Source organism: Eulemur rufifrons, unplaced genomic scaffold, assembly GCF_041146395.1.
Source record: "Eulemur rufifrons isolate Redbay unplaced genomic scaffold, OSU_ERuf_1 scaffold_58, whole genome shotgun sequence".
In the NCBI taxonomy this organism is placed as follows: domain Eukaryota; kingdom Metazoa; phylum Chordata; class Mammalia; order Primates; family Lemuridae; genus Eulemur; species Eulemur rufifrons.
The window spans coordinates 421,804-493,892 of NW_027182840.1; positions in this window are offsets into that span (position 1 = coordinate 421,804).

Below are 72,089 nucleotides of genomic sequence, written 5' to 3' on the forward strand. Positions count from 1 at the left end.
AAAACCCCAAGGTTTCAACCAAGAGACTCCTGGAATTGATCAATGAATTCAGTAAAGTCTCAGGATACAAAATCAATACACACAAATCAGAGGCATTCATATATGCCAATAACAGTCAAATGGAAAACCAAATTAAGGACTCAATACCCTTCAAAATAGCAACAAAGAAAATAAAATACCTAGGAATTTATTTAACTAAGGAGGTAAAGGACCTCTATAGGGAGAACTATGAAACACTGAGGAAGGAAATTGCAGAACATGTAAATAGGTGGAAAACCATACCATGCTCATGGATCGGTAGAATCAACATTGTTAAAATGTCTATACTGCCCAAAGTTATCTACAGATTCAATGCAATCCTTATTAAATTACCAACATCTTTTTTCACAGACATAGAAAAAATAATTTTACGCTTTGTATGGAACCAGGGAAGACCCCGTTTAGCAAAAGCAATCTTAAACAACAAAAACAAAATGGGAAGTATTAATTTGCCAGACTTCAAACTATACTACAAGGCTGTGGTTCTTAAAACAGCCTGGTACTGGCACAAGTGCAGGGACACAGACCAGTGGAACAGAACAGAAAATCCCAATATAAAACCATCCTCATATAGCCATCTAATCTTTGACAAAGCAGACAAAAACATACTCTGGGGAAAAGATTCCTTATTTAATAAATGGTGCTGGGAAAACTGGATATCCACATGTAGAAGACTAAAACAGGACACATAACTCTCACCCCTCACAAAAATCAAATCACAGTGGTTAACAGACTTAAACCTAAGGTCAGAAACTATTAGAATTCTAGAAGAAAATGTAGGAAAGACTCTTACAGACATTGGCCTAGGCAAAGAATTTATGAAGAAGACCCCTAAAGCAATCACAGCAACAACAAAAATAAATAAATGGGACCTGATCAAATTAAAAAGCTTCTGCACAGCCAAAGAAACAGTCACGAGAGTAAATGGACAACCTACAGAATGGGAAAAAATTTTCGCATACTACACATCAGATAAAGGACTGATAACAAGAATCTATTTAGAACTCAGGAAAATCAGTAAGAAAAAATCAAACAGCCCTATCAAAAAGTGGGCAAAGGACATAAATAGAAATTTTTCAAAAGAAGATATAAAAATGGCTAACAAACATATGAAAAAGTGTTCAACATCTCTAATCATCAGGGAAATGCAAATCAAAACCACAATGAGATATCACTTAACTCCAGTGGGAATGGCCTTTATCAAAAAGTCCCAAAACTATACATGTTGGTGTGGGTGTGGGGAGATAGGTACATTCATACACTGCTGGTGGGACTGTAAACTAGTGCAGCCCCTGTGGAAAGCAATGTGGAGATACCTTAAACAGATTCAAGTAGACCTACCATTCGATCCAGCAATTCCATTATTGGACATCTACCCAGAAGAACAAAAGTCATTCTATAAAAAAGACACCTGCACCTGAATGATTATAGCAGCACAATTCACAATCACAAAGATGTGGAAACAACCCAAATGCCCATCAATTCATGAATGGATTAGCAAAATGTGGTATATGTATACCATGGAATATTACTCAGCTATTAGAAATAATGGCGATATGGCATCTCTTTGGTTCTCCTGGAGAGAGCTGGATCCCATTCTATTAAGTGAAGTATCCCAAGAATGGAAAAATAAGCACCACATGTACTCACCAGCAAATTGGTTTCCCTGAGTGCACATTTGGGAACAACACCAATTGGGTATCGGACAGAGGTTGGGGCCGGGTGGAAGGGATGGGTGTATACCTACTTGATGAATGTGATGTGCACTGCCTGGGGAATGGACACCCTTCAAGTTCTAACTGGGGGGGATGGGGTGGGGGAGAGGAGGGGTGCACACCTACATGATGAATGTGATGTGCACTGACTAGGGAATGGACAAAATTGAAGCTCAGAATCGGGGGAAAGGGGAGGCATGGGGAATGTATATAGCCTGATCTTTTGTACCCCCATAATGAGCTAACAAACAAACAAACAAACAAAAAAGAATCGTTTGATTCATCAGCTGGGAATACACCATGGTTCTTTAAAGACCTCTATGCGTGGGCCCAGGTAACTGGCTAGTTCCAAGAAGTATGCCACAGAGCTTTTGAAATAACCACTACGTTGAGAATTATTTGCTAGTTTTTGCACCACCTTTCACCATAATTGTGATAAGGTTCGTCCGTGCCTCCTTCAACCCAAGATGGCTGGGGCGGACAAAACTATGCTGAGGCCTAGTTCACTTGGTGTTGCCGATAGTTGGTACTGGAGCCTGGCAAGAAGCCATGCTATTAAGAGTCATTCCACCATCCTTTCTCCATGATTTTAAAAGGCAGAACACCTTTTTCCAGTTATCATAAGAATGAGTTGCTGGAGGGGACGTTTTTGAGTGGGGTCGGGTGGTGCGTTGAGGGGAAGGCTCTCTGTCTGTCTGGTGGTTTGTCTTTATTATGCCCAAAGAGGAGAGGTGGGCATGTGTGTGGCAGGTGAAAAGTACGGATCCTGTTTCAGTCTTAGACTGAAACAGGATCCGCACTTTTCAGCCAGTTCCTTTACGAATCCTTTGATTCATCAGCTGGGAATCCACCATGGCTGTCGAGACCCCTCTATGTGTGGGCCCAGGTAACTGGCTAGTTCCAAGATGTATGCCGTAGAGCTTTTGAAATAACCACTACGTTGAGAATTGTTTGCCAGTTTTTGCAGCACCTTTGACCATAATTGTGATAAGGTTCATCTGTGCCTCCTTAAACCCAAGCAGGCTGCCACGGACAAAACTATGCTGAGGCCTAGCTCCCTTGGTGTACCGATACATTTTACTGGAGCCTGGCAAGAAGCCATTTTTTTTAAGTACAATTCCACCGTCTTTTCTCCATTATTTTAAAAGGCAGTGCACCTTTAGCCAGTTAGCATAAAGATGAGTCACTGGAGCAGCTTTTTGTGTGGGGTTGGGTGTGTGTGGGAGGGCAGGCCCTCTGTCAGTCCGGTGGTTTGTTTTTATTATTCCCAGAGAGGAGAAGCGGGCATGTATGTGGCAGGTGAAAACTTTGGATCCTGTTTCAGTCTGAAACAGTATCTCCGCTTTTGAGCCTGTTCCTTTTGGAATCCTTTAATTCATCAGTTGGGAATCCACCATGGTTCTCTAGACCTCCCTGAGCATGGGCCCAGGTAACTGGCTAGTTCCAAGAAGTATGCCGCAGAGCTTTGGAAATAACCACTACATTGAGTATTATTTGCCAGTTTTTGCAGCAACTTTCACAATGATTGTGAAAAGGTTAGGCAGTGCATCCTGAAACCCAAGCTGGCTTCCACAGAAAAAACTACGGTTAGGCCAATCTCCCTTGGAGTTGCCGATAATTGGTACTGGTCCGTGGCAAGAAGCCATTCCTTTAAGTATCATTCCACCTTCCTTTCACAACTATTTTAAAAGGCAGAGCACCTATTGCCATTTAGCTTAAGGATGAGTCGCTGGAGGAAACGTTTTTGTGTGGGGTGGGAGAGGCAGAGCCAGGCCCTCTGTCAGTCCAGTGGTTTGTTTTTATTATCCCCGGAGAGGAGAAGTGGACATGTGTGTGGCAAGTGAAAAGTGTGGATCCTGTTTCAGTCTTAGACTGATACAGGATCGGCACTTTTCATCCTGTTCCTTTAAGAATCCTTTGCTTCATCAGCTGGGAATCCACCATAGTTCTCTACACCCCACTATGTGTGGGCCCACTTAACAGGCTAGTTCAAAGAAGTATGCCACAGAGCATTTGAAATAACCACTACCATGGAAATTATTTGCCAGCTTTTCCAGCACTTTTACCATAATTTTGATAAGGTTCATTTATGCTTCCTTAAACCCTAGATGGCTTCCATGGACAAACCTATACTGAGGGTTCTCTCGCTTGGTGTTGCCAATACTTGGTACGGGAGTCTGACAAGAATCCAGTCTTTTAATTATCATTGCACCATCCTTTCTCCCTTATATTAAAAGGTGAGCAACTTTCGGCAGTTAGCATAAGGATGAGTCAACGGAGGGGATGTTTTTGGGTGGGATCGGGGTGGTTTGGGGGACAGTCCCTCTGTCAGTCTGGTTGTTTGTGTTTATTATGCCCAGACAGGGAAGTGGATATATTTGTGGCAGGTGAAATGTGCCACACATTTCAGTTAGACTGAAACAGTATCCGCACTTTTCAGCTGGTTCCATTAAAAATCCTTTGATTCATCAGCTGGGAATCCACCATGGTTCCTTAGAACCCTCCATGCATGGGCCCATGAACTGGCCTGTACCAAGATGTATGCTGCACAGCTTTTGAGATAAACACTACGTGTAGAATTATTTGCCAGTTTCTGCAGCACATATCACCATAATTGTGATAAGGATCCTCTGTGCCTCCTTAAACACAAGATGGCTGCCACGGAGAAAACTATGCTGAGGCCTAGGTCACTTGGATTTCACGACACTTGTTACTGGAGGCTGGAAGGAGGCCATTCTTTTAAGTATCATTCCACCATACTTTCCCCATTATTTTAAAATGCACGGAAACCTTTGCAAGTTAGCATAATAATTAGTAGCTGGAGGGGACATTTTTATTTGTGGGGTCGGTGTGGGTGGGGGGCGCAGGCCCTCTGTCAGTTCGCTGGATTGTTTTTATTTTCCCCAGACCGGAGAAGTGGGCATGTGTGTGGCAGGTGAAAAGTTCGGATCCCGTTTCTGTCTTAGACTGAAACAGAAACCGCACTTTTCACCCCGTTCCATTAAGAATCCCTTGCTTCATCAGCTGGGAATCCACCATGGGCCTCTAGACTGCTCTATGCGTGGGCCCAGTTAACTGGCTAGTTCAAAGAATTATGCCGCAGAGCTTTTCAAGTAACCACTACCATGAGAATTACTTGACCGCTTTTGCAGCACCTTTCACCATAATTGTGATAAGGTTCATCTGTGCCTCCTTAAACCCAAGATGGCTGCCAGGGACAAACGTGTGCTGAGGCCTAGGTGACTTGCTGTTGCGAATACTTGGTATGGGAGTCTGGCAATAAGCCAGTCTTTTAGGTATAATTCCACCATTCTATCTCCATTATTTTAAAAGGCAGAGGACGTATTGCCAGATAGCATAAGGATCAGTCGCTGGAGGGCACGATTTTGTGTGGGGTGGTGGGGGGCGGGGGCAGGCCATCTGTCAATCCGATGGGTTGTTTTTGTTATCCCTAGAGAGGAGAAGTGGGCATATGTGTTGCAGGCAAAAAGTCAGAATCCTGTTTCAGTCAGGATCTGCACTTTTCAGCCTGTTCCTTTAAGAATCCTTAGATTCATCACCTTGGAATCCACCATGGTTCTCTAGACCCCTCTATACGTGGGCCCAGGTAACTGGCTTCTTCCAAGAAGTATGCCACAGAGCTTTTGAATTAAACAGTACGTTGAGAATTATTTGCCGGGTTTTCAGCACGTTTCACCATAATTATGATAAAGTCTGTATGTGCCTCCTTAAACCCAACATGGCTGCCACGGGCATAACTATGCTGAGGCGTAGCTGACTTGGTGTTGCCTATTTTTGTTAGTGGAGACTGACAAGAAGCCATTCTTCTAAGTATCACTTCACCGTCCTTTCTCCATTGTTTAAAAATGCAGGGAAATTTTGCAAGTTATCATAATAATTAGTAGCTGGAGGGGAATTTTTTGGGGGGGGATCTGCGTGGGTGGAAGGGGGGCAGGCCCTTTGTCAGTTCGCTGGTTTGTTTTTATTATCCCCAGAGAGGAAAAGTGGGCATGTGTGTGGCAGGTGAAAAGTGTGCGTCCTGTTTCAGTCTTAGACAGACACAGGATCTGCACTTTTCACCCCGTTCCATTAAGAATCCTTTGCTTCATCAGCTGGGAATCCACCATGGTTCTCTAGACCCCTCTTTTAGTGCACACAGAAAACTGCCTGGTTCCAAGAAGTTTTCCTCAGAGCTTTTGAAATAACCACTACTATGGAAATTATTTGCCAGCTTTTCCAGCACTTTTACCATTAATTTGATAAGGTTCATCTGTGCTTCCTAAAACCCTAGATGGCAGCCACGGACAAACCTATGCTGACACCTAGGTCACTTCCTGTTGCCAATAATTGGTATGGGAGTCTGGCAAAAGGCCAGTATTTTAAGTATAATTCCACCATCCTATCTTCATTATTTTAAAACGCAGAGGACCTTTCGCCAGATAGCATAAGGATGAGTCGCTGGAGGGGACCTTTTTGTGTACAGTGTTGGGGGGCGGGGGAGGACATCTGTCAATCCGATTGATTGTTTTTATTATCCCTAGAGAGGAGAAGTGGGCATGTGTGTTGCAGGCAAAAAGTGCATATAGTGTTTCAGTCTCAGACTGAAACAGGATCCGCACTTTTCAGCCTGTTCCTTTAAGAATCCTTTGATTCATCACCTGGGAATCCATCATGGTTCTCTAGACCCCTCTATGCGTGGGCCCAGAAAACTGCCGGGTTCCAAGAAGTATTCCACAGAGCTTTTGAAAAAACCACTACGTTGAGAATTATTTGCCAGGTTTTGCAGCACCTTTCATCATAATTGTCATAAGGTTCGTCTCGAGATGGCTGCCATGGACAAAACTATGCTGAGGCCGAGCTCACTTTGTGTGGCTGATCCTTGGTACTGGAGACTGGAAAGAATACATTCTTTTAAGTATCATTTCACCATCCTTCTCCACTATTTTAAAAGTCAGAGCACCTTTTGGCAGTTAGAATAACAAGGAGTCGCTGGACGGGAAGTTTTTATGTGGGGTCTGGGGCTGGTGCGGCAAGCCCTCCGCCAGTTCTGTGGTTTCTTTTTATTATCCCCAGAGAGGAGAAGTGGGCATGTGTTTGGCAGGTGAAAAGTGCAGATCCTGTTTCAGAGTATGAAACAGGATCCGCATGTTCATCCTGTTCCTTTAAGAATCCTTTGCTTCATCAGCTGGGAATCCACCATAGTTCTCTACACCGCACTATGCGTGGGCCCAGTTAACTGGCTAGTTCAAAGAAGTATGCCGCAGAGCTTTTGAAATAACCACTACCATGAGAATTATTTAACAGCTTTCGCAGCACCTTTTATTATAATTGTTATAAGGTTCATCTGTGTCTCCTTAAACCCAAGATGGCTGCCATGGACAAACCTATGCTGAGGCCTACGTCACTTGCTGTTGCCAATACTTGGTATGGGAATCTGGCAATAAGCCAGTCTTTTAGGTATAATTCTACCATCCTATCTCCAGTTTTTTAAAAGGCTTATGACCTTTCACCAGATAGCATAAGGACGAGTCGCTGGAGCAGACTATTTTGTGTGGGGTGGTGGGGGCCGGGGGCAGGGCATCTGTAAATCCGATGGGCTGTTTTTGTTATCCCTAGAGATGAGAAGGGCGAATGTGTGTTGCAGGCAAAATGTGCGGATCCTGTTTCACACTTAGACTGAAACAGGATCTGCACTTTTGAGCCTGTTCCTTTAAGAATCCTTTGATTCATCACCTGGGAATCCACCATGGTTCTCTAGACCTCTCTTTGCATGGGCACAGGTAACTGGCTTGTTCCAAGAAGTATGCGACAGAGCTTTTGAATTAACCAGTACTTTTAGAATTGTCAGGTTTTTAGCATGTTTAACCGTAATTGTGATAACGTTTGAATGTGCCTCCTTAAACCCAAGATGGCTGCCACGGATATAAATATGCTGAGGCATAGCTGACTTGTTGATGCCTATTTTTGTTAGTGGAGACTGACAAGAAGACATTCTTCTAAGTATCATCCCACCATCATTTTTCCATTGCGTAAAAAGGGAGGGAAATTTTGCAAGTTAGTATTATAATTAGATGTAGGGTACGTATTTTTTTTTCTTTTTTTGTGGGGTAGGAGTGGATGGGCGTTTCAGGCCCTCTGTGAGTTCGCTGGTTTTCTTTTATTATCCCCAGAGAGGACAAGTGGGCATGTGTTTGGCAGGTGAAAAGTGTGGATTCTATTTCAGAGAATTAAACAGGATCCACATGGTCATCCCATTCCTTTAAGAATCCTTTGCTTCATCAGCTGGGAATCCACCATGGTTCTATATACTCCTCTATGCGTTGGCACAGGTAACTGGCTTGTTCCAAGAAGTATGCCGCAGAGCTTTTCAATTAACCAGTACGTTGAAAATTATTTGCAGGTTTTCAGCATTTCACCCTAATTGTAATAACGTTTGTATGTGCCTCCTGAAACCCAAGATGGCTGCCACAGACATAACTATGCTGAGGTGTAGCCGACTTGGTGTTGCCTCTTTTTGTAAGCGGAGACTAACAAGTAGCCATTCTAAGTATAAGCCCACCGTCATTTTTCCATTGTTAAAAAATGCAGGGAAATTTTGCAAGTTAGCTTTATAATTAGTAGCTGGAGGGTACGTTTTTTTTTTTTTTTTTCGTCGGGTCGGTGTCGATGGGGGGGTCAGGCCCTCTATAAATTTGCTGGTTTGTTTTTATTATCCCCAGAGAGGGGAAGTCGGCATTTGATGGCAGCTGAAAAGTGCGGATACTCTTTCAGAGAATTAAACAGCATTCGCATGGTCATCCCGTTCCTTTAAGAATCCTGGAAGGGCGCGGTGGCTCACGCCTGTAATCCTAGCACTCTGGGAGGCCGAGGCGGGTGGATCGCTCGAGGTCAGGAGTTCGAGACCAGCCTGAGCAAGAGCGAGACCCCGTCTGTACTAAAAATAGAAAGACATTATATGGACAACTAAAAATCTATATAGAAAAAATTAGCCGGGCATAGTGGCGCATGCCTGTAGTCCCAGCTACTCGGGAGGCTGAGGCAGTAGGATCGTTTAAGCCGAGGAGTCTGAGGTTGCTGTGAACTAAGCTGACGCCACGGCACTCACTCTAGCCTGGGCAACAAATTGAGACTCTGTCTCAACAAAAAAAAAAAAAAAAAAGAATCCTTTGCTTCATCAGCTGGGAATCCACCATGGTTCTATATACTCCTCTATGCGTGGGCACAGGTACCTGGCTTGTTCCAAGAAGTATGCCGCAGAGCTTTTCAATTAACCACTACGTTGAAAATTATTTGCAGGTTTTCAGCGTTTCACCATAATTGTGATAAGGTTTGTATGTGCCTGCTGAAACCCAAGATGGCTGCCACGGACATAACTATGCTGAGGCGTAGCTCACTTGGTGTTTCCTATTTTTGTCAGTGGAGACTGACAAGAAGCCATTCTTTTAAGTATAATCCCACCATGATTTTTCCATTGTTTAAAAATGCAGGGAAATTGTGCAAGTTAGCATTTTAATTAGTAGCTGGAGGGTTCTTTTTTTTTTTTTTGTGGTGTCGGTGTGGATGGAGGTGCAAGGCCCTCTAGATATTCGCTGGTTTGTTTTTATTATCCCCAGAGAGGAGAAGTGGGCATGTTGTTGGCAGGTGAAAAGTGCGGATTCTGTTTCAAAGAATTAAACAGGATCCGCATGGTCATCCGCTTCCTTTAAGAATCCTTTGCTTCATCAGCTGGGAAACCACCATGGTTCTATATACTCCCGTATGGGTGGGCACAGGTGACTGGCTTGTTTCAAGAAGTATGCCACAGAGGTTTTCAAATAAAAAGTACATTGAAAATTATTTGCAGGTGTTCAGCGTTTCATCATAATTGCGACAACGTTTGTATGTGCCTTGAAACCCAAGATGGCTGCCACAGACATAACTATGCCGAGGCGTAGCTGACTTGGTTTTGCCGATTTTTGTTAGCGGAGACTGACAAGAAGCCATTCTTCTAAGTATCATGCCGCCATCATTCTTCCGTTGGTTAAAAATGAAGGGAAATTTTGGAAGTTAGCATTATAATTAGTAGCTGGAGGGTACGGTTTTTTTTGTGTGTGTGGTCGATGTGGATGGGGGGGGTCAGGCCCTCTGTCAGTTCGCTGGTTAGTTTTTATTATCCCCAGAGAGGAGAAGTGGGCATGTGTTTGGCAGGTGAAAAGGGCGGATTCTGTTTCAGAGAATGAAACAGGATCCGCATGCACATCCCGTTCCTTTTGGAAACTTTTGCTTCATCAGCTGGGAATCCACCATGGTTCTATATACTCCTCTATGTGTGGGCACAGGTAACTGGCTTGTTCCAAGAAGTATGCCGCAGAGCTTTTCAATTAACCAGTACGTTGAAAATTATTTGCAGGTTTTCAGCGTTTCACCATAATTTTGATAACGTTTGTATGTGTCTCCTAAAACCCAATATGGCTGCCAAGGACATAAGTATGCTGAGGCGTAGCTCAATTCGTGTTGCCTATTTTTGTTAGTGGAGACTGACAAGAAGCCATTCTTCTAAGTATCATCCCACCACCATTTTTCCATTGTTTAAAAATGCAGGGAAATTTTGCAAGTTAGCATTATAATTAGTAGCTGGAGGGTACTTTTTTTTTTTTGTGGGGTCAGTGTGGATGGGTTGGTCAGGCCATCTGTCAATTCACTGGTTTGTTTTTATTATCCCCAGAGAGGAGAAGTGGGCATGTGTTTGGCAGGTGAAAAGTGCGGATTCTGTTTCAGAGAATTAAACAGGATCCGCATGGTCATCTCATTCCTTTAAGAATCCTTTGCTTCATCAGCTGGGATTCCACCATGATTCTATATACTCCTCTATGCGTGGGCACAGGTACCTGGCTTGTTCCAAGAAGTATGCTGGAGAGTTTTCAAATTAACCAGTACGTGGGAAATTATTTGCAGGTTTTCAGCGTTTCACCATAATTTTGATAACGTTTGTATGTGCCTCCTGAAACCCAAGAAGGCTGCGACGAACACAACTATGCTGAGGAGTAGCTGACTTGGTGTTGCCTATTTTTGTTAGTGGAGACTGACAAGAAGCTATTCTTCTAAGTATCATGCCACCACCATTTTTCCATTGTTTTAAAATGCAGGGAAATTTTGCAAGTTAGCATTATAATTAGTAGCTGGAGGGTACGGTTTTTTTTTGTGTGTGGTCGATGTGGATGGGGGGGGGTCAGGCCCTCTGTCAGTTCGCTGGTTAGTTTTTATTATCTCCAGAGAGGAGAAGTGGGCATGTGTTTGGCAGGTGAAAAGGGCGGATTCTGTTTCAGAGAATTAACGATGATCCCCATGGTCATCCCGTTCCTTTAATAATCCTTAACTTCATCAGCTGGAAATCCACCATGGTTCTATATACTCCTCTTTGCCTGGGAACAAGTAACTGGCTTGTTCCAAGAAGTATGCCGCAGAGATTTTCAATTAACCACTACGTTGAAAATTATTTGCAGGTGTTCAGCGTTTCACCCTAATTGTGATAACGTTTGTTTGTGCCTCCTGAAACCCAAGAAGGCTGCGACGGACATAACTATGCTGCGGAGTAGCTGACTTGGTGTCACCTATTTTTGTTAGTGGAGACTGACAAGAAGCCATTCTTCTAAGTATCATCCCACCACCATTTTTCCATTGTTTTAAAATGCAGGGAAATTTTGCAAGTTAGTATTATAATTAGTAGCTGGAGGGTACTTTTTTTTTTGTGGGGTCGGTGAGGATGGGGGTGCAAGGCCCTCTAGATGTTCACTGGTTTGTTTTTATTATCCCCAGAGAGGAGAAGTGGGCATGTTGTTGGCAGGTGAAAATGCGGATTCTGTTTCAAGGAATTAAAGAGGATCCGCACGGTCATCTGCTTCCTTTAAGAATCCTTTGCTTCATCATCTGGGAAACCACCATGGTTCTATATACTCCCGTATGGGTGACCACAGGTTACTGGCTTGTTCCAAGAAGTATGCCACAGAGCTTTTCAAATAAAAAGTACATTGAAAATTATTTGCAGGTGTTCAGCGTTTCATCATAATTGCGACAACGTTTGTATGTGCCTTGAAACCCAAGATGGCTGCCACAGACATAACTATGCTGAGGCGTAGCTGACTTGGTTTTGCCGATTTTTGTTAGTGGAGACTGACAAGAAGCCATTATTCTAAGTATCATGCCGCCATCATTTTTCCGTTGGTTAAAAATGAAGGGAAATTTTGGAAGTTAGCATTATAATTAGTAGCTGGAGGGTACAGTTTTTTTTTTTGTGTGTGGTCGATGTGGATGGGGGGGTAAGGCCCTCTGTCAGTCCGCTGGTTAGTTTTTATTATCCCCAGAGAGGAGAAGTGGGCATGTGTTTGGCAGGTGAAAAGGGCGGATTCTGTTTCAGAGAATTAACGATGATCCCCATGCCTATCCCGTTCCTTTAATAATCCTTTACTTCATCAGCTGGAAATCCACCATGGTTCTATATACTCCGCTTTGCGTGGGAACAGGTAACTGGCTTGTTCCAAGAAGTATGCCGCAGAGCTTTTCAATTAACGAGTACGTTGAAAATTATTTGCACGTGTTCAGCGTTTCACCCTAATTGTGATAACGTTTGTTTGTGCCTCCTGAGACCCAAGATGGCTGCCACAAACATAACGATGCTGAGGCGTAGCTGACTTGGTTTTGCCTATTTTTGTTAGTGGAGACTGACAAGAAGCCATTCTTCTAAGTATAATCTCACCATGATTTTTCCATTGTTTAAAAATGCAGGAAAATTTTGCAAGTTAGCATTATAATTAGTAGCTGGAGGGTACTTTTTTTTTTTTGTGGGGTCAGTGTGGATGGGTTGGTCAGGCCATCTGTCAATTCACTGGTTTGTTTTTATTATCCCCAGAGAGGAGAAGTGGGCATGTGTTTGGCAGGTGAAAAGTGCGGATTCTGTTTCAGAGAATTAAACAGGATCCGCATGGTCATCTCATTCCTTTAAGAATACTTTGCTTCATCAGCTGGGATTCCACCATGTTTCTATATACTCCTCTATGCGTGGGCACAGGTACCTGGCTTGTTCCAAGAAGTATGCCGCAGAGCTTTTCAATTAACCACTACGTTGGAAATTATTTGCAGGTTTTCAGCGTTTCACCATAATTTTGATAACGTTTGTATGTGCCTCCTGAAACCCAAGAAGGCTGCGACGGACATAACTATGCTGAGGAGTAGCTGACTTGGTGTTGCCTATTTTTGTTATTGGAGACAGACAAGAAGCCATTCTTCTAAGTATCATCCCACCACCATTTTTCCATTGTTTTAAAATGCAGGGAAATTTTGCAAGTTAGCATTATAATTAGTAGCTGGAGGGTACGGTTTATTTTTGTGTGTGGTCGATGTGGATGGGGGGGTCAAGCCCTCTGTCAGTTCGCTGGTTAGTTTTTATTATAACCAGAGAGGAGAAGTGGGCATGTGTTTAGCAGGAGAAAAGGGCGGATTCTGTTTCAGAGAATTAACGATGATCCCAATGGTCATCCCGTTCCTTTAATAATCCTTTACTTCATGAGCTGGAAATCCACCATGGTTCTATATACTCCTCTTTGCGTGGGATCAGGTAACTGGCTTGTTCCAAGAAGTATGCCGCAGAGCTTTTCAATTAACCACTGCGTTGAAAATTATTTGCAGGTGTTCAGCGTTTCACCATAATTGTGATAACGTTTGTTTGTGCCTCCTGAAACCCAAGAAGGCTGCTACGGACATAACTATGCTGAGGGGTAGCTGACTTGGTGTTGCCTATTTTTGTTAGTGGAGACAGACAAGAAGCCATTCTTCTAAGTATCATCCCACCACCATTTTTGCATTGTTTTAAAATGCAGGGAAATTTTGCAAGTTAGCATTATAGTTAGTAGCTGGAGGGTACGGTTTTTTTTTGTGTGTGTGGTCGATGTGGATGGGGGGTTCAGGCCCTCTGTCAGTTCGCTGGTTAGTTTTTATTATCCCCAGAGAGGAGAAGTGGGCATGTGTTTGGCAGGTGAAAAGGGCGGATTCTGTTTCAGAGAATTAACGATGATCCCCATGATCATCCCATTCCTTTAATAATCCTTAACTTCATCAACTGGAAATCCACCATGGTTCTATATACTCCTCTTTGCGTGGGAACAGGTAACTGGCTTGTTCCAAGAAGTATGCCGCAGAGCTTTTCAATTAACCACTACGTTGAAAATTATTTGCAGGTGTTCAGCGTTTCACCATAATTGTGATAACGTTTGTTTGTGCCTCCTGAAACCCAAGAAGGCTGCGACGGACATAAGTATGCTGAGGAGTAGCTGACTTGGTGTTGCCTATTTTTGTTAGTGGAGACAGACAAGAATCCATTCTTCTAAGTATCATCCCACCACCATTTTTCCATTGTTTAAAAATGCCGGGAAATTTTGCAAGTTAGCATTATAATTAGTAGCTGGAGGGTTCGGTTTTTTTTTTGTGTGTGGTCGATGTGGATGGGGGGGTCAGGCCCTCTGTCAGTTCGCTGGTTAGTTTTTATTATCCCCAGAGAGGAGAAGTGGGCATGTGTTTGGCAGGTGAAAAGGGCGGAATCTGTTTCAGAGAATTAACGGTGATCCCCATGGTCATCCCGTTCCTTTAATAATCCTTTACTTCATCAGCTGGAAATCCACCATGGTTCTATATACTTCTCTATGCGTGGGCACAGGAAACTGGCTTGTTCCAAGAAGTATGCCTCAGAGCTTTTCAATTTACCAGTATGTTGAAAATCCTTTGCAGGTTTTCAGCGTTTCACCATAATTGTGATAACGTGTGTATGTGCCTACTGAAACCAAATATGGCTGCTACGGACGTAACTATGCTGAGGCGTAGCTGTCTTGGTGTTGCCTATTTTTGTCAGTGGAGACTGACAAGAAGCCATTCTTCTAAGTATCATCCCACCACAATTTCTCCATTGTTTAAAAATGCAGGGAAACTTTGCAAATTGGCTTTATAATTAGTAGCTGGAGGGTACTTTTTTTTTGTGGGGTCCGTCAGTATGGGTGTTCAGGCCCTCTGTCAGATCGCCGGATTGTTTTTATTATCCCCAGAGAAGAGTAGTGGGCATGTGTTTGGCAGGTGAAAAGTGCGGATTCTGTTTCAGAGAATTAAACAGGATCCGCATGGTCATCTCATTCCTTTAAGAATCCTTTGCTTCATCAGCTGGGATTCCACCATGTTTCTATATACTCCTCTATGCGTGGGCACAGGTACCTGGCTTGTTCCAAGAAGTATGCTGGAGAGTTTTCAAATTAACCAGTACGTTGAAAATTATTTGCAGGTTTTCAGCGTTTCACCATAATTTTGATAACGTTTGTATGTGCCTCCTGAAACCCAAGAAGGCTTCGACGGACATAACTATGCTGAGGAGTAGCTGACGTGGTGTTGCCTATTTTTGTTAGTGGAGACAGACAAGAAGCCATTCTTCTAAGTATCATCCCACCACCATTTTTGCATTGTTTTCAAATGCAGGGAAATTTTGCAAGTTAGCATTATAATTAGTAGCTGGAGGGTACGGTTTCTTTTTGTGTGTGGTCGATGTCGATGGGGGGGTCAGGCCCTCTGTCAGTTCGCTGGTTAGTTTTTATTATCCCCAGAGAGGAGAAGTGGGCATGTGTTTGGCAGGTGAAAAGGGCGGAGTCCGTTTCAGAGAATTAACGATGATCCCCATGCTCATCCCGTTCCTTTAATAATCCTTTACTTCATCAGCTGGAAATCCACCATGGTTCTATATACTCCTCTTTGTGTGGGAACAGGTAAGTGGCTTGTTCCAAGAAGTATGCCGCAGAGCTTTTCAATTAACCACTACGTTGAAAATTATTTGCAGGTGTTCAGCGTTTCACCATAATTGTGATAACGTTTGTTTGTGCCTCCTGAAACCCAAGAAGGCTGCGACGGACATAACTATGCTGAGGCGTAGCTGACTTGGTTTTGCCTATTTTTGTTAGTGGAGACTGACAAGAATCCATTCTTCTAAGTATCATCTCACCATCATTTTTCCATTGTTTAAAAATGCAGGAAAATTTTGCAAGTTAGCATTATAATTAGTAGCTGGAGGCTACGGTGTTTTTTTTTTTTTTTTTTCCGGTGGGGTCGGTGTGGTTGTGTTGGTAAGGCCCTCTGTCAGTTCGCTGGTTTGTTTTTATTATCCCCAGAGAGGAGAAGTGGGTATTAGTATGGCAGGTGAAAACTGCGGATCTGTTTCAGAGATTTAAACAGGATCCGCATGGTAATCCCGTTCCTTTAAGAATCCTTTGCTTCATGAGCTGGGAATCCACCATGGTTCTATATACTTCTCTATGCATGGGCACAGGAAAGTGGCTTGTTCCAAGAAGTATGCCTCAGAGCTTTTCAATTAACCAGTATGTTGAAAATCCTTTGCAGGTTTTCAGCGTTTCACCATAATTGTGATAACGTGTGTATGTGTCTCCTGAAACCCAATATGGCTGCCAAGGACATAAGTAAGCTGAGGCGTAGCTGACTTCGTGTTGCCTATTTTTGTTAGTGGAGACTGACAAGAAGCCATTCTTCTAAGTATCATCCCACCATCATTTTTCCATTGTTTAAAAATGCAGGGAAATTTTGCAAGTTAGCATTAAAATTAGTAGCTGGAGGATACTTTTTTTTTTTGTGGGGTCAGTGTGGATGGGTTGGTCAGGCCATCTGTCAATTCACTGGTTTGTTTTTATTATCCCCAGAGAGGAGAAGAGGGCATGTGTTTGGCAGGTGAAAAGTGCGGATTCTGTTTCAGAGAATTAAACAGGATCCGCATGGTCATCTCATTCCTTTAAGAATCCTTTGCTTCATCAGCTGGGATTCCACCATGTTTCTATATACTCCTCTATGCGTGGGCTGAGGTACCTGGCTTGTTCCAAGAAGTATGCCGCAGAGCTTTTCAATTAACCACTACGTTGAAAATTATTTGCAGGTTTTCAGCGTTTCACCATAATTTTGATAACGTTTGTATGTGCCTCCTGAAACCCAAGAAGGCTGCGACGGACATAACTATGCTGAGGAGTAGCTGATTTGGTGTTGCCTATTTTTGTTAGTGGAGACAGACAAGAAGCCATTCTTCTAAGTATCATCCCACCACCATTTTTGCATTGTTTTAAAATGCAGGGAAATTTTGCAAGTTAGCATTATAATTAGTAGCTGGAGGGTACGGTTTTTTTTTGTGTGTGGTCGATGTGGATGGGGGGGGGTCAGGCCCTCTGTCAGTTCGCTGGTTAGTTTTTATTATCTCCAGAGAGGAGAAGTGGGCATGTGTTTGGCAGGTGAAAAGGGCGGATTCTGTTTCAGAGAATTAACGATGATCCCCATGGTCATCCCGTTCCTTTAATAATCCTTAACTTCATCAGCTGGAAATCCACCATGGTTCTATATACTCCTCTTTGCCTGGGAACAAGTAACTGGCTTGTTCCAAGAAGTATGCCGCAGAGATTTTCAATTAACCACTACGTTGAAAATTATTTGCAGGTGTTCAGCGTTTCACCCTAATTGTGATAACGTTTGTTTGTGCCTCCTGAAACCCAAGAAGGCTGCGACGGACATAACTATGCTGCGGAGTAGCTGACTTGGTGTCACCTATTTTTGTTAGTGGAGACTGACAAGAAGCCATTCTTCTAAGTATCATCCCACCACCATTTTTCCATTGTTTTAAAATGCAGGGAAATTTTGCAAGTTAGTATTATAATTAGTAGCTGGAGGGTACTTTTTTTTTTGTGGGGTCGGTGAGGATGGGGGTGCAAGGCCCTCTAGATGTTCACTGGTTTGTTTTTATTATCCCCAGAGAGGAGAAGTGGGCATGTTGTTGGCAGGTGAAAATGCGGATTCTGTTTCAAGGAATTAAAGAGGATCCGCACGGTCATCTGCTTCCTTTAAGAATCCTTTGCTTCATCATCTGGGAAACCACCATGGTTCTATATACTCCCGTATGGGTGACCACAGGTTACTGGCTTGTTCCAAGAAGTATGCCACAGAGCTTTTCAAATAAAAAGTACATTGAAAATTATTTGCAGGTGTTCAGCGTTTCATCATAATTGCGACAACGTTTGTATGTGCCTTGAAACCCAAGATGGCTGCCACAGACATAACTATGCTGAGGCGTAGCTGACTTGGTTTTGCCGATTTTTGTTAGTGGAGACTGACAAGAAGCCATTATTCTAAGTATCATGCCGCCATCATTTTTCCGTTGGTTAAAAATGAAGGGAAATTTTGGAAGTTAGCATTATAATTAGTAGCTGGAGGGTACAGTTTTTTTTTTTGTGTGTGGTCGATGTGGATGGGGGGGTAAGGCCCTCTGTCAGTCCGCTGGTTAGTTTTTATTATCCCCAGAGAGGAGAAGTGGGCATGTGTTTGGCAGGTGAAAAGGGCGGATTCTGTTTCAGAGAATTAACGATGATCCCCATGCCTATCCCGTTCCTTTAATAATCCTTTACTTCATCAGCTGGAAATCCACCATGGTTCTATATACTCCGCTTTGCGTGGGAACAGGTAACTGGCTTGTTCCAAGAAGTATGCCGCAGAGCTTTTCAATTAACGAGTACGTTGAAAATTATTTGCACGTGTTCAGCGTTTCACCCTAATTGTGATAACGTTTGTTTGTGCCTCCTGAGACCCAAGATGGCTGCCACAAACATAACGATGCTGAGGCGTAGCTGACTTGGTTTTGCCTATTTTTGTTAGTGGAGACTGACAAGAAGCCATTCTTCTAAGTATAATCTCACCATGATTTTTCCATTGTTTAAAAATGCAGGAAAATTTTGCAAGTTAGCATTATAATTAGTAGCTGGAGGGTACTTTTTTTTTTTTGTGGGGTCAGTGTGGATGGGTTGGTCAGGCCATCTGTCAATTCACTGGTTTGTTTTTATTATCCCCAGAGAGGAGAAGTGGGCATGTGTTTGGCAGGTGAAAAGTGCGGATTCTGTTTCAGAGAATTAAACAGGATCCGCATGGTCATCTCATTCCTTTAAGAATACTTTGCTTCATCAGCTGGGATTCCACCATGTTTCTATATACTCCTCTATGCGTGGGCACAGGTACCTGGCTTGTTCCAAGAAGTATGCCGCAGAGCTTTTCAATTAACCACTACGTTGGAAATTATTTGCAGGTTTTCAGCGTTTCACCATAATTTTGATAACGTTTGTATGTGCCTCCTGAAACCCAAGAAGGCTGCGACGGACATAACTATGCTGAGGAGTAGCTGACTTGGTGTTGCCTATTTTTGTTATTGGAGACAGACAAGAAGCCATTCTTCTAAGTATCATCCCACCACCATTTTTCCATTGTTTTAAAATGCAGGGAAATTTTGCAAGTTAGCATTATAATTAGTAGCTGGAGGGTACGGTTTATTTTTGTGTGTGGTCGATGTGGATGGGGGGGTCAAGCCCTCTGTCAGTTCGCTGGTTAGTTTTTATTATAACCAGAGAGGAGAAGTGGGCATGTGTTTAGCAGGAGAAAAGGGCGGATTCTGTTTCAGAGAATTAACGATGATCCCAATGGTCATCCCGTTCCTTTAATAATCCTTTACTTCATGAGCTGGAAATCCACCATGGTTCTATATACTCCTCTTTGCGTGGGATCAGGTAACTGGCTTGTTCCAAGAAGTATGCCGCAGAGCTTTTCAATTAACCAGTACATTGAAAATTATTTGCAGGTGTTCAGGGTTTCACCATAATTGTGATAACGTTTGTTTGTGCCTCCTGAAACCCAAGAAGGCTGCTACGGACATAACTATGCTGAGGGGTAGCTGACTTGGTGTTGCCTATTTTTGTTAGTGGAGACAGACAAGAAGCCATTCTTCTAAGTATCATCCCACCACCATTTTTGCATTGTTTTAAAATGCAGGGAAATTTTGCAAGTTAGCATTATAGTTAGTAGCTGGAGGGTACGGTTTTTTTTTGTGTGTGTGGTCGATGTGGATGGGGGGTTCAGGCCCTCTGTCAGTTCGCTGGTTAGTTTTTATTATCCCCAGAGAGGAGAAGTGGGCATGTGTTTGGCAGGTGAAAAGGGCGGATTCTGTTTCAGAGAATTAACGATGATCCCCATGATCATCCCATTCCTTTAATAATCCTTAACTTCATCAACTGGAAATCCACCATGGTTCTATATACTCCTCTTTGCGTGGGAACAGGTAACTGGCTTGTTCCAAGAAGTATGCCGCAGAGCTTTTCAATTAACCACTACGTTGAAAATTATTTGCAGGTGTTCAGCGTTTCACCATAATTGTGATAACGTTTGTTTGTGCCTCCTGAAACCCAAGAAGGCTGCGACGGACATAAGTATGCTGAGGAGTAGCTGACTTGGTGTTGCCTATTTTTGTTAGTGGAGACAGACAAGAATCCATTCTTCTAAGTATCATCCCACCACCATTTTTCCATTGTTTAAAAATGCCGGGAAATTTTGCAAGTTAGCATTATAATTAGTAGCTGGAGGGTTCGGTTTTTTTTTTGTGTGTGGTCGATGTGGATGGGGGGGTCAGGCCCTCTGTCAGTTCGCTGGTTAGTTTTTATTATCCCCAGAGAGGAGAAGTGGGCATGTGTTTGGCAGGTGAAAAGGGCGGAATCTGTTTCAGAGAATTAACGGTGATCCCCATGGTCATCCCGTTCCTTTAATAATCCTTTACTTCATCAGCTGGAAATCCACCATGGTTCTATATACTTCTCTATGCGTGGGCACAGGAAACTGGCTTGTTCCAAGAAGTATGCCTCAGAGCTTTTCAATTTACCAGTATGTTGAAAATCCTTTGCAGGTTTTCAGCGTTTCACCATAATTGTGATAACGTGTGTATGTGCCTACTGAAACCAAATATGGCTGCTACGGACGTAACTATGCTGAGGCGTAGCTGTCTTGGTGTTGCCTATTTTTGTCAGTGGAGACTGACAAGAAGCCATTCTTCTAAGTATCATCCCACCACAATTTCTCCATTGTTTAAAAATGCAGGGAAACTTTGCAAATTGGCTTTATAATTAGTAGCTGGAGGGTACTTTTTTTTTGTGGGGTCCGTCAGTATGGGTGTTCAGGCCCTCTGTCAGATCGCCGGATTGTTTTTATTATCCCCAGAGAAGAGTAGTGGGCATGTATTTGGCAGGTGAAAAGTGCGGATTCTGTTTCAGAGAATTAAACAGGATCCGCATGGTCATCTCATTCCTTTAAGAATCCTTTGCTTCATCAGCTGGGATTCCACCATGTTTCTATATACTCCTCTATGCGTGGGCACAGGTACCTGGCTTGTTCCAAGAAGTATGCTGGAGAGTTTTCAAATTAACCAGTACGTTGAAAATTATTTGCAGGTTTTCAGCGTTTCACCATAATTTTGATAACGTTTGTATGTGCCTCCTGAAACCCAAGAAGGCTTCGACGGACATAACTATGCTGAGGAGTAGCTGACGTGGTGTTGCCTATTTTTGTTAGTGGAGACAGACAAGAAGCCATTCTTCTAAGTATCATCCCACCACCATTTTTGCATTGTTTTCAAATGCAGGGAAATTTTGCAAGTTAGCATTATAATTAGTAGCTGGAGGGTACGGTTTCTTTTTGTGTGTGGTCGATGTCGATGGGGGGGTCAGGCCCTCTGTCAGTTCGCTGGTTAGTTTTTATTATCCCCAGAGAGGAGAAGTGGGCATGTGTTTGGCAGGTGAAAAGGGCGGAGTCCGTTTCAGAGAATTAACGATGATCCCCATGCTCATCCCGTTCCTTTAATAATCCTTTACTTCATCAGCTGGAAATCCACCATGGTTCTATATACTCCTCTTTGTGTGGGAACAGGTAAGTGGCTTGTTCCAAGAAGTATGCCGCAGAGCTTTTCAATTAACCACTACGTTGAAAATTATTTGCAGGTGTTCAGCGTTTCACCATAATTGTGATAACGTTTGTTTGTGCCTCCTGAAACCCAAGAAGGCTGCGACGGACATAACTATGCTGAGGCGTAGCTGACTTGGTTTTGCCTATTTTTGTTAGTGGAGACTGACAAGAATCCATTCTTCTAAGTATCATCTCACCATCATTTTTCCATTGTTTAAAAATGCAGGAAAATTTTGCAAGTTAGCATTATAATTAGTAGCTGGAGGCTACGGTGTTTTTTTTTTTTTTTTTTCCGGTGGGGTCGGTGTGGTTGTGTTGGTAAGGCCCTCTGTCAGTTCGCTGGTTTGTTTTTATTATCCCCAGAGAGGAGAAGTGGGTATTAGTATGGCAGGTGAAAACTGCGGATCTGTTTCAGAGATTTAAACAGGATCCGCATGGTAATCCCGTTCCTTTAAGAATCCTTTGCTTCATGAGCTGGGAATCCACCATGGTTCTATATACTTCTCTATGCATGGGCACAGGAAAGTGGCTTGTTCCAAGAAGTATGCCTCAGAGCTTTTCAATTAACCAGTATGTTGAAAATCCTTTGCAGGTTTTCAGCGTTTCACCATAATTGTGATAACGTGTGTATGTGTCTCCTGAAACCCAATATGGCTGCCAAGGACATAAGTAAGCTGAGGCGTAGCTGACTTCGTGTTGCCTATTTTTGTTAGTGGAGACTGACAAGAAGCCATTCTTCTAAGTATCATCCCACCATCATTTTTCCATTGTTTAAAAATGCAGGGAAATTTTGCAAGTTAGCATTAAAATTAGTAGCTGGAGGATACTTTTTTTTTTTGTGGGGTCAGTGTGGATGGGTTGGTCAGGCCATCTGTCAATTCACTGGTTTGTTTTTATTATCCCCAGAGAGGAGAAGAGGGCATGTGTTTGGCAGGTGAAAAGTGCGGATTCTGTTTCAGAGAATTAAACAGGATCCGCATGGTCATCTCATTCCTTTAAGAATCCTTTGCTTCATCAGCTGGGATTCCACCATGTTTCTATATACTCCTCTATGCGTGGGCTGAGGTACCTGGCTTGTTCCAAGAAGTATGCCGCAGAGCTTTTCAATTAACCACTACGTTGAAAATTATTTGCAGGTTTTCAGCGTTTCACCATAATTTTGATAACGTTTGTATGTGCCTCCTGAAACCCAAGAAGGCTGCGACGGACATAACTATGCTGAGGAGTAGCTGATTTGGTGTTGCCTATTTTTGTTAGTGGAGACAGACAAGAAGCCATTCTTCTAAGTATCATCCCACCACCATTTTTGCATTGTTTTAAAATGCAGGGAAATTTTGCAAGTTAGCATTATAATTAGTAGCTGGAGGGTACGGTTTTTTTTTTGTGTATGGTCGATGTGGGTGGGGGGGTCAGGCCCCCTGTCAGTTCGCTGGTTAGTTTTTATTATCCCCAGAGAGGAGAAGTGGGCATGTGTTTGGCAGATGAAAAGGGCGGAGTCTGTTTCAGAGAATTTACGATGATCCCCATGCTCATCGCGTTCCTTTAATAATCCTTTACTTCATCAGCTGGAAATCCAACATGTTTCTATATACTCCTCTTTGCGTGGGAACAGGTAACTGGCTTGTTCCAAGAAGTATGCCGCAGAGCTTTTCAATTAACCACTACGTTGAAAATTATTTGCAGGTGTTCAGGGTTTCACCATAATTGAAATAACGTTTGTTTGTGCCTCCTGAAACCCAAGAAGGCTGCGACGGACATAACTATGCTGAGGAGTAGCTGACTTGGTGTTGCCTATTTTTGTTAGTGGAGACTGACAAGAAGCCATTCTTCTAAGTATCATCCCACCACCATTTTTCCATTGTTTTATAATGCAGGGAATTTTTGCAAGTTAGCATTATAATTAGTAGCTGGAGGCTACGGTGTTTTTTTTTTTTTTTTTTCCTGTGGGGTCGGTGTGGATGTGTTGGTCAGGCCCTCTGTCAGTTCGCTGGTTTGTTTTTATTATCCCCAGAGAGGAGAAGTGGGTATTAGTATGGCAGGTGAAAACTGCGGATCTGTTTCAGAGAATGAAAGAGGATCCGCATGGTAATCCCGTTCCTTTAAGAATCCTTTGCTTCATGAGCTGGGAATCCACCATGGTTCTATATACTTCTCTAAGCGTGGGCACAGGAAACTGGCTTGTCTCAAGAAGTATGCCTCAGAGCTTTTCAATTAACCAGTATGTTGAAAATCCTTTGCAGGTTTTCAGCGTTTCACCATAATTGTGATAACGTGTGTATGTGCCTACTGAAACCAAATATGGCTGCTACGGACATAACTATGCTGAGGCGTAGCTGACTTGGTGTTGCCTATTTTTGTCAGTGGAGACTGACAAGAAGCCATTCTTCTAAGTATCATCCCACCATCATTTCTCCATTGTTTAAAAATGCAGGGAAATTTTGCAATTTGGCATTATAATTAGTAGCTGGAGGGTACTTTTTTTTTTTGTGGGGTCAGTCAGGATGGGTGTTCAGGCCCTCTGTCAGCTCGCTGGTTTGTTTTTATTATCCCCAGAGAAGAGTAGTGGGCATGTGTTTGGCAGGTGAAAAGTGCGGATTCTGTTTCAGAGAATTAAACAGGATCCACATGGTTATCTCATTCCTTTAAGAATCCTTTGATTCATCAGCTGGGATTCAACCATGTTTCTATATACTCCTCTATGCGTGGGCACAGGTACCTGGCTTGTTCCAAGAAGTATGCTGGAGAGTTTCCAAATTAACCAATACGTTGAAAATTATTTGCAGGTTTTCAGCATTTCACCATAATTTTGATAACGTTTGTATGTGCCTCCTGAAACCCAAGAAGGATGCGACGGACATAACTATGCTGAGGAGTAGCTGACTTGGTGTTGCCTATTTTTGTTAGTGGAGACAGACAAGAAGCCATTCTTCTAAGTATCATCCCACCACCATTTTTCCATTGTTTTAAAATGCAGGGAAATTTTGCAAGTTAGCATTATAATTAGTAGCTGGAGGGTACTGTTTTTTTGTGTGTGTGGTCGATGTGGATGGGGGTTTTCAAGCCCTCTGTCAGTTCGCTGGTTAGCTTTTATTATAACCAGAGAGGAGACTTGGGCATGTGTTTGGCAGGAGAAAAGGGCGGATTCTGTTTCAGAGAATTAACGATGATCCCAATGGTCATCACGTTCCTTTAATAATCCTTTACTTCATCAGCTGGAAATCCACCATGGTTCTATATACTCACTTTGCGTGGGAACAGATAACTGGCTTGTTCCAAGAAGTATGCCGCAGAGCTTTTCAATTAACCACTACGTTGAAAATTGTTTGCAGGTGTTCAGGGTTTCACCATAATTGTGATAACGTTTGTTTGTGCCTCCTGAAACCCAAGAAGGCTGCGACGGACATAACTATGCTGAGGAGTAGCTGACTTGGTGTTGCCTATTTTTGTTAGTGGAGACAGACAAGAAGCCATTCTTCTAAGTGTCATCCCACCACCATTTTTGCATTGTTTTAAAATGCAGGGAAATTTTGCAAGTTAGCATTATAATTAGTAGCTGGAGGGTACGGTTTTTTTTTTTTTGTTTGTGGTCGATGTGGATGGGGGGGTCAGGCCCACTGTCAGTTCGCTGGTTTGTTTTTATTATCCCCAGAGAGGAGAAGCGGTATGTGTTTGGCAGGTGAAAAGGGCGAATTGGGTTTCATAGAATTAACGATGATCCCCATGGTCATTCCGTTCCTTTAATAATCATTTACTTCATCAGCTGGAAATCCACCATGGTTCTATATACTCCTCTTTGCGTGGGAACAGGTAACTGGCTTGTTCCAAGAAGTATGCCGCAGAGCTTTTCAATTAACCACTACGATGAAAATTGTTTGCAGGTGTCAGCGTTTCACCATAATTGTGATAACGTTTGTTTGTGCCTCCTGAAACCCAAGAAGGCTGCCACGAACATAACTATGCTGAGGCGTAGCTGACTTGGTGTTTCCATTTTTTGTTAGTGGAAACTGACAAGAATCCATACTTCTAAGTATCATCTCACCATCATTTTTCCATTGTTTAAAAATGCAGGAAAATTTTGCAAGTTAGCATTATAATTAGTAGCTGGAGGCTACGGTGTTTTTTTTTTTTTCCTGTGGGGTCGGTGTGGATGTGTTGGTCAGGCCCTCTGTCAGTTCGCTGGTTCGTTTTTATTATCCCCAGAGAGGAGAAGTGGGTATTAGTATGGCAGGTGAAAACTTCGGATCTGTTTCAGAGAATTAAACAGGATCCGCATGGTAATCCCGTTCCTTTAAGAATCCTTTGCTTCATGAGCTGGGAATCCACCATGGTTCTATATACTTCTCTATGCATGGGCACAGGAAAGTGGCTTGTTCCAAGAAGTATGCCTCAGAGCTTTTCAATTAACCAGTATGTTGAAAATCCTTTGCAGGTTTTCAGCGTTTCACCATAATTGTGATAACGTGTGTATGTGTCTCCTGAAACCCAATATGGCTGCCAAGGACATAAGTAAGCTGAGGCGTAGCTGACTTCGTGTTGCCTATTTTTGTTAGTGGAGACTGACAAGAAGCCATTCTTCTAAGTATCATCCCACCATCATTTTTCCATTGTTTAAAAATGCAGGGAAATTTTGCAAGTTAGCATTAAAATTAGTAGCTGGAGGATACTTTTTTTTTTTTGTGGGGTCAGTGTGGATGGGTTGGTCAGGCCATCTGTCAATTCACTGGTTTGTTTTTATTATCCCCAGAGAGGAGAAGAGGGCATGTGTTTGGCAGGTGAAAAGTGCGGATTCTGTTTCAGAGAATTAAACAGGATCCGCATGGTCATCTCATTCCTTTAAGAATCCTTTGCTTCATCAGCTGGGATTCCACCATGTTTCTATATACTCCTCTATGCGTGGGCTGAGGTACCTGGCTTGTTCCAAGAAGTATGCCGCAGAGCTTTTCAATTAACCACTACGTTGAAAATTATTTGCAGGTTTTCAGCGTTTCACCATAATTTTGATAACGTTTGTATGTGCCTCCTGAAACCCAAGAAGGCTGCGACGGACATAACTATGCTGAGGAGTAGCTGATTTGGTGTTGCCTATTTTTGTTAGTGGAGACAGACAAGAAGCCATTCTTCTAAGTATCATCCCACCACCATTTTTGCATTGTTTTAAAATGCAGGGAAATTTTGCAAGTTAGCATTATAATTAGTAGCTGGAGGGTACGGTTTTTTTTTTGTGTATGGTCGATGTGGGTGGGGGGTTCAGGCCCCCTGTCAGTTCGCTGGTTAGTTTTTATTATCCCCAGAGAGGAGAAGTGGGCATGTGTTTGGCAGATGAAAAGGGCGGAGTCTGTTTCAGAGAATTTACGATGATCCCCATGCTCATCGCGTTCCTTTAATAATCCTTTACTTCATCAGCTGGAAATCCAACATGTTTCTATATACTCCTCTTTGCGTGGGAACAGGTAACTGGCTTGTTCCAAGAAGTATGCCGCAGAGCTTTTCAATTAACCACTACGTTGAAAATTATTTGCAGGTGTTCAGGGTTTCACCATAATTGAAATAACGTTTGTTTGTGCCTCCTGAAACCCAAGAAGGCTGCGACGGACATAACTATGCTGAGGAGTAGCTGACTTGGTGTTGCCTATTTTTGTTAGTGGAGACTGACAAGAAGCCATTCTTCTAAGTATCATCCCACCACCATTTTTCCATTGTTTTATAATGCAGGGAATTTTTGCAAGTTAGCATTATAATTAGTAGCTGGAGGCTACGGTGTTTTTTTTTTTTTTTTTTTCCTGTGGGGTCGGTGTGGATGTGTTGGTCAGGCCCTCTGTCAGTTCGCTGGTTTGTTTTTATTATCCCCAGAGAGGAGAAGTGGGTATTAGTATGGCAGGTGAAAACTGCGGATCTGTTTCAGAGAATGAAAGAGGATCCGCATGGTAATCCCGTTCCTTTAAGAATCCTTTGCTTCATGAGCTGGGAATCCACCATGGTTCTATATACTTCTCTATGCGTGGGCACAGGAAACTGGCTTGTCTCAAGAAGTATGCCTCAGAGCTTTTCAATTAACCAGTATGTTGAAAATCCTTTGCAGGTTTTCAGCGTTTCACCATAATTGTGATAACGTGTGTATGTGCCTACTGAAACCAAATATGGCTGCTACGGACATAACTATGCTGAGGCGTAGCTGACTTGGTGTTGCCTATTTTTGTCAGTGGAGACTGACAAGAAGCCATTCTTCTAAGTATCATCCCACCATCATTTCTCCATTGTTTAAAAATGCAGGGAAATTTTGCAATTTGGCATTATAATTAGTAGCTGGAGGGTACTTTTTTTTTTTGTGGGGTCAGTCAGGATGGGTGTTCAGGCCCTCTGTCAGCTCGCTGGTTTGTTTTTATTATCCCCAGAGAAGAGTAGTGGGCATGTGTTTGGCAGGTGAAAAGTGCGGATTCTGTTTCAGAGAATGAAACAGGATCCACATGGTTATCTCATTCCTTTAAGAATCCTTTGATTCATCAGCTGGGATTCCACCATGTTTCTATATACTCCTCTATGCGTGGGCACAGGTACCTGGCTTGTTCCAAGAAGTATGCTGGAGAGTTTTCAAATTAACCAATACGTTGAAAATTATTTGCAGGTTTTCAGCATTTCACCATAATTTTGATAACGTTTGTATGTGCCTCCTGAAACCCAAGAAGGATGCGACGGACATAACTATGCTGAGGAGTAGCTGACTTGGTGTTGCCTATTTTTGTTAGTGGAGACAGACAAGAAGCCATTCTTCTAAGTATCATCCCACCACCATTTTTCCATTGTTTTAAAATGCAGGGAAATTTTGCAAGTTAGCATTATAATTAGTAGCTGGAGGGTACTGTTTTTTTGTGTGTGTGGTCGATGTGGATGGGGGTTTTCAAGCCCTCTGTCAGTTCGCTGGTTAGCTTTTATTATAACCAGAGAGGAGAAGTGGGCATGTGTTTGGCAGGAGAAAAGGGCGGATTCTGTTTCAGAGAATTAACGATGATCCCAATGGTCATCACGTTCCTTTAATAATCCTTTACTTCATCAGCTGGAAATCCACCATGGTTCTATATACTCACTTTGCGTGGGAACAGATAACTGGCTTGTTCCAAGAAGTATGCCGCAGAGCTTTTCAATTAACCACTACGTTGAAAATTGTTTGCAGGTGTTCAGGGTTTCACCATAATTGTGATAACGTTTGTTTGTGCCTCCTGAAACCCAAGAAGGCTGCGACGGACATAACTATGCTGAGGAGTAGCTGACTTGGTGTTGCCTATTTTTGTTAGTGGAGACAGACAAGAAGCCATTCTTCTAAGTGTCATCCCACCACCATTTTTGCATTGTTTTAAAATGCAGGGAAATTTTGCAAGTTAGCATTATAATTAGTAGCTGGAGGGTACGGTTTTTTTTTTTTTGTTTGTGGTCGATGTGGATGGGGGGGTCAGGCCCACTGTCAGTTCGCTGGTTTGTTTTTATTATCCCCAGAGAGGAGAAGTCGGTATGTGTTTGGCAGGTGAAAAGGGCGAATTGGGTTTCATAGAATTAACGATGATCCCCATGGTCATTCCGTTCCTTTAATAATCATTTACTTCATCAGCTGGAAATCCACCATGGTTCTATATACTCCTCTTTGCGTGGGAACAGGTAACTGGCTTGTTCCAAGAAGTATGCCGCAGAGCTTTTCAATTAACCACTGCGATGAAAATTGTTTGCAGGTGTCAGCGTTTCACCATAATTGTGATAACGTTTGTTTGTGCCTCCTGAAACCCAAGAAGGCTGCCACGAACATAACTATGCTGAGGCGTAGCTGACTTGGTGTTTCCATTTTTTGTTAGTGGAAACTGACAGGAATCCATACTTCTAAGTATCATCTCACCATCATTTTTCCATTGTTTAAAAATGCAGGAAAATTTTGCAAGTTAGCATTATAATTAGTAGCTGGAGGCTACGGTGTTTTTTTTTTTCCTGTGGGGTCGGTGTGGATGTGTTGGTCAGGCCCTCTGTCAGTTCGCTGGTTCGTTTTTATTATCCCCAGAGAGGAGAAGTGGGTATTAGTATGGCAGGTGAAAACTTCGGATCTGTTTCAGAGAATTAAACAGGATCCGCATGGTAATCCCGTTCCTTTAAGAATCCTTTGCTTCATGAGCTGGGAATCCACCATGGTTCTATATACTTCTCTATGCGTGGGCACAGGAAACTGGCTTGTTCCAAGAAGTATACCTCAGAGCTTTTCAATTAACCAGTATGTTGAAAATCCTTTGCAGGTTTTCAGCGTTTCACCATAATTGTGATAACGTGTGTATGTGTCTCCTGAAACCAAATATGGCTGCCATGAACATAACTATGCTGAGGCGTAGCTGACTTGGTGTTGCCTATTTTTGTCAGTGGAAACTGACAAGAAGCCATTCTTCTAAGTATCATCCCACCATCATTTGTCCATTGTTTAAAAATGCAGGGAAATTTTGCAAATTGGCATTATAATTAGTAGCTGGAGGGTACTTTTTTTTTGTGGTGTCGGTCAGGATGGGTGTTCAGGCCCTCTATCAGATCGCTGGTTTGTTTTTATTATCCCCAGAGAAGAGTAGTGGGCATGTGTTTGGCAGGTGAAAAGTGCGGAGTCTGTTTCAGGGAATTAAAAAGGATCCGCATGGTCATCTCATTCCTTTAAGAATCCTTTGCTTCATCAGCTGGGATTCCACCATGTTTCTATATACTCCTCTATGCTTGGGCACAGGTACCTGGCTTGTTCCAAGAAGTATGCTGGAGAGTTTTCAAATTAACCAGTACGTTGAAAATTATTTGCAGGTTTTCAGCGTTTCACCATAATTTTGAAAACGTTTGTATGTGCCTCCTGAAACCCCAGAAGGCTGCGACGGACATAACTATGCTGAGGAGTAGCTGACTTGGTGTTGCCTATTTTTGTTAGTGGAGACAGACAAGAAGCCATTCTTCTAAGTATCATCCCACCACCATTTTTGCATTGTTTTAAAATGCAGGGAAATTTTGTAAGTTAGCATCATAATTAGTAGCTGGAGGGTACGGTTTTTTTTTTTTGTGTGGTCGATGTGGATGGGGGGGTCAGGCCCTCTGTCAGTTCGCTGGTTAGTTTTTATTATCCCCAGAGAGGGGAAGTGGGCATGTGTTTGGCAAGTGAAAAGGGCGGATTCTGTTTCAGAGAATTAACGGTGATCCCCATGGTCATCCCGTTCCTTTAATAATCCTTTACTTCATCAGCTGGAAATCCACCATGGTTCTATATACTCCTCTTTGCGTGGGAACAGGTAACTGGCTTGTTCCAAGAAGTATGCCGCAGAGCTTTTCAATTAACCACTACGTTGAAAATAATTTGCAGGTGTTCAGCGTTTCACCATAATTGTGATAACGTTTGTTTGTGCCTCCGGAAACCCAAGATGGCTGCCAGGAACATAACGATGCTGAGGCGTAGCTGACTTGGTTTTGCCTATTTTTGTTAGTGGAGACTGACAAGAATCCACTCTTCTAAGTATCATCTCACCATCATTTTTCCATTGTTTAAAAATGCAGGAAAATTTTGCAAGTTAGCATTATAATTAGTAGCCTGAGGCTACGGTGTTTTTTTTTTTTTTTTTTTCCTGTCGGGTCGGTGTGGATGTATTGGTCAGGCCCTCTGTCAGTTCGCTGGTTTGTTTTTATTATCCCCAGAGAGGAGAAGTGGGCAGTAGTATGGCAGGTGAAAAGTGCGGATTCTGTTTCAGAGAATTAAACAGGATCCGCATGGTAATCCCGTTCCTTTTAGAATCCTTTTCTTCATGAGCTGGGAATCCACCATGGTTCTATATAGTTCTCTATGCGTGGGCACAGGAAACTGGCTTGTTCCAAGAAGTATGCCTCAGAGCTTTTCAATTAACCAGTATGTTGAAAATCCTTTTCAGGTTTTCAGCGTTTCACCATAATTGTGATAACGTGTGTATGTGCCTACTGAAACCAAATATGGCTGCTATGGACATAACTATGCTGAGGCGTAGCTGACTTAGTGTTGCCTATTTTTGTCAGTGGAGACTGACAAGAAGCCATTCTTCTAAGTATCATCCCACCATCATTTCTCCATTGTTTAAAAATGCAGGGAAATTTTGCAAATTGGCATTATAATTAGTAGCTGGAGGGTACTTTTTTTTTTGTGGGGTCGGTCAGGATGGGTGTTCAGGTGTTGAGCCTAAGAATACTGAGTTGTAGAAATGCCCCCTGTATTTCTGGAGACAAGATTTGATTCAGAAGTCAAATAAGGCTTTGCCTTAAGGAAAAGATAAATGTGTTAGTTCAAAAGCTGCCTCGTCTCAGGAGGGCGTCTTGCTGGTCAGTAGAAGCTGCATCTCAAGGAGACAGCTGTAAACTGGGCCTTTGGTTCTCACCTGTTTTGAAAGACAAGGCAGGCCTCCCTTAGGACCAAAGGTTGCTGGTGCTGCTGACAGGTGGACCCCCGGAGATGAGAGCTAATCAGATAGATATGCTAATGCCCAAGCCGGGCCCAGATGGAACCATGCGGTTCAAGGAATTAACACAAAGCACAGCCCATGTTGACTTCTGGGATCATCTCTGTCTCCAAGAACACAATCACCAGAGCCAAGATGTCTCTGTTTGTTGCTAAAGTAATAGCCTTATCATAAAACTTAGAAGTTTGCCCCAAGAAGATTTTATAACCCATTGTTCCCCTAGTTAGAGTTAGTTAAAGGATCTGTAGTAGACTTTTAGGAGACTTTGACCCTAAAGCAAACTGCCTGTTAGTATCAAAATCCCGTTGCGCTTGGCAACCGGAGCCTGTATGTACCCTATATAATACCTGTGTGGAGTTTCAGTAGGGGAAATATTTGATGCGGGTAAAATATTTCCATCCGGATACCCTCCTTTATCTATTTTCATAAACTTTCACTTTATAAACAAAAAAAAAAAAAAAAAAAAAAAAAGGACCTCTTTGCGGGGAGCGTAGCTAACTCCCTGCAAACTGGCGTAGTCGGCAGGACACTCCGATAGGGTCTTGAAGGCAAAAGGCTTTGCTCGAGCGAAGAGTTCCCGAATTGCATCGCAAGGGACCTGGAGTGGATTGAAAGTCGCGCGCGCGTCTTACCTAGTGAGAGGTAAGTGAACATCTCCAGGGCAAAGTAAATTATTATTCTGTCCGGATTAAAATAATGAGGAAGACTATCTTTTCTGAGTATGTGGAATTGTTGAGAGCTTATTAAAGAGTACTAGAGTAATTGCCAAAAAGAAAAATCTCGAGAAATTGTTAATTTAATTTCCAAGCACTGTGATTGGTTCCCACCTCCGGGTGAGTTCAAGCTGCAGCAAAAGTAGTTGGCGCTGAAAACATTATGAAAAGCGCTCCGAAAATAAATAAATAAATAAATTAAATTTCTCTATGTATTTAAAAGCTCTGCTCTTTAATTTCTCAAGCTCTACAGCTGTTTCATTCTAACTCAGAATTCTATTTTAGCGAGACAGAGGATATCCGTCCTAAAATAAGCTTAGTAAAAGATCTGGAGCCTGTTTTTAGCAGAAAAGAGAAGGTCTATTGGGACCTTCCGTCTGCATTGGGCCAGGATAAGACAAAGCCAATAAAAGTAGGTACCGACCCTCTTCTCGGGTCTATAGAAAATATAGAAAAGAGAAAAAGAAAGAATTCTAAAGGAGAACTTTCACTTTAAGAGCTCTCTGCGCGGCTCAAGTCAGCCGCTTTAAGCTTGGGAACCGCTACTCTCTAATGCAAATGATTCCCTGAAGCATGATCCACCGTTGAGAGAGGCTGTTAAAAAAAAAAAACTTTTAAAGAACAAACTAAGATCTTAGAAAAGATGATCAGGTTATTGCTCAAATTCAACAGTGCTGTATTAGAACATAAGAGAAGATAGCTTCTCCTAAACAGTCTGTGTTTTCTTGTGTAAGATGTTAAAGAAAATGTTAATGAAACTTATGTAGATTTTATCACTAGATTACAAGATGTGCAAAAAACGGTTAGTCCACCTGACTTAAAAAATTTAATATTACATATATTGGCTTTTAATAATACTAATTCAAAATGTTAGCGGCTTTTACATCCGCCGCTCAAAAAAAAAAAAAAAAAGGGTTTCGCCGAAAAGTTAAATCAGAGGCTTTTAAAATACAAATGTTGGCTGAGGCTAGCAGTGGGAAAGGCATTCCCAGAAAGCAAAAAACTGTCGTAAAATGTCTCGATTACGTCCGTAAAGGACATTTTGGAAAAAAAAAAAAATTATAAACAACTTTCCGGAGCTTTTATCACTGACCGGAGCTCTCTTACCTTAAAAGGGATTTCAGTACATTTGGGTATAGTTGATTCAGATTACTCAGGAAAAATTTCAGTTAATGATGAGTTCCAATTTTGATTATCTTATTCAGGCTAGAGACCGTATTGCACAACTTCTATTGTTACCTTATATACAGAAGTTCTAAGGCAAGGAGGTTTTGGGAGCACGGGAACTAAAGTGTATTGGCAAGCTTTAATTAATGACCAGAGACCTCAATTAGAGATTAAGTTAAATGGCAAATCTTTTGTTGGACTTGTAGATACTGGGGCTGATGTTACAATTATTTCTAAAAGTTTTTGGCCAAAGGCTTGGCCTTTACAAGAAGTTCCTACTGTTCTTACTGGAATAGGAACGATGACTGACATATTTCAAAGTCGACAAATTTTAAATTGTTCAGGTCCTGATGGACAGACAGCCACTTTAAAACCTTACGTGGCTAACATCACTATTAATTTGTAGGGAAGAGATTTGTTACAGCAATGGGGAGCATACATCAATATACCTAATACATCTGCTCCTGCTAAACAGATTATGTTAAATATGAATTATAACCCTTGTTTTGGTTTGGGTAAAAGGAGCCAAGGGGCTAAGACTTTCGAGGCACCAAAGGCACATACTTCTCGGCATGGTTTATGCTATCCAAATTTTGGATAGCGGCCACTGCTGCTGAAAAGCACCATTATGCTCTGGCTTTAAATTGGATATCACAAAAGCCTATATGGACAGAGCAGTGGCCACTAAACCAAGAAAAATTGGGTGCTCTTCAAATATTAGGAGAAGAACAATTACAAGCAGGACATATAGAGGAGTCCACCAGTCCGTGGAATTCTCCTATATTTGTTATTAAAAAGAAATCTGGCAAATGGCAAATGTTAACTGATTTAAAAATAATCAATATAATTATACAATTAATAATCAAGCCAAACGTATTGTTTCTCATTGTCCCACTTGTCAATTAATTAATCAGCTTAAATTTTCTGCAGGACTTAATCCTCGAGGTCTCTCGCCAAATGAATTATGGCAAATGGATGTTACTCATATTCCTAAATTTGGCAAGTTAGGTATTGTACGTGTTACTGTAGATACTTATTCCAGTCTTATTATGGCTACTCCATCCTCTGGAGAAACTGTTAGACATGTACTTTCACGTTTACACTCCTGTTTTGTATAAATGGGAGTCCCAGCCACCATTAAAACTGACAATGGCCCTGCTTACACTAGTCATTCTTTTGCAGCTTTTTATATTAAATGAGACATCAAGCACATTACTGGCATTCCTTATAATCCTCAAGGACAAGGTATTATAGAACGTACACATCAAACTTTAAAAAACATGTTATTAAAACAAAAAGGGGGAGGTAGACAGTCTCCCAAAGACAGAATAAATCAAGCCTTATTTACCTAAAATTTTTTGAATATTCATAAGGAAGATAAATTAACAGCAATAGAAAAGCATTGGAATGGGAGTCCACAATCAGACTCTTTCCCTCACCAGCCTATCTGGTGGAAAGATAATGTAGAAAATAAATGGAAAAAAGGATGGGCAAAGGTGTGGGGGAGAGTTTTTGCTTGTGTTTTGACAGATGACAGACCAACAGTCTGGATTCCAAGCAGAAGAATCAAACCCAGAGTGGAAACTCAAGGGGAAAAAGCAGAAGACACGTCAGGCACAGACCATGATGTGGGGACAGCTGAAGAGAACATACAAAGAAGCAGACAAGATATTGAACCGGACATTTGTACCTAAAACGTCTGTAAATCTTTTTCTTGCCATGATCTGCGTGGTGAGCATGGTGGTAAGAGTGTCTGGCAACCAGACACATCACTATTGGGCATTCTAAAATTGCACCCACAGATATACCCCTTTGTAAGAAAGTAATAATTTCTGATCCTAAAACTTGGGTACAATGGGACAATTATAGAGCTCACACGGGGCGCATTCTTGCTGGGTCCACATCTTATGGTGTTGTCCTAGACTGGAGTCCCTATGGACATCCTGCCTCCTCTCACAATTTTAAAAAGCTTCATTGGAATAAAACTGCCACCTCGATGTCTGTAAAAGACACTGACCTTAAAAGTCATATTACATGGCTCAATGATGGTATGAGCTCTCCAGCTCCTCATATTTTAGATGGCCCTATTCATGATCAATTGTGGAAAATATCAGCTGCTTTGCACCCTTTGCAGGCCTGGATTAGCACACACACTGGATACAAACAATAGCCGAGAATGGCCTTTTAATTTAAATTCTACTCATTATATTCAAGTTTGTGTTAGACTGCCTTACTTATTTATGATTGGACATGCTATTTATAAAGAACCTTCTTTCCTAGTGACCTGTGACAACTGTTCTTATTATACCTGTATTAAGAATTCTATAAAGTTCAACCCTTATAAAGAAACACTTTATATTTTCAAAGCCAGAACAGGACTGTGGTTACCTGTTAAAATGAATAGAGTCTGGCAAGAAACACCAGCAATGTTCCTTTTGGATAAACTACTTAACCACATTCTTAAACGTACAAAAAGATTTATTGGTCTCTTAATAGCAGCTATTTTGGGAATCATTGCTGTCACTGCTTCTGCGGCCACCGCAGGTGTGGCTCTACATCAGACCGTTCAGACCACTGAATTTGTTCAAAACTGGCACCATGATTCAAATCAATTATGGTCTACACAAAATCAAATTGACTCTAAATTAGCTACTCAAGTGGCTGACTTACAGCAAGCAGTCACCTTGTTGGGAGACCAGGTTATAAGTCTACAAAAGCAACTTAGACTTCGTTGTGATTGGAATATCACTCAATTTTGTGTTACACCTCATATATATAATCAAACTCGGTTTCCTTGGGAAAACATCAAAAAACATCTACTTAATCAAGGAAATCTGACTGAAGAGATTAAAAATTTACAACAAGAAATATTAAGTACCTTCAGTCACAAACTTAAATTGCTCTCTGAAGCTGACATTATTGATGACATCTCTTCTGGTTTGGAGTCAGCTGATCCACTTTATCATCTTAAGATCTATGGGAGTTCCATTATTGTAACTTTTAGCATTATTTTAATCCTTTGCTTGTGTTTATTTATAGTCTGGAGAAAACTCCGAAGCAGACAAGAATCCAGAGACCAACTCCTCGCTGTGATGGCTGTCCAACTCCATCAACTTTCTTCAAAAAATAAAAAAGGGGGAGATGTTGAGCCTAAGAATACTGAGTTGTAGAAATGCCCCCTGTATTTCTGGAGACAAGATTTGATTTCAGAAGTCAAATAAGGCTTTGCCTTAAGGAAAAGATAAATGTGTTAGTTCAAAAGCTGCCTCGTCTCAGGAGGGCGTCTTGCTGGTCAGTAGAAGCTGCATCTCAAGGAGACAGCTGTAAACTGGGCCTTTGGTTCTCACCTGTTTTGAAAGACAAGGCAGGCCTCCCTTAGGACCAAAGGTTGCTGGTGCTGCTGACAGGTGGACCCCCGGAGATGAGAGCTAATCAGATAGATATGCTAATGCCCAAGCCGGGCCCAGATGGAACCATGCGGTTCAAGGAATTAACACAAAGCACAGCCCATGTTGACTTCTGGGATCATCTCTGTCTCCAAGAACACAATCACCAGAGCCAAGATGTCTCTGTTTGTTGCTAAAGTAATAGCCTTATCATAAAACTTAGAAGTTTGCCCCAAGAAGATTTTATAACCCATTGTTCCCCTAGTTAGAGTTAGTTAAAGGATCTGTAGTAGACTTTTAGGAGACTTTGACCCTAAAGCAAACTGCCTGTTAGTATCAAAATCCCGTTGCGCTTGGCAACCGGAGCCTGTATGTACCCTATATAATACCTGTGTGGAGTTTCAGTCGGGGAAATATTTGATGCGGGTAAAATATTTCCATCCAGATACCCTCCTTTATCTATTTTCATAAACTTTCATTTTATAAACTATATTTTTGGCTCTGTGTATTATTATTGCCATTACTTTATATTTTTATTTCTGTTTCCTACTATATTTTTCATCCTTTGTGATGACCCCTGCCTGAGAGACCTGATCGGAAGAAAAAACCTCTTTTCAGGGAGCGTAGCTAACTCCCTGGAAACTGGCGTAGTCAACTTAGAGATCTGATCAGAACAAAGAGAAAAGGACCTCTTTGCGGGGAGCGTAGCTAACTCCCCACATTGAGGACCTCTGTCAGATCGCTGGTTTGTTTTTATTATCCCCAGAGAAGAGTAGTGGGCATGTGTTTGGCAGGTGAAAAGTGCGGATTCTGTTTCAGAGAATTAAACAGGATCCGCATGGTCATCTCATTCCTTTAAGAATCCTTTGCTTCATCAGCTGGGATTCCACCATGTTTCTATATACTCCTCTATGCTTGGGCATAGGTACCTGGCTTGTTCCAAGAAGTATGCTGGAGAGTTTTCAAATTAACCAGTACGTTGAAAATTATTTGCAGGTTTTCAGCGTTTCACCATAATTGTGATAACGTTTGTATGTGCCTCCTGAAACCCAAGAAGGCTGCGACGGACATAACTATGCTGAGGAGTAGCTGACTTGGTGTTGCCTATTTTTGTTAGTGGAGACTGACAAGAAGCCATTCTTCTAAGTATCCTCCCACCACCATTTTTCCATTGTTTTAAAATGCAGGGAAATTTTGCAAGCTAGCATTATAATTAGTAGCTGGAAGGTACGGTTTTTTTTTTGTGTGTGGTCGATGTGGATGGGGGGGTCAGGCCCTCTGTCAGTTCGCTGGTTAGTTTTTATTATCCCCAGAGAGGAGAAGTGGGCATGTGTTTGGCAGGTGAAAAGGGCGGATTCTGTTTCAGAGAATTAACGATGATCCCCATGGTCATCCCGTTCCTTTAATAATCCTTTATTTCATCAGCTGGAAATCCTCCATGGTTCTATATACTCCTCTTTGCGTGGGAACAGGTAACTGGCTTGTTCCATGAAGTATGCCGCAGAGCTTTTCAATTAACCACTACGTTGAAAATTACTTGCAGGTGTTCAGCGTTTCACCATAATTGTGATAACGTTTGTTTGTGCCTCCTGAAACCCAAGAAGGCTGCGACGGACATAACTATGCTGAGGAGTAGCTGACTTGGTGTTGCCTATTTTTGTTAGTGGAGACTGACAGGAAGCCATTCTTCTAAGTATTATCCCACCACCATTTTTCCATTGTTTTAAAATGCAGGGAAATTTTGCAAGTTAGCATTATAATTAGTAGCTGGAGGGTACGGGTTTTTTTTTGTGTGTGTGGTCGATGTGGATGTGTTGGTCAGGCCCTCTGTCAGTTCGCTGGTTTGTTTTTATTATCCCCAGAGAGGAGAAGTGGGTATTTGTATGGCAGGTGAAAACTGCGGATCTGTTTCAGAGAATTAAACAGGATCCGCATGGTAATCCCGTTCCTTTAAGAATCCTTTGCTTCATGAGCTGGGAATCCACCATGGTTCTATATACTTCTCTATGCGTGGGCACAGGAAACTGGCTTGTTCCAAGAAGTATGCCTCAGAGCTTTTCAATTAACCAGTATGTTGAAAATCCTTTGCAGGTTTTCAGCGTTTCACCATAATTGTGATAACGTGTGTATGTTTCTCGTGAAACCCAATATGGCTGCCAAGGACATAAGTATGCTGAGGCGCAGCTGACTTAGTGTTGCCTATTTTTGTTAGTGGAGACCGACAAGAAGCCATTCTTCTAAGAAGCATCCCACCATCATTTTTCCATTGTTTAAAAATGCAGGGAAATTTTGCAAGTTAGCATTATAATTAGTAGCTGGAGGGTACTTTTTTTTTTTTTGTGGGGTCAGTGTGGATGGGTTGGTCAGGCCATCTGTCAATTCACTGGTTTGTTTTTATTATCCCCAGAGAGGAGAAGTGGGCATGTGTTTGGCAGGTCAAAAGGGCGGATTCTGTTTCAGAGAATTAAACAGGATCCGCATGGTCATCTCCTTCTTTTAAGAATCCTTTGCTTCATCAGCTGGGATTCCACCATGTTTCTATATACTCCTCTATGCGTGGGCACAGGTACCTGGCTTGTTCCAAGAAGTATGACGCAGAGCTTTTCAATTAACCACTACGTTGAAAATCATTTGCAGGTTTTCAGCGTTTCACCATAATTTTGATAACGTTTGTATGTGCCTCCTGAAACCCAAGAAGGCTGCGACGGACATAACTATGCTGAGGAGTAGCTGACTTGGTGTTTCCTATTTTTGTTAGTGGAGACAGACAATAAGCCATTCTTCTAAGTATCATCCCACCACCATTTTTGCATTGTTTTAAAATGCAGGGAAATTTTGCCAGTTAGCATTATAATTAGTAGCTGGAGGCTGCCGTGTTTTTTTTTTTTTTTTTTCCTGTGGGGTCGGTGTGGATGTGTTGGTCAGGCCCTCTGTCAGTTCGCTGGTTTGTTTTTATTATCCCCAGAGAGGAGAAGTGGGTATTAGTATGGCAGGTGAAAACTGCGGATCTGTTTCAGAGAATTAAACAGGATCCGCATGGTACTCCCGTTCCTTTAAGAATCCTTTGCTTCATGAGCTGGAAATCCAACATGGTTCTATATACTTCTCTATGCGTGGGCACAGGAAACTGGCTTGTTCCAAGAAGTATGCCTCAGAGCTTTTCAATTAACCAGTATGTTGAAAATCCTTTGCAGGTTTTCAGCGTTTCACCATAATTGTGATAACGTGTGTATGTGCCTACTGAAACCAAATATGGCTGCTACAGACATAACTATGCTGAGGCATAGCTGACTTGGTGTTGCCTATTTTTGTCACTGGAGACTGACAAGAAGCCATTCTTCTAAGTATCATCTCACCACCATTTTTGCATTGTTTTAAAATGCAGGGAAATTTTGCAAGTTAGCATTATAATTAGTAGCTGGAGGGTACGGTTTTTTTTTGTGTGTGTGGTGGATGTGGATGGGGGGGTCAGGCCCTGTGTCAGTTCGCTGGTTAGTTTTTATTATCCCCAGAGAGGAGAAGTGGGCATGTGTTTGGCAGGTGAAAAAGGCGGATTCTGTTTCAGAGAATTAACGGTGATCCCCATGGTCATCCCGTTCCTTTAATAATCCTTTACTTCATCAGCTGGAAATCCACCATGGTTCTATATACTCCTCTTTGCGTGGGAACAGGTAAGTGGCTTGTTCCAAGAAGTATGCCGCAGAGATTTTCAATTAACCACTTCGTTGAAAATTATTTGCAGGTTTTCAGCGTTTCACCATAATTGTGATAACGTTTGTTTGTGCCTCCTGAAACCCAAGAAGGCTACGACGGGCATAACTATGCTGAGGAGTATCTGACTTGGTGTTGCCTATTTTTGATAGTGGAGACTGACAGGAAGCCATTCTTCTAAGTATCATCCCACCACCATTTTTCCATTGTTTTAAAATGCAGGAAAATTTTGCAAGTTAGCATTATAATTAGTAGCTGGAGGGTACCTTTTTTTTTTTTTTTTCGTGTGCTCTATGTGGATGGGGGGGTCAGGCCCTCTGTCAGTTCGATGGGGAGTTTTTATTATCCCCAGAGAGGAGAAATGGGCATGTGTTTGGCAGGTGAAAAGGGCGGATTCTGTTTCAGAGAATTAACGATGATCCCCATGGTCATCCCGTTCCTTTAATAATCCTTTACTTCATCAGCTGGAAATCCTCCATGGTTCTATATACTCCTCTTTGCGTGGGAACAGGTAACTGGCTTGTTCCAAGAAGTATGCCGCAGAGCTATTCAATTAACCACTACGTTGAAAATTATCTCCAGGGGTTCAGCCTTTCACCATAATTGTGATAACGTTTGTTTGTGCTTCCTGAAACCCAAGATGGCTCCCATGAACATAACGATGCTGAGGCGTAGATGATTTGGTTTTGCCTATTTTTGTTAGTGGAGACTGACAAGAATCCATTCTTCTAAGTATCATCTCACCATCATTTTTCCATTGTTTAAAAATGCAGGAAAATTTTGCAAATTATCATTATAATTAGTAGCTGGAGGCTACGGTGTTTTTTTTTTTTTTCCTGTGGGTTCGGTGTGGATGTGTTGGTCAGGCCCTCTGTCAGTTCGCTGGTTTGTTTTTATTATCCCCAGAGAGGAGAAGTGGGTATTAGTATGACAGGTGAAAACTGCGGATCTGTTTCAGAGAATTAAAGAGGATAAGCATGGTAATCCTGTTCCTTTAAGAATCCTTTGCTTCATGAGCTGGGAATCCACCATGGTTCTATATACTTCTCTATGCGTGGGCACAGGAAACTGGCTTGTTCCAAGAAGTATGCCTCAGAGCTTTTCAATTAACCAGTATGTTGAAAATCCTTTGCAGGTTTTCAGCGTTTCACCATAATTGTGATAACGTGTGTATGTGCCTACTGAAACCAAATATGGCTGCTACGGACATAACTATGCTGAGGCGTAGCTGACTTGGTGTTGCCTATTTTTGTCAGTGGAGACTGACAAGAAGCCATTCTTCTAAGTATCATCCCACCATCATTTCTCCATTGTTTAAAAATGCAGGGAAATTTTGCAAATTGTCATTAGAATTAGTAGCTGGAGGGTACTTTTTTTTTTTGTGGGGTCGGTCAGGATGGATGTTCAGGCCCTCTGTCAGATCGCTGGTTTGTTTTTATTATGCCCAGAGAAGAGTAGTGGGCATGCGTTTGGCAGGTGAAAAGTGCGGATTCTGTTTCAGAGAATTAAAAAGGATCCGCATGGTCATCTCATTCCTTTAAGAATCCTTTGCTTCATCAGCTGGGATTCCACCATGTTTCTATACACTCCTCTATGCGTGGGCACAGGTACCTGGCTTGTTCCAAGAAGTAAGCCGCAGAGCTTTTCAATTAACCACTACGTTGAAAATTATTTGCAGGTGTTCAGCGTTTCACCATAATTGTGATAACGTTTGTTTGGGCCTCCTGAAACCCAAGAAGGCTGCGACGGACATAACTATGCTGAGGAGTAGCTGACTTGGTGTTGCCTATTTTTGTTAGTGGAGACTGACAGGAAGCCATTCTTCTAAGTATTATCCCACCACCATTTTTCCATTGTTTTAAAATGCAGGGAAATTTTGCAAGTTAGCATTATAATTAGTAGCTGGAGGGTACGGTTTTTTTTGTGTGTGTGTGTGGTCGATGTGGATGTGTTGGTCAGGCCCTCTGTCAGTTCGCTGGTTTGTTTTTATTATCCCCAGAGAGGAGAAGTGGGTATTAGTATGGCAGGTGAAAACTGCGGATCTGTTTCAGAGAATTAAACAGGATCCGCATGGTAATCCCGTTCCTTTAAGAATCCTTTGCTTCATGAGCTGGGAATCCACCATGGTTCTATATACTTCTCTATGCGTGGGCACAGGAAACTGGCTTGTTCCAAGAAGTATGCCTCAGAGCTTTTCAATTAACCAGTATGTTGAAAATCCTTTGCAGGTTTTCAGCGTTTCACCATAATTGTGATAACGTGTGTATGTTTCTCCTGAAACCCAATATGGCTGCCAAGGACATAAGTATGCTGAGGCGCAGCTGACTTAGTGTTGCCTATTTTTGTTAGTGGAGACTGACAAGAAGCCATTCTTCTAAGAAGCATCCCACCATCATTTTTCCATTGTTTAAAATTGCTGGGAAATTTTGCAAGTTAGCATTATAATTAGTAGCTGGAGGGTACTTTTTTTTTTTTTTTGTGGGGTCAGTGTGGATGGGTTGGTCAGGCCATCTGTCAATTCACTGGTTTGTTTTTATTATCCCCAGAGAGGAGAAGTGGGTATTAGTATAGCAGGTGAAAACTGCGGATCTGTTTCAGAGAATTAAACAGGATCCGCATGGTCATCTCATTCCTTTAAGAATCCATTGCTTCATTAGCTGGGATTCCACCATGTTTCTATATACTCCTCTATGCGTGGGCACAGGTACCTGGCTTGTTCCAAGAAGTATGCTGGAGAGATTCCAAATTAACCAGTACGTTGAAAATTATTTGCAGGTTTTCAGCGTTTCACCATAATTTTGATAACGTTTGTATGTGCCCCCTGAAACCCAAGAAGGCTGCGACGGACATAACTATGCTGAGGAGTAGCTGACTTGGTGTTGCCTATTTTTGTTAGTGGAGACAGACAAGAAGCCATTCTTCTAAGTATCATCCCACCACCATTTTTCCATTGTTTTAAAATGCAGGGAAATTTTGCAAGTTAGCATTATAATTAGTAGCTGGAGGGTACGGTTTTTTTTTGTGTGTGGTCGATGTGGATGGGGGGGTGAGGCCCTCTGTCAGTTCGCTGGTTAGTTTTTAGTATCCCCAGAGAGGAGAAGTGGGCATGTGTTTGGCAGGTGAAAAGGGCGGATTCTGTTTCAGAGAATTAACGATGATCCCCATGGTCATCCCGTTCCTTTAATAATCCTTTACTTCATCAGCTGGAAATCCACCATGGTTCTATATACTCCTCTTTGCGTGGAAACAGGTAACTGGCTTGTTCCAAGAAGTATGCCGCAGAGCTTTTCAGTTAACAGGTATGTTGAAAATCCTTTGCAGGTTTTCAGCGTTTCACCACAATTGTGATAACGTGTGTATGTGTCTCCTGAAACCCAAGATGGCTGCCAAGGGCATAAGTATGCTGAGGCGTAGCTGACTTCGTGTTGCCTATTTTTGTTAGTGGAGACTGACAAGAAGCCATTTTTCTAAGTATCATCCCACCATCATTTTTTCATTGTTCAAAAATGCAGGGAAATTTTGCAAGTTAGCATTATAATTAGTAGCTGGAGGGTACTTTTTTTTGTTTGTTTGTCGGGTCAGTGTGGATGGGTTGGTCAGGCCATCTGTCAATTCACTGGTTTGTTTTTATTGTCCCCAAAGAGGAGAAGTGGGCATGTGTTTGGCAGGTGAAAAGTGCGGATTCTGTTTCAGAGAATTAAACAGGATCCGCATGGTCATCTCACTCCTTTAAGAGTCCTTTGCTTCATCAGCCGGGATTCCACCATGTTTCTATATACTCCTCTATGCGTGGGCACAGGTACCTGGCTTGTTCCAAGAAGTATGCCGCAGAGATTTTCAATTAACCACTACGTTGAAAATTATTTGCAGGTTTTCAGCGTTTCACCATAATTTTGATAACGTTTGTATGTGCCTCCTGAAACCCAAGAAGGCTGCGACGGACATAACTATGCTGAGGAGTAGCTGACTTGGTGTTGCCTATTTTTGTTAGTGAAGACAGACAAGAAGCCATTCTTCTAAGTATCATCCCACCACCATTTTTCCATTGTTTTAAAATGCAGGGAAATTTTGCAAGTTAGCATTATAATTAGTTGCTGGAGGGTACCGTTTTTTTTGTGTGTGTGGTCGATGTGGATGGGGGGGTCAGGCCCTCTGTCAGTTCGCTGGTTAGTTTTTATTATCCCCAGAGAGGAGAAGTGGGCATGTGTTTGGCAGGTGAAAAAGGCGGATTCTGTTTCAGAGAATTAACGGTGATCCCCATGGTCATCCCGTTCCTTTATTAAACCTTTACTTCATCAGCTGGAAATCCACCATGGTTCTATATACTCCTCTTTGCGTGGGAACAGGTAAGTGGCTTGTTCCAAGAAGTATGCCGCAGAGCTTTTCAATTAAACACTACGTTGAAAATTATTTGCAGGTGTTCAGGGTTTCACCATAATTGTGATAACGTTTGTTTGTGCCTCCAGAAACCCAAGAAGGCTGCGACGGACATAACGATGCTGAGGCGTAGCTGACTTGGTTTTGCCTATTTTTGGTAGTGGAGACTGACAAGAATCCATTCTTCTAACTATAATCTCACCATCATTTTTCCGTTGTTTAAAAATGCAGGAAAATTTTGCAAGTTAGCATTATAATTAGTAGCTGGAGGCTACGGTGTTTTTTTTTTTTTTTTCCTGTGGGGTCGGTGTGGATGTGTTGGTAAGGCCCTCTGTCAGTTCGCTGGTTTGTTTTTATTATCCCCAGAGAGGAGAAGTGGGTATTAGTATGGCAGGTGAAAACTGCGGATCTGTTTCAGAGAATTAAACAGGATCCGCATGGTAATCCCGTTCCTTTAAGAATCCTTTGCTTCATCAGCTGGGATTCCACCATGTTTCTATATACTCCTCTATGCGTGGGCACAGGTACCTGGCTTGTTCCAAGAAGTATGCTGGAGAGTTTTCAAATTAACCAGTACGTTGAAAATTATTTGCAGGTTTTCAGCGTTTCAACATAATTTTGATAAAGTTTGTATGTGCCTCCTGAAACCCAAGGAGGCTGCGACGGACATAACTATGCTGAGGAGTAGCTGACTTGGTGTTGCCTATTTTTGTTAGTGGAGACAGACAAGAAGCCATTCTTCTAAGTATCATCCCACCACCATTTTTCCATTGTTTTAAAATGCAGGGAAATTTTGCAAGTTAGCATTATAATTAGTAGCTGGAGGGTACGGTTTCTTTTTTTTGTGTGGTCGATGTGGATGGGGGGGTCAGGCCCTCTGTCAGTTCGCTGGTTAGTTTTTATTATCCCCAGAGAGGACAAGTGGGCATGTGTTTGGCATGTGAAACGGCGGATTCTGTTTCAGAGAATTAACGATGATCCCCATGGTCATCCCGTTCCTTTAATAATCCTTTACTTCATCAGCTGGAAATCCACCATGTTTCTATATACTCCTCTTTGCGTGGGAACAGGTAACTGACTTGTTCCAAGAAGTATGCCGCAGAGCTTTTCAATTAACCACTACGTTGAAAATTATTTGCAGGTGTTCAGCGTTTCACCATAATTGTGATAACGTTTGTTTGTGCCTCCTGAAACCCAAGAAGGCTGCGACGGACATAACTATGCTGAGGAGTAGCTGACTTGGTGTTGCCTATTTTTGTTAGTGGAGACTGCCAAGAAGCCATTCTTCTAAGTATCATTCCCACCACCATTTTTCCATTGTTTTAAAATGCAGGGAAATTTTACAAGTTAGCATTATAATTAGTAGCTGAAGGGTACGGTTTTTTTTTGTGTGTGTGGTCGATGTGGATGTGTTGGTCAGGCCCTCTGTCAGTTCGCTGGTTACTTTTTGTTATCCTCAGAGAGGAGAAGTGGGCATGTGTTTGGCAGGTGAAAAGGGCGGATTCTGTTTCAGAGAATTAACGATGATCCCCATGGTCATCCCGTTCCTTTAATAATCCTTAACTTCATCAGCTAGAAATCCACCCTGGTTCTATATACTCCCCTTTGCGTGGGAACAGGTAAGTGGCTTGTTCCAAGAAGTATGCCGCAGAGCTTTTCAATTAACCACTACGTTGAAAATTATTTGCAGGTGTTCAGCGTTTCACCATAATTGTGATAACGTTTGTTTGAGCCTCCTGAGACCGAAGAAGGCTGCGACGGTCATAACTATGCTGAGGTGTAGCTGACTTGGTGTTGCCTATTTTTGTTAGTGGAGACTGACAAGAAGCCATTCTTCTAAGTATAATCCCACGACCATTTTTCCACTGTTTTAAAATACAGGGAAATTTTGCAAGTTAGCATTATAATTAGTAGCTGGAGGGTACGGTTTTATTTTTTGCGTGGTCGATGTGGATGGGGGGGTCAGGCCCTCTGTCAGTTCGGTGGTTAGTTTTTATTATCCCCAGAGAGGAGAAGTGGGCATGTGTTTGGCAGGTGAAAAGGGCGGATTCTGTTTCAGAGAATTAAACAGTATCCGCATGGTCATCTCATTCCTTTAAGAATCCTTTGCTTCATCAGCTGGGATTCCACCATGTTTCTATATACTCCTCTATGCGTGGGAACAGGTACCTGGCTTGTTCCAAGAAGTATGCCGCAGAGCTTTTCAATTAACCACTACGTTGAAAATTATTTGCAGGTTTTCAGCGTTTCACCATAATTTTGATAACGTTTGTATGTGCTTCCTGAAACCCAAGGATGCTGCGATGGACATAACTATGCTGAGGAGTAGATGACTTGGTGTTCCCTATTTTTGTTAGTGGAGACAGACAAGAAGCCATTCTTCTAAGTATCATCCCACCACCATTTTTCCATTGTTTTAAAATGCAGGGAAATTTTGCAAGTTAGCATTATAATTAGTAGCTGGAAGGTACGGTTTTTTTTGTGTGTGTGGGCGATGTGGATGGGGGGGTCAGGCCCTCTGTCAGTTCGCTGGTTAGTTTTTATTATAACCAGAGAGGAGAAGTGGGCATGTGTTTGGCAGGAGAAAAGGGCGGATTCTGTTTCAGAGAATTAACGATGATCCCCATGGTCATCCCGTTCCTTTGATAATCCTTTACTTCATCAGCTGGAAATCCACCATGGTTCTATATACTCCTCTTTGCATGGGAACAGGTAACTGGCTTGTTCCAAGAAGTATGCCGCAGAGCTTTTCAATTAACCACTACGTTTAAAATTATTTGCAGGTGTTCAGCGTTTCACCATAATTGTGATAACGTTTGTTTGTGCCTCCTGAAACTCAAGATGGCTGCCACGAACATAACTATGCTGAGGCATAGCTGACTTCGTTTTGCCTATTTTTGTTAGTGGAGACTGACAAGAATCCATTCTTCTAAGTATCCTCTCACCATCATTTTTCCGTTGTTTAAAAATGCAGGAAAATTTTGCAAGTTAGCATTATAATTAGTAGCTGGAGGCTACGGTGTTTTTTTTTTCCTGTGGGGTCGGTGTGGATGTGTTGGTCAGGCCCTCTGTCAGTTCGCTGGTTTGTTTTTATTATCCCCAGAGAGGAGAAGTGGGTATTAGTATGGTAGGTGAAAACTGCGGATCTGTTTCAGAGAATTAAACAGGATCCGCATGGTACTCCCGTTCCTTTAAGAATCCTTTACTTCATCAGCTGGAAATCCACCATGGTTCTATATACTCCTCTTTGCGTGGGAACAGGTAACTGGCTTGTTCCAAGAAGTATGCCGCAGAGCTTTTCAATTAACCAGTACGTTGAAAATTATTTGCAGGTGTTCAGCGTTTCACCATAATTGTGATAACGTTTGTTTGTGCCTCCTGAAACCCAAGAAGGCTGCGACGGAGATAACTATGGTGAGGAGTAGCTGACTTGGTGTTGCCTATTTTTGTTATTGGAGACTGACAAGAAGCCATTCTTCTTCTTTTTTTTTTTTTTTTTTTTTTTTTGAGACAGAATCTCACTCTGTTGCCCAGGCTAGAGTGAGTGCCGTGGCGTCAGCCTAGCTCACAGCAACCTCAAACTCCTGGGCTCAAGCGATCCTCCTGTCTCAGCCTCCCGAGTAGCTGGGACTACAGGCATGCTTCACCATGCCTGGCTAATTTTTTCTATATATATTTTTAGCTGTCCATATAATTTCTTTCTATTTTTAGTAGAGATGGGGTCTCGCTCTTGCTCAGGCTGGTCTCGAACTCCTGAGCTCAAATGATCCGCCCACCTCGGCCTCCTAGAGTGCTAGGATTACAGGCGTGAGCCACCGCGCCCGGCCAGAAGCCATTCTTCTAAGTATCATCCCACCATCATTTCTCCATTGTTTAAAAATGCAGGGAAATTTTGCAAATTGGCATTATAATTAGTAGCTGGAGGGTACTATTTTTTTTGTGGGGTCGGTCAGGATGGGTGTTCAGGCCCTCTGTCAGATCGCTGGTTTGTTTTTATTATCCCCAGAGAAGAGTAGTGGGCATGTGTTTGGCAGGTGAAAAGGGCGGATTCTGTTTCAGAGAATTAAACAGGATCCGCATGGTCACCTCATTCCTTTAAGAATCCTTTGCTTCATCAGCTGGGATTCCACCATGTTTCTATATACTCCTCTATGCGTGGGCACAGGTACCTGGCTTGTTCCAAGAAGTATGCTGGAGAGTTTTCAAATTAACCAGTACGTTGAAAATTATTTGCAGGTGTTCAGCGTTTCACCATAATTGTGATAACGTTTGATTGTGCCTCCTGAAACCCAAGAAGGCTGTGACGGACATAACTATGCTGAGGAGTAGCTGACTTGGTGTTGCCTATTTTTGTTAGTGGAGACAGACAAGAAGCCATTCTTCTAAGTATCATCCCACCACCATTTATCCATTGTTTTAAAATGCAGGGAAATTTTGCAAGTTAGCATTATAATTAGTAGCTGAAGGGTACGGTTTTTTTTTTGTGTGTGTGGTCGATGTGGATCGGGGGATCAGGCCCCCTCTCAGTTCGCTGGTTGTTTTTACTATCCCCAGAGAGGAGAAGTGGGCATGTGTTTGGCAGGTGAAAAGGGCGGATTCTGTTTCAGAGAATTAACGATGATCCCCATGCTCATCCTGTTCCTTTAATAATCCTTTGCTTCATCAGCTGGAAATCCACCATGGTTCTATATACTCCTCTTTGGGTGGGAACAGGTAACTGGCTTGTTCCAAGAAGAATGCCTCAGAGATTTTCAATTAACCACTACATTGAAAATTATTTGCAGGTGTTCAGCGTTTCACCATAATTGTGATACCGTTTGTTTGTGCCTCCTGAAACCCAAGAAGGCTGCGACGGGCATAACTATGCTGAGGAGTAGCTGACTTGGTGTTGCCTATTTTTGTTAGTGGAGACTGACAAGAAGCCATTCTTCTAAGTATCATCCCACCACCATTTTTCCATTGTTTTAAAATGCAGGGAAATTTTTGCAAGTTAGCATTATAATTAGTAGCTGGAGGGTACGGTTTTTTTTTTTTTGTTTGTGGTCGATGTGGATGGGGGGGTCAGGCCCACTGTCAGTTCGCTGGTTAGTTTTTATTATCCCCAGAGAGGAGAAGTGAGCATGTGTTTGGCAGGTGAAAAGAGTGGATTCTGTTTCAGAGAATTAACGATGATCCCCATGGTCATCCCGTTCCTTTAATAATCCTTTACTTCACCAACTGGAAATCCACCATGGTTCTATATACTCCTCTTTGCGTGGGAACAGGTAACTGGCTTGTTCCAAGAAGTATGCCGCAGATCTTTTCAATTAACCACTACGTTGAAAATTATTTGCAGGTGTTCAGCGTTTCACCATAATTGTGATAACGTTTGTTTGTGCCTCCTGAAACCCAAGAAGGCTGCCACGGAGATAACTATGCTGAGGAGTAGCTGACTTGGTTTTGCCTATTTTTGTTAGTGGAGACTGACAAGAAGCCATTCTTCTAAGTATCATCCCACCACCATTTTTCCATTGATTTAAACTGCAGGGAAATTTTGCAAGTTAGCATTATAATTAGTAGCTGGAGGGTACGGTTTTTTTTTTGTGTGTGCGGTCCATGTGGATGGGGGGGTCAGGCCCTCTGTCAGTTCGCTGGTTAGTTTTTATTATCCCCAGAGAGGAGAAGTGGGCATGTGTTTGGCAGGTGAAAAGGGCGGATTCTGTTTCAGAGAATTAACGATGATCCCCATGGTCATCCCGTTCCTTTAATAATCCTTTACTTCATCAGCTAGAAATCCACCATGGTTCTATATACTCCTCTTTGCGTGGGAACAGGTAACTGGCTTGATCCAAGAAGTATGCCGCAGAGCTTTTCAATTAACCACTACGTTGAAAATTATTTTCAGGTGTTCAGCGTTTCACCATAATTGTGATAACGTTTGTTTGTTCCTCCTGAAACCCAAGAAGGCTGCCACGAACATAACTATGCTGAGGCGTAGCTGACTTGGTTTTGCCTATTTTTGTTAGTGGAGACAGACAAGAATCCATTCTTCTAAGTATCATCTCACCATCATTTTTCCATTGTTTAAAAATGCAGGGAAATTTTGCAAGTTAGCATTATAATTAGTAGCTGGAGGCTACGGTGTTTTTTTTTTTTTTCTCCTGCGGTGTAGGTGTGGATGTGTTGGTCAGGCCCTCTGTCAATTCGCTGGTTTGTTTTTATTATCCCCAGAGAGGAGAAGTGGGTATTAGTATGGCAGGTGAAAACTGCGGGTCTGTTTCAGAGAATTAAACAGGATCCGCATGGTAATCCCGTTCCTTTAAGAATCCTTTGCTTCATGAGCTGGGAATCCACCATGGTTCTATATACTTCTCTATGCGTGGGCACAGGAAACTGGCTTGTTCCAAGAAGTATGCCTCAGAGCTTTTCAATTAACCAGTATGTTGAAAATCCTGTGCAGGTTTTCAGCGTTTCACCATAATTGTTATAACCTGTGTATATGCCTACTGAAACCAAATATGGCTGCTAAGGACATAAGTATGCTGAGGCGTAGCTGACTTGGTGTTGCCTATTTTTGTCAGTGTAGACTGACAAGAAGCCATTCTTCTCAGTATCATCCCACCATCATTTCTCCATTGTTTAAAAATGCAGGGAAATTTTGCAAATTGGCATTATAATTAGTAGCTGAAGGGTACTTTTTTTTTGTGGGGGGTCGGTCAGGATGGGTGTTCAGGCCCTCTGTCAGATCGCTGGTTTGTTTTTATTATGCCCAGAGAAGAGTAGTGGGCATGTGTTTGGCAGGTGAAAAGTGCGGATTCTGTTTCAGAGAATTAAACAGGATCCGCATGGTCATCTCATTCCTTAAAAATCCTTTGCTTCATCAGCTGGGATTCCACCATGTTTCTATATACTCCTCTATGCGTGGGCACAGGTACCTGGCTTGTTCCAAGAAGTATGCTGGAGAGTTTTCAAATTAACCAGTACGTTGGAAATTATTTGCAGGTTTTCAGCGTTTCACCATAATTTTGATAACGTTTGTATGTGCCTCCTGAAACCCAAGAAGCCTGCGACGGACATAACTATGCTGAGGAGTAGCTCACTCGGTGTTGCCTATTTTTGTTAGTGGAGACAGACAAGAAGCCATTCTTCTAAGTATCATCCCACCACCATTTTTCCATTGTTTTAAAATGCAGGGAAATTTTGCAAGTTAGCATTATAATTAGTAGCTGGAGGGTACGGTTTTTTTTGTGTGTGTGGTCGATGTGTATGGGGGGTCAGGCCCTCTGTCAGTTCACTGGTTAGTTTTTATTATCCCCAGAGAGGAGAAGTGGGCATGTGTTTGGCAGGTGAAAAGGGCGGATTCTGTTTCAGAGAATTAACGATGATCCCCATGGTCATCCCGTTCCTTTAATAATCCTTTACTTCATCAGCTGGAAATCCACTATGGTTCTATAGACTCCTCTTTGCGTGGGAACAGGTAACTGGCTTGTTCCAAGAAGTATGCCGCAGTGCTTTTCAATTAATCAGTACGTTGAAAATTATTTGCAGGTGTTCAGCGTTTCACCATAATTGTGATAACGTTTGTTTGTGCCTCCTCAAACCCAAGATGGCTGCCACGAACATAACTATGCTGAGGCGTAGCTGACTTGTTTTTGCCTATTTTTGTTAGTGGAGACTGACAAGAATCCATTCTTCTAAGTATCATCTCACCATCATATTTCCATTGTTTAGAAATGCAGGGAAATTTTGCAAGTTAGCATTATAATTTGTAGCTGGAGGCCACGGTGTTTTTTTTTTTTTTTTCCTGTGGGGTCGGTGTGGATGTGTTGGTAAGGCCCTCTGTCAGTTCGCTGGTTTGTTTTTATTATTCCCAGAGAGGAGAAGTGGGTATTAGTATGGCAGGTGAAAACTGCGGATCTGTTTCAGAGAATTAAACAGGATCCGCATGGTCATCCCGTTCCTTTAAGAATCCTTTGCTTCATGAGCTGGGAATCCACCATGGTTCTATATACTTCTCTATGCGTGGGCACAGGAAACTGGCTTGTTCCAAGAAGTATGCCTCAGAGCTTTTCAATTAACCAGTATGTTGAAAATCCTTTGCAGGTTTTCAGCGTTTCACCATAATTGGGATAACGTGTGTATGTGCCTACTGAAACCAAATATGGCTGCTACGGACATAACTGTGCTGAGGCGTAGCTGACTTGGTGTTGCCTATTTTTGTTAGTGGAGACTGACAAGAAGCCATTCTTCTAAGTATCATCCCACCATCATTCTCCATTGTTTTAAAATGCAGGGAAATTGGGCAAATTGGCATTATAATTAGTAGCTGCAGGGTACTTTTTTTTTTTTGTGGGGTCCTTCAGGATGGGTGTTCAGGCCCTCTGTCAGATCGCTGGTTTGCTTTTATTATCCCCAGAGAAGAGTAGTGGGCATGTGATTGGCAGGTGAAAAGTGGGGATTCTGTTTCAGAGAATTAAACAGGATCCGCATGGTCATCTCATTCCTTTAAGAATCCTTTGCTTCATCAGCTGGGATTCCACCATGTTTCTATATACTCCACTATGCGTGGGCACAGGTACCTGGCTTGTTCCAAGAAGTATGCCGCAGAGCTTTTCAATTAACCACTACGTTGAAAATTATTTGCAGGTGTTCAGCGTTTCTCCATAATTGTGATAACGTTTGTTTGTGCCTCCTGAAACCCAAGAAGGCTGCGACGGACATAACTATGCTGAGGAGTAGCTGACTGGGTGTTGCGTATTTTTGTTAGTGGAGACAGACAAGAAGCCATTCTTCTAAGTATCATCCCACCACCATTTTTCCATTGTTTTAAAATGCAGGGAAATTTTGCAAGTTAGCATTATAATTAGTAGCTGGAGGGTACGGTTTTTTTTTGTGTGTGGTCGATGTGGATGGCGGGGTCAGGCCCTCTGTCAGTTCACTGGTTAGTTTTTATTATCCCCAGAGAGGAGAAGTGGGCATGTGTTTGGCAGGTGAAAAGGGCAGATTCTGTTTCAGAGAATTAACGATGATCCCCATGGTCATCCCGTTCCTTTAATAATCCTTTACTTCATCAGCTGGAAATCCACCATGGTTCTATATACTCCTCTTTGCGTGGGAACAGGTAACAGGCTTGTTCCAAGAAGTAGGCCGCAGAGCTTTTCCATTAACCACTACGTTGAAAATTATTTGCAGGTGTTCAGCGTTTCACCATAATTGTGATAACGTTTGTTTGTGCCTCCTGAAACCCAAGAAGGCTGCGACGGACATAACTATGCTGAGGAATAGCTGACTTGGTGTTGCCTATTTCTGTTAGTGGAGACTGACAAGAATCCATTCTTCTAAGTATCATCCCACCATCATTTTTCCATTGTTTTAAAATGCAGGGAAATTTTGCAAGTTAGCATTATAATTAGTAGCTGAAGGGTACGGTTTTTTTTTTTTTTGGGTGGTCGATGTGGATTGGGGGGTGTCAGGCCCTCTCTCAGTTCGATGGTTAGTTTTTATTATCCCCAGAGAGGAGAAGTGGGCATGTGTTTGGCAGGTGAAAAGGGCGGATTGTGTTTCAGAGAAATAACGATGATCCCCATGGTCATCCCGTTCCTTTAATAATCCTTTACTTCATCAGCTGGAAATCCACCATGGTTCTATATACTCCTCTTTGCGTGGGAAGAGGTAACTGGCTTGTTCCAAGAAGTATGCCGCAGAGCTTTTCAATTAACCACTACGTTGAAAATCATTTGCAGGTGTTCAGCGTTTCACCGTAATTGTGATAACTTTTGTTTGTGCTTCTTGAAACCCAAGAAGGCTGCGACGGACATAAGGATGCTGAGGCGTAGCTGACTTGGTGTTGCCTATTATTGTTAGTGGAGACAGACAAGAAGCCATTCTTCTAAGTATCATCCCACCACAATTTTTCCATTATTTTAAAATGCAGGGAAATTTTGCAAGTTAGCATTATAATTAGTAGCTGAAGGGTACGGTTTTTTTTTTGTGTGTGTGGTCGATGTGGATCGGGGGATCAGGCCCCCTCTCAGTTCACTGGTTAGTTTTTATTATCCCCAGAGAGGAGAAGTGGGCATGTGTTTGGCAGGTGAAAAGGGCGGATTCTGTTTCAGAGAATTAACGATGATCCCCATCGTCATCCCGTTCCTTTAATAATCCTTTACTTCATCAGCTGGAAATGCACCATGGTTCTATATACTCCTCTTTGCGTGAGAACAGGTAACTGGCTTGTTCCAAGAAGTATGCCGCAGAGCACTTCAATTAACCACTACGTTGAAAATTATTTGCAGGTGTTCAGCATTTCACCATAATTGTGATAACGTTTGTTTGTGCCTCCTGAAACCCAAGATGGCTGCCACGAACATAACGATTCTGAGGCGTAGCTGACTTGGTTTTGCCTATTTTTGTTAGTGGAGACTGACAAGAATCCATTCTTCTAAGTATCATCTCACCATCATTTTTCCATTGTTTAAAAATGCAGGAAAATTTTGCAAGTTAGCATTATAATTAGTAGCTGGAGGCTACGGTGTTTTTTTTTTTTTTTTCCTGTGGCGTCGGTGTGGATGTGTTGGTCAGGCCCTCTGTCAGTTCGCTGGTTGTTTTTATTATCCCCAGAGAGGAGAATTGGTCATGTGTTTGTCAGGTGAAAAGTTCGGATTCTGTTTCAGAGAATGAAACAGGATCCCCATGCTCATCCCGTTCCTTTAGGAAACTTTTGCTTCATCAGCTGGGAATCCACTATGGTTCTATATACTCCTCTATGGGTGGGCACAGGTAACTGGCTTGTTCCAAGAAGTATGCCGGAGAGCTTTTCAATTAAGCAGTACGTTGAAAATCCTTTGCAGGTTTTCAGCGTTTCACCATAATTCTCATAACGTTTGTATGTGTCTCCTGAAACCCAATATGGCTGCCAAGGACATAAGTATGCTGAGGCATAGCTGACTTCGTGTTGCCTGTTTTTGTAGTGGAGACTGACAAGAAGCCATTCTTCTAAGTATCATCCCACCATCATTTTTCCATTGTTTAAAAATGCAGGGAAATTTTGCAAGTTAGCATTATAGTTAGTAGCTGGAGGGTACTTTTTTTTTTTTTTTTGTGGGGTCAGTGTGGATGGGTTGGTCAGGCCATCTGTCAATTCACTGGTTTGTTTTTATTATCCCCACAGAGGAGAAGTGGGTATTAGTATGGCAGGTGAAAACTGCGGATCTGTTTCAGAGAATTAAACAGGATCCGCATGGTAATCCCGTTCCTTTAAGAATCCTTTGCTTCATGAGCTGGAAATCCAACATGGTTCTATATACTTCTCTATGCGTGGGCACAGGAAACTGGCTTGTTCCAAGAAGTATGCCTCAGAGCTTTTCAATTAACCAGTATGTTGAAAATCCTTTGCAGGTTTTCAGCGTTTCACCATAATTGTGATAACGTGTGTATGTGCCTACTGAAACCAAATTTGGCTGCTACGGACATAACTATGCTGAGGCGTAGCTGACTTGGTGTTGCCTATTTTTGTCAGTGGAGACTGACAAGAAGCCATTCTTCTCAGTATCATCCCACCATCATTTCTCCATTGTTTAAAAATGCAGGGAAATTTTGCAAATTGGCATTATAATTAGTAGCTGGAGGGTACTTTTTTTTTTGTGGGGTAGGTCAGGTTGAGTGTTCAGGCCCTCTGTCAGATTGCTGGTTTGTTTTTATTATCCCCAGAGAGGAGAAGTGGGCATGCGTTTGGCAGGTGAAAAGTGCGGATTCTGTTTCAGAGAATTAAACAGGATCCGCATGGTCATCTCATTCCTTTAAGAATCCTTTGCTTCACCAGCTGGGATTCCACCATGTTTCTATATACTCCTCTATGCGTGGGCACAGGTACCTGGCTTGTTCCAAGAAGTATGCTGGAGAGTTTTCAAATTAACCAGTACGTTGAAAATTATTTGCAGGTTTTCAGCGTTTCACCATAATTTTGATAACGTTTGTATGTGCCTCCTGAAACCCAAGAAGGCTGCGACGGACATAACTATGCTGAGGAGTAGCTGACTTGGTGTTTCCTATTTTTGTTAGTGGAGACAGACAAGAAGCCATTCTTCTAAGTATCATCCCACCACCATTTTTCCATTGTTTTAAAAGGCAGGGAAATTTTGCAAGTTAGCATTATACTTAGTAGCTGGAGGGTACCGTTTTTTTCTGTGTGTGGTCGATGTGGATGGGGTGGTCAGAGCCTCTGTCAGTTCGCTGGTTAGTTTTTATTATCCCCAGAGAGGAGAAGTGGGCATGTGTTTGGCAGGTGAAAAGGGCGGATTCTGTTTCAGAGAATTAACGATGATTCCCTGGTCATCCCATTCCTTTAATAATCCTTTACTTTATCAGCTGGAAATCCACCATGGTTCTATATACTCCTCTTTGCGTGGGAACAGGTAACTGGCTTGTTCCAAGAAGTATGCCGCAGAGCTTTTCAATTAACCACTACGTTGAAAATTATTTGTACGTATTCAGCGTTTTACCATAATTGTGATAACGTTTGTTTGTGCCTCCTGAAACCCAAGAAGGCTGTGACGGAGATAACTATGCTGAGGAGCAGCTGACTTGGTGTTGCCTATTTTTGTTAGTGGAGACTGACAAGAAGCAATTCTTCTAAGTATCATCCCACCACCATTTTTCCATTGTTTTAAAATGCAGGGAAATTTTGCAAGTTAGCATTATAATTAGTAGCTGGAGGGTACGGTTTTTTTTTGTGTGTAGGTCGATGTGGATGGGGGGTCAGGCCCTCTGTCAGTTCGCTGGTTAGTTTTTATTATCCCCAGAGAGGAGAAGTGGGCATGTGTTTGGCAGGTGAAAAGGGCGGATTCTGTTTCAGAGAATTAACGATGATCCCCATGGTCATCCCGTTCCTTTAATAATCCTTTACTTCATCAGCTGGAAATCCAACATGTTTCTATATACTCCTCTTTGCGTCGGAACAGATAACTGGCTTGTTCCAAGAAGTATGCCGCAGAGCTTTTCAATTAACCACTACGTTGAAAATTACTTGCACGTGTTCAGCGTTTCACCATAATTGTGATAACGTTTGTTTGTGCCTCCTGAAACCCAAGATGGCTGCCACGAACAAAACGATGCTGAGGGGTAGCTGACTTGGTTTTGCCTATTTTTGTTAGTGGAGACTGACAAGAATCCATTCTTCCAAGTATCATCTCACCATCATTTTTCCATTGTTTAAAAATGCAGGAAAATTTTGCAAGTTAGCATTATAATTAGTAGCTGGAGACTACGGTGTTTTTTTTTTTTTTTCATGTGGGATCGGTGTCGATGTTTTGATCAGGCCCTCTGTCAGTTCGCTGGTTTGTTTTTATTATCCCCAGAGAGGAGAAGTGGGTATTAGTACGGCAGGTGAAAACTGCGGATCTGTTTCAGAGAATTAAACAGGATACGCATGGTAATCCCGTTCCTTTAAGAATCCTTTGCTTCATGAGCTGGGAATCCACCATGGTTCTATATACTTCTCTATGCGTGGGCACAGGAAACTGGCTTGTTCCAAGAAGTATGCCTCAGAGCTTTTCAATTAACCAGTATGTTGAAAATCCTTTGCAGGTTTTCAGCGTTTCACCATAATTGTGATAACGTGTGTATGTGCCTACTGAAACCAAATATGGCTGCTACGGACATAACTATGCTGAGGCGTAGCTGACTTGGTGTTGCCTATTTTTGTCAGTGGAGACTGACAAGAAGCCATTCTTCTAAGTATCATCCCACCATCATTTCTCCATTGTTTAAAAATGCAGGGAAATTTTGCAAATTGGCATTATAAATAGTAGCTGGAGGGTACTTTTTTTTTTGTGGGGTCGGTCAGGATGGGTGTTCAGGCCCTCTGTGACATCGCTGGTTTGTTTTTATTATCCCCAGAGAAGAGTAGTGGGCATGTGTTTGGCAGGTGAAAAGTGCAGATTCTGTTTCAGAGAATTAAACAGGATCCGCATGGTCATCTCATTCCTTTAAGAATCCTTTGCTTCATCAGCTGGGATTCCACCATGTTTCTATATACTCCTCTATGCGTGGGCACAGGTACCTGGATTGTTCCAAGAAGTATGCTGGAGAGTTTCAAATTAACCAGTACGTTGAAATTTATTTTCAGGTGTTCAGCGTTTCACCATAATTTTGATAACGTTTGTATGTGCCTCCTGAAACCCAGGAAGGCTGCGACGGACATAACCATGCTGAGGAGTAGCTGACTTTGTGTTGCCTATTTTTGTTAGTGGAGACAGACAAGAAGCCATTCTTCTAAGTATCATCCCACCACCATTTTTCCATTGTTTTAAAAGGCAGGGAAATTTTGCAAGTTAGCAATATAATTAGTAGCTGGAGAGTACGGTTTTTTTTTGTGTGTGGTCGATGTGGATGGGGGGGTCAGGCCCTCTGTCAGTTCGCTGGTTAGTTTTTATTATCCCCAGAGAGGAGAAGTGGGCATGTGTTTGGCAGGTGAAAAGGGCGGATTCTGTTTCAGAGAATTATCGATGATCCCCATGGTCATCCCGTTCCTTTAATAATCCTGTACTTCATCAGCTGGAAATCCACTATGGTTCTACATACTCCTCTTTGCGTGGGAACAGGTAACAGGCTTGTTCCAAGAATTATGTCGTAGAGCTTTTCGATTAACCAGTACGTTGAAAATTATTTGCAGGTGTTCAGCGTTTCACCATAATTGTGATAACGTTTGTTTGTGCCTCCTGAAACCCAAGAAGGCTGCGACGGACATAACTATGCTGAGGAGTAGCTGACTTGGTATTGCCTATTTTTGTTAGTGGAGACTGACAAGAAGCCATTCTTCTAAGTATCATCCCACCACCATTTTTCCATTGTTTTAAAATGCAGGGAAATTTTGCAAGTTAGCATTATAATTAGTAGGTGGAGTGTACAGTTTTTTTTTGTGTGTGTGTTCGTTGTGGATGGGGGGGTCATGCCCTCTGTCAGTTCGCTGGTTAGTTTTTATTATCCCCAGAGAGGAGAAGTGGGCATGTGTTTGGCAGGTGAAGAGGGTGGATTCTGTTTCAGAGAATTAAGGATGATCCCCATGGTCATCCCGTTCCTTTAATAATCCTTTACTTCATCAGCTGGAAATCCACCATGGTTCTGTATACTCCTCTTTGCGTGGGAACAGGTAACTGGCTTGTTCCAAGAAGTATGCCGCAGAGCTTTTCAATTAACCACTACGTTGAAAATTATTTGCAGGTGTTCAGCGTTTAACACTAACCAGAACCCCTAAAGCTAACCCTGAACCCTATCCCTAACCCTAGCAGTAAACTTTAACCCTAAACCTAAGCCCAACCCGTAACCCTAATCCTATCCTTTTACCCTAAAACTAACCCCTAAACCTAACCCCTATACCTCACCCTAACTCTAACCCCAATCCTAATTCTAACCATACCCCTTCATAAAACACTAACTCCTAACCGCTAACCCTAACACTAACCAAAAACCCCAATCAGTAATCCCTAACCCTAATGCTTAACCTTTACCCTAACCGTTACCCTCACCCTAAATCTTAACACTGACCGTAACCTTAACCTTTAACTCTAAGCCTAACCCTTAACCGTACAGTAAGGAAGACCCTTAATGCTCATGGGATCCCTTATCCCTAACCCTAACACTACAGCTAAAAATAACCCTAACCTTGGATCCTGAAACCTAACCACTAACACTTACTTTAACCCCAAAACCTAACGCTAATCCTAATCATTAAACCTAACCCTATCTCTTAACCCTAACGCTAGCCCTTACCCTAACGCCTAGATCTAACCCTAAATCTAACATACCGCCTAATCCTAACCTTAAGCCCTAATGCTAACACTAACCCTGAACCCAAACCTACCCGTAACCCTTAACACTAACCCTATCCGTGAACCTAAACCCTGACCCTAACCATTACCCGCACCCAAGCATTTAACCCTGACCCTAACCCTAATTCTTAATGATAACCTTAACACTAAACCCTAACCCTAAGCCCAACACTTAACCCTAATCCTATCCCTTAACCCTAACCCTAATGCTAACCCCTAAACGTAATCCTCACCATGACCAGTAAACCTAACCCTAACCTCTAACACAAAGCATAGCACATAACTCTAACCCTAAAGCTAACCCTAACCCTAACCCTAAACCCTAACTCTTAACCTATACCCTAAGCGTTAACTCTCATGCTAACCTTTAATCCTAACCCTAATCCTAATCTTCAATCCTAAACCTAACACTTAACCCTAACCCTGTACCTAACCCTAAAACTATACCAAACCCTAACCCCTCATCTTAAACGAAACCGGAAACCTGAACCCGAAACCAAAGTGTAACCGTTAAACCTAAGAGTAACCTTTAACCCTTACCCTAATCCCTAACCCTACGCCCTCACCCTAACACTAAACTTCATCCTTAACCCTAACCAGAATCCTAACCCTAAATCTAATTCTCAGACTTCTTGCCTTCTTAGAGTTTAGAAAGCCTGCAATCCTCCCATGCCATGCATGAAAGGAGGCTCTACCACTGTGTCCTGCATCAAACTCACGGGCCCATAACCAGAGTATGATAGAGTGGGTTCCCGGGTACAATCCCAGCCCCCTAAACTCCCCCCGCCCGCCTAATGCAGACAGGGCCCGTGCGCTAAGCATAAACAATACCTTTAACAGATAACCCTAACCCTGAACATAACACCCAACCCTGTTCCTATTTCTCCCCTTAACACGTAAACCTCACTGTGCGCCTAACTTTAACCTCTTATCCTAACGTTAATGCATAACCCATTTCCTGAGAACAACCCCTATCCCATAATTCTAACCCTATCTCCTAGTCATCACTGTGACACCTAATCCCTAACCCTAATTCTAAACCGCTAACCCTAACCGTAACCCTACCTACAACCCTAACACTGACAGTAACCCTTACTTCTAACCCCAACGCTATGCCTAACAAAAACCCTAACCCTTGACCCTAACCCTTCACCCTAACCCCTAAGCCTTACCCTAACCCTTAACCCTAATCCTAATCCTAACCATTATACCTAACCCTAGCTCTTAAAGCTAACCCTAAACCTTACCCTCACGACTAAACCTAACCCTGACACTAACCTAACACCTAACCCTAACCAGAACCCCTAAAGCTAACCCTGAACCCTATCCCTAACCCTAGCAGTAAACTTTAACCCTAAACCTAAGCCCAACCCGTAACCCTAATCCCATTCTTTTACACTAAAACTCACCCCTAAACCTAACCCCTATACCTCACCCTAACTCTAACCCCAATCCTAATTCTAACCATACCCCTTCATAAAACACTAACTCCTAACCGCTAACCCTAACACTAACCAAAAACCCTAATCACTAATCCCTAACCCTAACGCTTAACCTTTACCCTAACCGTTAACCCTCACCCTAAATCTTAACACTGACCCTAACCTTCACCTTTAACTCTAAGCCTAACCCTTAAGCCTACAGTAAGGAAGACCCTTAATGCTAATGGGATCCCTTATCCCTAACCCTAACACTACAGCTAAAAATAGCCCTAACCTTGGATCCTTAAACCTAACCCCTAACACTTACTTTAACCCCAAACCCTAACCCTAATCCTAAGCATTCAACCTAACCCTATCTCTTAACCCTAACGCTAGCCCTCACCCTAACGCCTAGATCTAACCCTGAATCTAACCTACCGCCTAATCCTAACCTTAAGCCCTAATGCTAACTCTAACCCTGAACCCTAAACCTACCCGTAACCTTAACACTAACCCTATCCGTGAACCTTAACCCTGACCCTAACCATTAAGCGCACCCAAGCATTTAACCCTGACCCTACCCCTAATCCTTAATGATAACCCTAACTCTAAACCCTAACCCTAAGCCCAACACTTAACCCTAATCCTATCCCTTAACCCTAACCCTAATGCTAACCCCTAAACATAACCCTAACCGTCACCAGTAAACCTAACCCTAACCTCTAACACAAACCATAGCACATAACTCTAACCCTAAAACTAACCCTAACCCTCACCCTAACCCTAAACCCTAACTCTTAACCTTAACCCTAAGCGTTAACTCTCACGCTAACCTTTAATCCTAACCCTAATCCTAATCTTCAACCCTAAACCTAACACTTAACCCTAACCCTGTACCTAACCCTAACCCCTCATCTTAACCCTAACCGTAAACCTCAACCCTAAAACAAAGTGTAACCGTTAAACCTAAGAGTAACCTTTAACCCTAACCCTAATCCCTAACCCTAAGCCCTCACCCTAACACTAAACTTCACCCTTATTCCTAACCATAATCCTAACCCTAAATCTAATTCTCAGACTTCTTGCTTTCTTAGAGTTTAGAAAGCCTGCAATCCTCCCATGCCATGCGTGAAAGGAGGCTCTACCACTGTGTCCTGCATGAAACCCTCGGGCCCATACCCAGAGTATGATAGAGTGGGTTCCCGGGTACAATCCCAGCCCCCTAAACTACCCCCGCCCGCCTAATGCAGACAGGGCCCGTGCGCTAAGTATAAACAATACCTTTAACAGATAACCCTAACCCTGAACATAACACCCAACCCTGTTCCTATTTCTCCCCTTAACACGTAAACCTCACTGTGCGCCTAACTTTAACCTCTTATCCTAACGTTAATGCATAACCCATTTCCTGAGAACAACCCCTATCCCATAATTCTAACCCTATCTCCTAGTCATCACTGTGACACCTAATCCCTAACCCTAATTCTAAACCGCTAACCCTAACCGTAACCCTACCTACAACCCTAACACTGACAGTAACCCTTATTTCTAACCCCAACGCTATGCCTAACAAAAACCCTAACCCTTCACCCTAACCCTTCACCCTAACCCCTAAGCCTTACCCTAACCCTTAACCCTAATCCTAATCCTAACCATTAAACCTAACCCTAGCTCTTAAAGCTAACCCTAAACCTTACCCTCACGACTAGACCTAACCCTGACACTAACCTAACACCTAACCCTAACCAGAACCCCTAAAGCTAACCCTGAACCCTATCCCTAACCCTAGCAGTAAACTTTAACCCTAAACCTAAGCCCAACCCGTAACCCTAATCCTATCCTTTTACCCTAAAACTAACCCCTAAACCTAACCCCTATACCTCACCCTAACTCTAACCCAATCCTAATTCTAACCATACCCCTTCATAAAACACTAACTCCTAACCGCTAACCCTAACACTAACCAAAAACCCTAATCACTAATCCCTAACCCTAACGCTTAACCTTTACCCTAACCGTTAACCCTCACCCTAAATCTTAACACTGACCCTAACCTTCACCTTTAACTCTAAGCCTAACCCTTAAGCCTACAGTAAGGAAGACCCTTAATGCTAATGGGATCCCTTATCCCTAACCCTAACACTACAGCTAAAAATAACCCTAACCTTGGATCCTTAAACCTAACCCCTAACACTTACTTTAACCCCAAACCCTAACCCTAATCCTAAGCATTAAACCTAACCCTATCTCTTAACCCTAACGCTAGCCCTTACCCTAACGCCTAGATCTAACCCTAAATCTAACCTACCGCCTAATCCTAACCTTAAGCCCTAATGCTAACTCTAACCCTGAACCCTAAACCTACCCGTAACCCTTAACACTAACCCTATCCGTGAACCTTAACCCTGACCCTAACCATTAAGCGCACCCAAGCATTTAACCCTGACCCTACCCCTAATCCTTAATGATAACCCTAACTCTAAACCCTAACCCTAAGCCCAACACTTAACCCTAATCCTATCCCTTAACCCTAACCCTAATGCTAACCCCTAAACGTAACCCTCACCGTGACCAGTAAACCTAACCCTAACCTCTAACACAAACCATAGCACATAACTCTAACCCTAAAACTATCCCTAACCCTAACCCTAAACCCTAACTCTTAACCTTAACCCTAAGCGTTAACTCTCACGCTAACCTTTAATCCTAACCCTAATCCTAATCTTCAACCCTAAACCTAACACTTAACCCTAACCCTGTACCTAACCCTAACCCCTCATCTTAACCCTAAGCGTAAACCTCAACCCTAAACCAAAGTGTAACCGTTAAACCTAAGAGTAACCTTTAACCCTAACCCTAATCCCTAACCCTAAGCCCTCACCCTAACACTAAACTTCATCCTTAACCCTAACCATAATCCTAACCCTAAATCTAATTCTCAGACTTCTTGCTTTCTTAGAGTTTAGAAAGCCTGCAATCCTCCCATGCCATGCGTGAAAGGAGGCTCTACCACTGTGTCCTGCATGAAATCCACGGGCGCATACGCAGAGTATGATAGAGTGGTTTCCCGGGTACAATCCCAGCCCCCTAAACTCCCTCCGCCCGCCTAATACAGACAGGGCCCGTGCGCTAAGCATAAACAATACCTTTAACAGATAACCCTAACCCTGAACATAACACCCAACCCTGTTCCTATTTCTCCCTTAACACGTAAACCTCACCGTGCGCCTAACTTTAACCACTTATCCTAACGTTAATGCATAACCCATTTCCTGAGAACAACCCCTATCCCATAATTCTAACCCTATCTCCTAGTCATCACTGTGACACCTAATCCCTAACCCTAATTCTAAACCGCTAACCCTAACCGTAACCCTACCTACAACCCTAACACTGACAGTAACAGTTACTTCTAACCCCAACGCTATGCCTAACAAAAACCCTAACCCTTGACCCTAACCCTTCACCCTAACCCCTAAGCCTTACCCTAACCCTTAACCCTAATCCTAATCCTAACCATTAAACCTAACCCTAGCTCTTAAAGCTAACCCTAAACCTTACCCTCACGACTAGACCTAACCCTGACACTAACTTAACACCTAACCCTAACCAGAACCCCTAAAGCTAACCCTGAACCCTATCCCTAACCCTAGCAGTAAACTTTAAACCTAAACCTAAGCCAAACCCATAACCCTAATCCTGTCCTTTTACCCTAAAACTAACCCCTAAACCTAACCCCTATACCTCACCCTAACTCTAACCCCAATCCTAATTCTAACCATACCCCTTCATAAAACACTAACTCCTAACCGCTAACCCTAACACTAACCAAAAACCCTAATCACTAATCCCTAACCCTAACGCTTAACCTTTACCCTAACTGTTAACCCTCACCCTAAATCTTAACACTGACCCTAACCTTAACCTTCAACTCTAAGCCTAACCCTTAACCCTACAGTAAGGAAGACCCTTAATGCTAATGGGATCCCTTATCCCTAACCCTAACACTACAGCTAAAAATAACCCTAACCTTGGATCCTTAAACCTAACCCCTAACACTTACTTTAACCCCAAACCCTAACCCTAATCCTAAGCATTAAACCTAACCCTATCTCTTAACCCTAACGCTAGCCCTTACCCTAACGCCTAGATCTAACCCTAAATCTAACCTACCGCCTAATCCTAACCTTAAGCCCTAATGCTAACTCTAACCCTGAACCCTAAACCTACCCGTAACCCTTAACACTAACCCTATCCGTGAACCTTAACCCTGACCCTAACCATTAAGCGCACCCAAGCATTTAACCCTGACCCTACCCCTAATCCTTAATGATAACCCTAACTCTAAACCCTAACCCTAAGCCCAACACTTAACCCTAATCCTATCCCTTAACCCTAACCCTAATGCTAACCCCTAAACGTAACCCTCACCGTGACCAGTAAACCTAACCCTAACCTCTAACACAAACCATAGCACATAACTCTAACCCTAAAACTATCCCTAACCCTAACCCTAAACCCTAACTCTTAACCTTAACACTAAGCGTTAACTCTCACGCTAACCTTTAATCCTAACCCTAATCCTAATCTTCAACCCTAAACCTAACACTTAACCCTAACCCTGTACCTAACCCTAACCCCTCATCTTAACCCTAAGCGTAAACCTCAACCCTAAACCAAAGTGTAACCGTTAAACCTAAGAGTAACCTTTAACCCTAACCCTAATCCCTAACCCTAAGCCCTCACCCTAACACTAAACTTCATCCTTAACCCTAACCATAATCCTAACCCTAAATCTAATTCTCAGACTTCTTGCTTTCTTAGAGTTTAGAAAGCCTGCAATCCTCCCATGCCATGCGTGAAAGGAGGCTCTACCACTGTGTCCTGCATGAAATCCACGGGCGCATACGCAGAGTATGATAGAGTGGTTTCCCGGGTACAATCCCAGCCCCCTAAACTCCCTCCGCCCGCCTAATACAGACAGGGCCCGTGCGCTAAGCATAAACAATACCTTTAACAGATAACCCTAACCCTGAACATAACACCCAACCCTGTTCCTATTTCTCCCTTAACACGTAAACCTCACCGTGCGCCTAACTTTAACCACTTATCCTAACGTTAATGCATAACCCATTTCCTGAGAACAACCCCTATCCCATAATTCTAACCCTATCTCCTAGTCATCACTGTGACACCTAATCCCTAACCCTAATTCTAAACCGCTAACCCTAACCGTAACCCTACCTACAACCCTAACACTGACAGTAACAGTTACTTCTAACCCCAACGCTATGCCTAACAAAAACCCTAACCCTTGACCCTAACCCTTCACCCTAACCCCTAAGCCTTACCCTAACCCTTAACCCTAATCCTAATCCTAACCATTAAACCTAACCCTAGCTCTTAAAGCTAACCCTAAACCTTACCCTCACGACTAGACCTAACCCTGACACTAACTTAACACCTAACCCTAACCAGAACCCCTAAAGCTAACCCTGAACCCTATCCCTAACCCTAGCAGTAAACTTTAAACCTAAACCTAAGCCAAACCCATAACCCTAATCCTGTCCTTTTACCCTAAAACTAACCCCTAAACCTAACCCCTATACCTCACCCTAACTCTAACCCCAATCCTAATTCTAACCATACCCCTTCATAAAACACTAACTCCTAACCGCTAACCCTAACACTAACCAAAAACCCTAATCACTAATCCCTAACCCTAACGCTTAACCTTTACCCTAACTGTTAACCATCACCCTAAATCTTAACACTGACCCTAACCTTAACCTTCAACTCTAAGCCTAACCCTTAACCCTACAGTAAGGAAGACCCTTAATGCTAATGGGATCCCTTATCCCTAACCCTAACACTACAGCTAAAAATAACCCTAACCTTGGATCCTTAAACCTAACCCCTAACACTTACTTTAACCCCAAACCCTAACCCTAATCCTAAGCATTAAACCTAACCCTATCTCTTAACCCTAACGCTAGCCCTTACCCTAACGCCTAGATCTAACCCTAAATCTAACCTACCGCCTAATCCTAACCTTAAGCCCTAATGCTAACTCTAACCCTGAACCCTAAACCTACCCGTAACCCTTAACACTAACCCTATCCGTGAACCTTAACCCTGACCCTAACCATTACCCGCACCCAAGCATTTAACCCTGACCCTAACCCTAATCCTTAATGATAACCCTAACACTAAACCCTAACACTAAGACCAACACTTAACCCTAATCCTATCCCTTAACCCTAACCCTAACCCTAATGCTAACCCCTAAACGTAATCCTAACCGTCACCAGTAAACCTAACCCTAACCTCTAACACAAACCATAGCGCATAACTCTAACCCTAAAACTAACCCTAACCCTAACCCTAACCCTAAACCCTAACTCTTAAACTTAACCCTTAGCGTTAACTCTCACGCTAACCTTTAATCCTAACCCTAATCCTAATCTTCAACCCTAAACCTAACACTTAACCCTAACCCTGTACCAAACCCTAACCCTTCTTCTTACCCCTAACCGTAAACCTCAACCCTAAACCAAAGTGTAACCGTTAAACCTAAGAGTAACGTTTAACCCTAACCCTAATCCCTAACTCTAAGCCCGCACCCTAACACTAAACTTCACCCTTAATCCTAACCATAATCCTAACCCTAAATCTAATTCTCAGACTTCTTGTTTTCTTAGAGTTTAGAAAGCCTGCAATCCTCCCATGCCATGCGTGAAAGGAGGCTCTACCACTGTGTCCTGCATGAAACCCACGGGCCCATACCCAGAGTATGATAGAGTGGGTTCCCGGGTACAATCCCAGCCCCCTAAACTCCCCCCGCCCGCCTAATGCAGACAGGGCCCGTGCGCTAAGCATAAACAATACCTTTAACAGATAACCCTAACCCTGAACATAACACCCAACCCTGTTCCTATTTCTCCCCTTAACACGTAAACCTCACCGTGCGCCTAACTTTAACCTCTTATCCTAACGTTAATGCATAACCCATTTCCTGAGAACAACCCCTATCCCATAATTCTAACCCTATCTCCTAGTCATCACTGTGACACCTAAACACTAACCCTAATTCTAAACCGCTAACCCTAACCGTAACCCTACCTACAACCCTAACACTGACAGTAACCCTTAGGTCTAATCCCAACGCTATGCCTAACAAAAACCCTAACCCTTGACCTTAACCCTTCACCCTAACCCCTAAGCCTTCCCCTAACCCTTAACCCTAATCCTAATGCTAACCATTAAACCTAACCCTAGCTCTTAAAGGTAACCCTAAACCTTACCATCACGACTAGACCTAACCCTGACACTAACCTAACACCTAACCCTAACCAGAACCCCTAAAGCTAACCCTGAACCCTATCCCTAACCCTAGCAGTAAACTTTAACCCTAAACCTAAGCCCAACCCGTAACCCTAATCCTATCCTTTTACCCTAAAACTAACCCCTAAACCTAACCCCTATACCTCACCCTAACTCTAACCCCAATCCTAATTCTAAACATACCCCTTCATAAAACACTAACTCCTAACCGCTAACCCTAACACTAACCAAAAACCCTAATCACTAATCCCTAACCCTAACGCTTAACATTTACCCTAACCGTTAACCCTCACCCTAAATCTTAACACTGACCCTAACCTTAACCTTCAACTCTAAGCCTAACCCTTAACCCTACAGTAAGGAAGACCCTTAATGCTAATGGGATCCCTTATCCCTAACCCTAACACTACGGCTAAAAATAACCCTAACTTTTGATCCTTAAACCTAACCCCTAAAACTTACTTTAATCCCAAAACCTAACCCTAATCCTAAGCATTAAACCTAACCCTATCTCTTAACCCTAACGCTAACCCTTACCCTAACGCCTAGATCTAACCCTAAATCTAACCTACCGCCTAATCCTAACCTTAAGCCCTAATGCTAACTCTAACCCTGAACCCTAAACCTACCCGTAACCATTAACACTAACCCTATCCGTGAACCTTAACCCTGACCCTAACCATTACCCGCACCCAAGCATTTAACCCTGAACCTAACCCCAATCCTTAATGATAACCCTAACACTAAACCCTAACCCTAAGCCCAACACTTATACCTAATCCTATCCCTTAACCCTAACCGTAATGCTACCCCTAAATGTAACCCTAACCGTGTCCAGTAAAGCTAACACTAACCTCTAACACAAACCATAGCACATAACTCTAACCCTAAAACTAACCCTAACCCTAACCCTAATCCTAAACCCTAACACTTAACCTTAACCCTAAGCGTTAACTCTCACGCTAACGTTTAATGCTAACCCTAATCCTAATCTTCAACCCTAAACCTAACACTTAACCCTAACCCTGTACCAAACCCTAACCCCTCATCTTAACCCTTACCGTAAACCTCAACCCTAAACCAAAGTGTAACCGTTAAACCTAAGAGTAACCTTTAACCCTAACCCTAATCCCTAACCCTAAGCCCTCACCCTAACACTAAACTTCATCCTTAACCCTAACCATAATCCTAACCCTAAATCTCATTCTCAGACTTTTTGCTTTCTTAGAGTTTAGAAAGCCTGCAATCCTCCCATGCCATGCGTGAAAGGAGGCTCTACCACTGTGTCCTGCATGAAACCCACGGGCCCATACCCAGAGTATGATAGAGTGGGTTCCCGGGTACAATCCCAGCCCCCTAAACTCCCCCCGCCCACCTAATGCAGACAGGGCCCGTGCGCTAAGCATAAACAATACCTTTAACAGATAACCCTAACCCTGAACATAACACCCAACCCTGTTCCTATTTCTCCCCTTAACACGTAAACCTCACCGTGCGCCTAACTTTAACCTCTTATCCTAACGTTAATGCATATCCCATTTCCTGAGAACAACCCCTATCCCATAATTCTAACCCTATCTCCTAGTCATCACTGTGACACCTAATCCCTAACCCTAATTCTAAACCGCTAACCCTAACCGTAACCCTACCTACAACCCTAACGCTGACAGTAACCCTTACTTCTAACCCCAACGCTATGCCTAACAAAAACCCTAACCCTTCACCCTAACCCCTAAGCCTTACCCTAACCCTTAACCCTAATCCTAATCCTAACCATTAAACCTAACCCTAGCTCTTAAAACTAACCCTAAACCTTACCCTCACTACTAGTCCTAACCCTGACACTAACCTAACACCTAACCCTAACCAGAACCCCTAAAGCTAACCCTGAACCCTATCCCTAACCCTAGCAGTAAACTTTAACCCTAAACCTAAGCCCAACCCGTAACCCTAATCCTATCCTTTTACCCTAAAACTAACCCCTAAACCTAACCCCTATACCTCACCCTAACTCTAACCCCAATCCTAATTCTAACCATACCCCTTCATAAAACACTAACTCCTAACCGCTAACCCTAACACTAACCAAAAACCCTAATCACTAATCCCTAACCCTAACGCTT